Source organism: Pseudophryne corroboree, chromosome 6 (assembly GCF_028390025.1).
Source record: "Pseudophryne corroboree isolate aPseCor3 chromosome 6, aPseCor3.hap2, whole genome shotgun sequence".
NCBI lineage: Eukaryota > Metazoa > Chordata > Amphibia > Anura > Myobatrachidae > Pseudophryne > Pseudophryne corroboree.
This window is the reverse complement of record NC_086449.1, coordinates 348,028,597-348,089,544: the sequence shown is the minus strand read 5'-3', so window position 1 is coordinate 348,089,544 and position 60,948 is coordinate 348,028,597. Positions and strand designations below refer to the sequence as shown.

Here is a 60,948-nt window from a genome sequence, read left to right as displayed (position 1 = left end):
CAGCGAATCCCTGCACTGCTGCAGGTATAAAGGTCCTGTTCCTGAACCAGGAAGTTGTCAGTGCTTTAGTTGTCAAACCCAGTGTTACCAGTCTCCTTGCTTTGTGGTTGTTTGCTCATAACAGGTATTCCAGCTCCTGTCTTCAACTCCACTAGAGACCCGCACCAGTTTAACATCTAGCGGTGCAGCCTGACTCCGCAGTGTCTTAACATTGCTCCCTGCAACTGGCAGTGTCCAACACCGGCTTCCAGCAGCCAGCTTTCAGCGGTGTTCTGTCTCCAGATCTCATCTGTGCTCCGCCATCGAATACCAGCAATCATCGGTGCTCCGCCATCGAATACCAGCAATCATCGGTTCTCCACCATCGAATACCAGCAATCATCGGTGCTCCGCCATCGACTTCCTAATTCCAATGATCTCTAGCATCACCAGTGCTTCTAGCTATTCTCCAGCTACATTGGTTCATCAAGCACTCCATTCATCTCATCATTCGGTCCGGTTCCATCCTGCCTACCCAGCAACTAACTTATCCTTCAGTCAATACAACCAGCTTCCAGAGGACCACCTGCTGGTCAGTTCCTGTACTCATTCTACCACTCAGCACTTGGGTGGTGGTTAAGGACATTCCATCTCCTAGTCTGCCAAGACTGATACCTATCATTACCCCACCCAAAAGCATCTGCATCTCTGCTGCATCTACAGGAACTGTGTATTGCATATTCATTTACCATATTTGACGTTGCTGCTGATGTACCACCTGAACAGTGCTGGAATAAAACTTTTAACCTTACTCCTGTTGTCGTGGTCACGCCTTCGGGCTGGGGTACTGCATGTCTAAGAGTCCCATACTACCGCCCAGGTTTAATTATACCTCAGCCCCTACAACTGAGGCTTCCTCCCGTCAGCACCAGCCCTCAGTTGTGACAATTGATTTGCAATTACCAGCTTTATTTGCTACCTTTAAGACTATGAAATAGTAAAAAGGCTCCCTTAAATTGACTTCTTCGTTATTACTTAGAGTAACTGTTGTGTTAGGTACATGCCTGAATACGAGTAGCTTACAGTGACAACCGAGATTATATCGGCACCATGTGGACATAGAGTATAAGGGCCCTAGGCTGTTAGCTGAGGGTCTCCTCTTTCCAGGGGTACCAGATTTGTGAAAATCGGCCCTGGGGAACCGGAGATATCCGACTTCAAAGCAGTGGTCCCCATCCGAGCATGTTAATTGTTCTTCCCATCCAGATATCTCAGGCTTTGTCTGACTTAGAGTTTTTCTGAGGGTATACCCTAAAAGCTGGGACTCTCCCCTTTCACTGGCAGCTTGTCTCTACTATGCCCATTACCAGAGATATCAGCCTTCCAGCAGCTGGTTCCTGCTGCAGCTCCACAAGCCTGGTATGCAGTTTTAGAATTTTGTTGGTGGATTGCTCTGGCTCCTGATCTCTGATCTCCAAGTCCCCAGTATCTCCTGAATGGAGGGAATTTCTAGTTTTATATCCCATTGAAAGCTATGAAATCTATTTCCAGGAATTTGAAATATTTGCAGTAGCAAGCTGTCCTCTCACCAGAAAATTATGAATATTTAGCCCACTCCACTATCTACCCCTCCCCTGCATATTAAACACCCCCTACCACCCTGGAAGTCAAGTACTGCGGCCCCTTCATTCAGCCCAATGCCTCCTTATACAGTTTAGTGTTCTCCCTCCTGCCCCATCTCCTACCATCTGTGCAGTAAGGAGTAATTAGCAGAAATTACTGCTCCAGGTCCTATATGCTGAGCGGAAGATAGAACACCCCCTACTGTCCGCGGGACATCAAAGCTGCCGCTGAGAGCACCCCCCACCCCTACCGCTGGAGGATGGGTAGGGGCCCCAGTGGATTGCTGTGCCCAGGGCCTACACTGCTGTTAAGATGGCCCTGAGTATATTAATGCCAATGGAAAGGGTGTAATGATTTGTTATGATTGTACACAGTGATTTCACTTTCTGGTTTGCCTTGTATTGTGAAGTCCCTTTGCCTTTTATCCATTTAATTACTACAGCGGTGACCAGTCCTCATCCTGAATAATAAATCTTTATGTCACTGGCCTAACGCGTGGTGACTATTGTTTTGGGACCTCTGGGGTTGGGGTTCCTTGTTCCTCTGCAGTGATATCCAGTCGAAGAGGTGATTCCAGGCGAAGAATCCAGGTACATCAACCAACACCTGCAGTTGCACCAACACTACACCGTACCTCTGTTACAGTAGTCCCATTGCGCCGGTATTCTGGCTGCCGGCATTGTCAGCTATTGGGATTCTGGTGTCGGGATCCTGACAGTCGGCAAATTAAACGTATACCATGCCATTAAATCTTTATAACCGAGCAACCTCTCTTACATTGCCAAAGTATGTGCAGTTGCATGCTGTATTTTTTCTCTCTCACGCACTCTCTCTCTCTCTTTCATGGTGGTGTCAGGAATCAGCGTTCAGTGGCATCTCACTTACCAGCGCGCTGGTGTGCAGGCTTCGGAGGTCACGGCCCCAGTCTGCGGCTGCATGAATGCTCTGTCCATGGGAATGGTGCCCATTGTCATTGTGTACCCACCATCTGTGCAGCATAGGCGCCACCATGACACTTGCGGTCAGCTGACCTGCAAACACCCAATCCTGTGCTGTGTCTGCACACATGATTCAAGCATCCAATGCCTGCTGACCAGAGGGTATAAATCCAGAACATCAGCTCAGTCTCATCGCCTTGAACAACGCGTCACATCCAGTGTACAGCATCTCATTGCTCCAGTCTCCTGTCTCCAGTGATTTCCTTGCTCCAGTGTCTCCGTGGAACTACAGGCTCCAGCCATCCTGCTCTGCTACAACTCCTTCCACAGTCAGCTTCCACCTCGGTATGCAGTAAGAGACTATCTCCAGGTGCTACTTAGCATTCTCACCTGTGTGTTGTTTATCTGCGTTCAGCACTGTGCTATTCCATCTGGCACTTTAAACAACCAGCTCGCGATTTACAAACTGTCTCCTACTTTGGCCTTGCTTTTCTTTGTGGACTTGAGCATATATACAGACTGTGTGAATATATTGCTCTTGGCTTCCAGACCAATCTCCGGAGTTACTATTGCATCCAACATTAAACACTTTTAAATCAGAGCAACTTTATTATAGTGCTAGGGAGGCTTGAAAATACAGTTCAGTGAAATCCATTTTTTTTTTATTAGGTAACAAAGTAGAAAGAAAATATAGATACATTTTTAATAAATGCCCTCCAATTACTGCTGTAATTATTCCAAAAATATATATCCCTTACTTTGCCTGGGGTGCTCGGACCCCTAGATACACCCCTTGTAGAGACCTCTTGAACTGTGCGGGGAAGCGAGTTCTGTAGAGTTGGAGCCGCATGGCTAAATTCTCGACCCCCAGATGGTACTGCTCATAGTCCTTCATCTACATATTCAGCTGGTTGGGTGCAGCTTGGCATCTGCATTTTGTTCCATCTGTAAGTGGTGCAATTCTTTTGCTGGGAGACCAAGGTAGAGGGCATTGCAGTAGTCTAATCAAGATGATACATGTATGACTTCATTTAATTTAGAGTGTTTAACCACTCCAACTCCTGGCGCAAATATTGTATTAAGTTAAATTAATTAATTACACATCAGCTGCAAATACTGAGGGATCGCTAACTCCCCCAAACAACTAGACACAAAATATAAACAAAATGTGTATTTGCGCTTGGTGTATAATTAGTAATAGGATAAAAAGATAAAAATGTCAAAAGATAAATACACAGGTGTCTGCTTGAATCAAAATCAACAAACGTGGAACTTGCTGATATAATTAAAAATAAACAAATTTATTAACATGCACAATTAAAACCCATCTATAAAGGGAAGCTCAGACACATTCATATGTATTCAGATTACTTTGCCACTTTGTAAAAGAACTTGAAACACTGTAGCTTGTGAATTGCCACAGAGACCTGTATGGTCTAATTGAATCAATTGAGTGGATTGCAATAGTTACTTCAGCCTTTAGAAATTGGTTAATGCTCCCGTCCTCTATGCTACTGGCGTCCCAGTGCAGAGGTAATGCTGCTGGTAATAATTACCCGACCTGCGGGAAGGTTCAGTCTCGCAGCACAGGAGAAACCGGGGAATCTTCTCAGCGTCCGCCGCCGGCACTATCACGGTGCAGATGTCACTGTCCTGGCGGGCGAGTGCGGATGCTGCAGGGGTATGCTGACCTGGCGTCCCGGTAGAAGAGATCCAAGGCTGAATTCAAATCAACCGCTGCATGCGGAAACGGCAAATAGCAATCAGTACGTGTGCAGACTGAGCAGGGAAGATGACGTCAACGCGTTTCGTCCCGTCACACTCGGGACTTCCTCAGTGTTTCAAGTTCCACGTGTGTTGATTTTGATTCAAGCAGACACCTGTGTATTTATCTTTTGACATTTTTATCTTTTTATCCTATTACTAATTATACACCAAGCGCAAATACACATTTTGTTTATATGTATGACTTCATACCTACACACACACGCACACACACACAGATAATTTAAGCAATTCAAATCCAGTAACTAACCTGCAATGGTACAAAGTAAACTGCTAAAGGTTAAAAAAAAAAAGTTTATTTTAGTAACAACTGATACATAAGCATCAGACTATTAAAAAAGTAATGGGTTCAGTAGGCAAAAGAGCAGTTCCTCAGTGTGAGTTTTTTTTAAGCCTTCGCTTCCTGGCATATTTAAGACCGGGAAATACTTAGTAAATAAACCCCTGTGACACCATCTGTCAAACATGTAGGAAGAAGTGTGCTGGTCTGGGACTTTTTGTTGGATTTCCAGTCGGTGACTTGCATACAGTGACTGGTACCCTGATCCAATAGAGCTACAGTACTATAGCTTTTTACATGGTGGGTAGGATTCATCCTACAGCAAGATAATGACCCAAAGTATACCTCCAGGTTATGTCAGAACCACATTCAAGGGAAATAACAAGATGGTAGGCTTGAAATCTTAGAATGGCCAGAACAATCTCCAGACTTAAATCCCATGGAGCAAGGTTTGGGATGAAGGAGACAGGCGAGTGAAAGCAAAGTGAACGTCAAGTCCAACACATTTGTGGGAACTTCTGCAACAGTATTGGGAAGAACTTCCTGAATAATATTTTATCTGCAAAAGGTGACTACTTTGATAATACAAAAATAATGATTACATTTTATTAAATAAAATTATGTATTTGTTCAATGCTTTCATTTTAATTTCAGAATAGTCTGAATAAATGGCAGTGTCTTGAAACATGTTAACTGGTAATGATTGTATGTATGTGTATAATTTGTACTGTTTCTGGATCACAATCTTTTTGATAAATTTATTTCTTCTTGTCACCAAAAAAGAATTTCTTTGGCTTGTCAACCTGTAAATAGAATAAAGTAATATATTATTAGGAGTACCAGCATAGACAGTGGCATAAATTTAACTTGTCGTCCGAGGCAAGATAGAAGTCCTAATTCTGAGTTGCTCGCAGCAGCGATTTTGTTAGCAGTTGGGCAAAACCATGTGCACTGCAGGAGAGGCAGATATAACGTGTAGAGAGAGTTAGATTTGGGTGGGGTGTGTTCAAACTGTTCAAGTTTTATTACTCGTTGATAAATGGGCCCCTTATTCCATACTACAAATGAAGCTTACGGTTGAATATTAAACAGTAATTAAGGTACCTATTTATTAAATGGTATTAGCACCTTTCCCATCTACCTTTAGGTGGTTTACTTAGCACAGGTTCCTACCTGGACGTGGTGGATGGGCCCACAATTTTTTAGCCAAATTAGTGCTAAGCCCTTCACTTATACTCCATGTTTTAATTTTAAGAGTTTATAAAAATTACATTGACTATCAGTATTCTTAGTGCTTAGAGTGTGCACCTGCATTTTTTGTTTGCCTATTTAGTAATACCCACAAATATGCCCCATTCATTAACATCTGTTATCACCACTATTAACTGCAATAACAGATAAATTAGCAGAGCAATTTACCAATCATGTCATGATCAGCAATAACTTTGTCTCATTAAAACCTCCTTCAATGCTTGCTAATTGCCTCAGTGTGGCAAGTGTTTGTATTGCACATGTGCATCCAATGTGCTGTGCCTGCACACATTCCAAGCTGTTGGGGAGGATCGCTCTTCCAGGGCCATAAGGAGGTGTGTGCGGACTGTGTGGTCACACTGGGTAGGACAGCCAGGAGGCAGTACCAGTCGTACTTGCCGGTGGCTGAAGCACACACCCTGCTCTGGCTCCCGCTCTGTGCAAGAAGAGACCCTGTGTCTACTCCGCCAGTGCCGTGGGAGCTGTGCTGCTGCTTGGAGCATCTGTAAGACACTCTGAGCAGCAGGATGTGAGCCAATCAATGGACTCACCTGCCCACAACGTCTGGCGGATGGGAGTAGCACTGTTATGGAACTGCCATCTTCCACGAAACTGTGGACTACACACTGAACATGGCTTAAGCTATCCAGGCCAAACTCTAATGAGCTGTTTTTCGGGGTATCTGTTTGGATGGTCGACCATGTTAAGGTCAACAGTCATTAGGTCGACCACTTTTGGTCGACATTGACATGGTTGACATGGACAAATGGTCAACACATGAAAATGGACGACACATGAAAAGGTCGACATGGCTTTTTTTTTTTTTAAATAGATTTTTAACTTTTTCATACTTTACCATCTACATGGACTATGATAGGGAACGGTAACCTGTGCCGAGCACAGCGGTAGCAGAACGAGGCACCTTGCCCGCAGCATGGCGAGCAAAGCGAGCCATGCAAGGGTACGCGGTACACTAATTGGGGGTCGTGGGCATGTTACGGAAAAAATGACACCAAAAACAGTAAAAAAAATACTTGTTGACCTTTTCATGTGTCGACATGTTCCATGTCGGACATTTTCATGTGTCGACTATTACTCCATGTCGACAATGTCTATGTCAACCAATAGTGGTCGACCAAATTAATGTTGATCTTAACATGGTCGACCATTTATACCAGAACCGTTTTTCAGAGCTTGTTAATTTGTCACAGACCACAGACCTCATTGAGAACTATGGGGCCTTCTGTGTTAGTGTACCTAATCGAGGAGATTTATATGGTATTTGTGATATCTCCTTCATCAGGAATTTGACAAAAAGATCTGATACTTAAAATTGTCATTACTAACTACCGTGATTTTTTGGATCAATTTTCTAATGAAATAGGCCCCTAAGGACTCTGCAAACTAGCAGCAGATGCTTGGATAGGCATTAACCACGTCACTCACCCATTCACATGCCGCCAAACCCAAACACATCACATCTTCCCTGCTAAATATTTTAGACATTTACATTATAATATTGATCCCACTACCCCATGATGAGACTTTCTATTGTGCTTTCATCTATCCCTGCTAAATTATAGTTGAACAGGCTCACCCTCTGGTTTTAACACACAATAAACTATATACTGTACATCCATACCTGAATTTTTGCAATAACATTGTGGATGGATATGGAAATAACAAGCTGAAAAGTACTAGTACCAAAGAAACTAATTAAGAGTGTAAATAAATTATTATAGGTAGGATATACAGGTGTTTTACAGTTATTTTGTTATTTAACTAAAGGTCCTAGTATACTGTATAGGAATAATTTGAGACAAAACTATAGTAAAGCATACATTGTTGTTAAAGCAGAACACATTAGAACAGACATACCTTAGCAGCATGCTGTTTTTTTCCAGCTGGCTTAGAAATGTCTCTTGCTGCAATAGTCTCATAAGCACTTTCCTCTGCAGCGCTTGTTAGGGCAACTTTCCTAGTAATTTCTCTAGACGTTACTTCTTTAGAAGTTCGACTGGAAATATGATCATATAAGTTTGTACTACTACTACTACTACTACACATAGAGTAGTTGGATAGCTGATCCACGGATTGATACTCATTTGTGAAATGGGGGCCCCTAAAGGGTATTTGTTCATAAACTTCAGTATCAGAGTGAGAAGGAACCATGGAATGCAGAAATGAACTGCCAGAGTTTTCCCCCCGGAAAAAAGGACCACTTAATGTTTTACTATTAATTGTCTGAATTGATGTCGCAAACCTCATCTCCGTAACTTCACATTCGGAATGTTCCTTCAAACTATTGATCATTCTAGGTGTCCTTGTGTCCACTTTCATTGCTTCCTGGTTTAAGGATTTTGAGGAGCTCTGTAAATGGCCCAGGGCTGATGGCAGACATTTAACCTCAGAATAAATAACATCTGGAGTACTGGTCGTAACCTTATTATTTTGATTGACCTGTGGGTCTCTGACCAGAGAATATAGGCCATCTGCATTCATACTTTTTGAATATAGATCTTCTTTTGCCTCTCTTTTAGGCATTGAATAGGTTTGGTCATTATTGTCATCAAGATTACTTCTCTCAGGTAGTGGTGGAGCAATGTCCTAGAACATATATTGTAATACATAATTGTTAGTAAATTAAGCACAAGTTATGACCCCACCTCCCACTTTCTTCACTAGTCCATATGTTTTTGCTGTTGGAATGATGTATTTCTAAAAACCTGCTTAGTTGATGTAGGAATAGAGCTGGTTTCTACATGTAACCACACTCATCCAGCCTGCAACTTGGTTGTACGGGCACAATAATACAGATGTGGCAGCTTATAATGAACAACACCTTATCATAAAATAAGCCCTTTCTTCCAAGCTTTATAGCTCTCTTTGCAATATAAACGGGCTTGTTGTGGATCACTATACATTGAACATTAGCCAGGGGCGTCTAGAGAGTGGCGTTCCACTGTTACTTTGCATACCTTCTTACCAGTATGCTATGTCGTTGGAGGGGGACTGGGTAAAGTTGTTTCTGATAGATGAGCTGCAGGGTCCTCTCTAGCAGTGACTGTGAGGTTATGGATCCTCACTAGCAGTTTCCAATGGAGGTTGTCTTGGTCCCCACTGAGTGCTCATTACAGACAGGTGTTGGTCCGAACAGTGGAGCAGATGTATTAAGCCTGGAGAAGTGATAAAGCAGTGATAGGTGCAAGGTGATAATGCACCAGCCAATCAGCTCCAATATGTAAATTGACAGGAGCAGATTGGCTGGTGCGTTATCACCTTGCACTTATCACTGCTTTATCACTTCTCCAGGCTTAATACATCTGCCCCACTAGTGTGCCTCTGGTGCAATAATAAGCCGTTATCTGGGCGGTCCCAGTGTGCTGCTGGCTACAGGTCCCGAGATCTTGCATGACGTCACGGGTCTTGCGATAACATTGTTGTTTCTCTGGCCAGAGGGATTTCAGCACTTCTAAAGTTATTAGACTGTATACTGAGCTCACGATGGCCACAGCAGCAGTACACTGGGCTCATGCCAGTGTAGCATGTGCAGCGCTAAAAACAGAGACCCGTCAGCAAAATGGACTTGCGTGTAGCCCTGCAGAGGACACAGTTGCACTGGGCCAGACAGATATCCATAACTTAAACTAATAGTATTATATCTTGCCATGGTAAAAGACCCTATTGCTATTGCATGCATAATGCAGCTATAACACTTAAAGTAGCAGTCGTACCTTTTCACTGGTCACACTGCTCTGTTTCTGTCTGTTGTGATTGACACCACCTTTGTTACTTTTGGGAAGGTCTGACTTAGGTTGAGAAAGTCCATTTTGTTGCTTAACATTAGCTGGCTGAATGCTGTCATATGGGTTGATATCGGAATACTGCAGAATAAACAATACAGTTATTGTGATTGTTAACCTTGCACAGAACATTTCTAATAAATAAATACATGTTATTAATAAAAACAGTTTTACTTTCAAATTGATTGTAAATATCGGACATGCGGCTACATGTTACTGTACAGAAACTAAGAGAAAAATACAATCTCATCTCAGGATGCTAGCATCTACTAAGCAGTCCATATTGTGTACTAAATATTGTGTAATGGACCAATGTACTAGGCCTTGGAAAGAGATAAATTGGAGAGAGATAAAGTACCAGCCAGTCAGCTCCTGTCATTTTCCAATACAGCCAGCACAGTATAGGACCCTATTCAGCAAGAGTTGCAAATTCTGCTAAAAAAGTTGCGTCTCTAAACGATGTGATCACATCACTGAAGCAAGAATTAATGATGATCCCCTGCATACGCAGCTAGTCTGCACGTGCCATTTTCTTCATCGGAAAAATGGTCCGGCCACGTCTGTGATGGCCGGACCACTCCCTCGCAAACGTCCGTTGCTGCCCACCCACCACTGTCACTCAAAGTGTGATTGCATCCGGGATGCAATCACACTTTCGTAGCTCGTGCATGCGCTATGCAAATGCAGATCATGAGCAGAAGTCCGAAAATCGCCTGCTTTCCAATCCGTGCTGAATGAGGGCCATAGTCCATATTATACCTTAATGTACGACTGTGACAGCTTCTCTCCAAAAGGCCAAATAGGTGTGTTCTGATAATGGGAGATGAGTGCAGGCAGACTCTCGTGGGAGCAGGAATCACCCGATACTACCAATTCTCCGTTTTGTAACTGGTTTATAAGAAAATGACGGCACCGTTCTTTCCCCCTGTAATAAAAAAGCGGGGGGTTATGGAGATAAAAATCAGGGAATTCCTAAATGATACAGGTAGCAATCATTGTATATGGTAACCATATATATACACTACCGTGTAGAACACAAACATTTTCTAATTTCTCTGACGTCCTAAGTGGATGCTGGGACTCCGTAAGGACCATGGGGAATAGTGGCTCCGCAGGAGACTGGGCACAACTATAAAGAAAGCTTTAGGTCTAACTGGTGTGCACTGGCTCCTCCCACTATGACCCTCCTCCAGACTTCAGTTAGAATCTTGTGCCCGGCTGAGCTGGATGCACACTAGGGGCTCTCCTGAGCTCCTAGAAAGAAAGTATATTTAGGTTTTTTATTTTACAGTGAGATCTGCTGGCAACAGACTCACTGCAGCGAGGGACTAAGGGGAGAAGAAGCGAACCTACCTAACAGGTGGTAGTTTGGGCTTCTTAGGCTACTGGACGCCATTAGCTCCAGAGGGATCGACCGCAGGACCCGACCTTGGTGTTCGTTCCCGGAGCCGCGCCGCCGTCCCCCTTACAGAGCCAGAAGCACGAAGAGGTCCGGAAAATCGGCGGCAGAAGACTTCGGTCTTCACCAAGGTAGCGCACAGCACTGCAGCTGTGCGCCATTGCTCCTCATGTACACCTCACACTCCGGTCACTGATGGGTGCAGGGCGCTGGGGGGGGGGCGCCCTGAGGGCAATATATGACACCTTGGCTGGCAAATCTACATCATATATAGTCCCAGAGGCTATATAGATGTAACATTACCCCTGCCAGTATTCCAGAAAAAGCGGGAGAAAGTCCGCCGAAAAAGGGGCGGGGCCATCTCCCTCAGCACACTGGCGCCATTTTTCCCTCACAGCTCCGCTGGAAGGAAGCTCCCTGGCTCTCCCCTGCAGTCTGAACACTACAGAAGGGTAAAAAAGAGAGGGGGGGGGGGGCACTAAATTTAGGCGCAGTATAGATATATATATATGATATATAAAAAAGCAGCTATAAGGGAAAACACTCATTTATAGTGGGATCCCTGTGTTATATAGCGCTCTGGTGTGTGCTGGCATACTCTCTCTCTGTCTCCCCAAAGGGCTTTGTGGGGTCCTGTCCTCTGTCAGAGCATTCCCTGTGTGTTTGCGGTGTGTCGGTACGGCTGTGTCGACATGTTTGATGAGGAGGCTTATGTGGAGGCGGAGCAAATGCCTGTAAATGTGATGTCACCACCTGCGGGGTCGACACCTGAGTGGATGGTGCTGTGGAAGGAATTACGCGACAGTGTCGACTCCTTGCATAAAAGGTTTGACGACATACATAATGTGGGACAGCCGGCTTCTCAGCCTGTGCCTGCCCAGGCGTCTCAAAAGTCATCAGGGGCTCTAAAACGCCTGCTACCTCAGATGACAGACACAGATGTCGACACGGATACTGACTCCAGTGTCGACGACGATGAGACTAATGTAACTTCCAGTAGGGCCACACGTTACATGATTGAGGCAATGAAAAATGTGTTGCACATTTCTGATGTTACCCCCGGTACCACAAAAAAGGGTATTATGTTTGGAGAGAAAAAACTACCAGTAGCTTTTCCTCCATCTGAAGAGTTAAATGAAGTGTGTGAAGAAGCGTGGGCTTCCCCTGATAAAAAGCTGGTAATTTCTAAGAGGTTACTAATGGCGTACCCTTTCCCGCCAGAGGATAGGGCACGCTGGGAAACATCCCCTAGGGTGGATAAAGCGCTCACACGCTTGTCAAAGAAGGTGGCACTACCGTCTCCGGATACGGCCGCCCTGAAGGAATCTGCTGATAGAAAGCAGGAGGCTATCCTGAAGTCTATATATACACACACAGGTGTTATACTGAGACCGGCTATTGCTTCAGCCTGGATGTGCAGTGCTGCTGCTGCGTGGTCAGATTCCCTGTCAGAAAATATAGATACCCTAGACAGGGACACTATATTGCTAAACGTTGAACATATAAAAGACGCACTTTTATACATGAGGGATGCACAGAGGGATATTTGCCGGCTGGCATCCAAAATTAGTGCAATGTCCATTTCTGCCAGGAGAGGGTTATGGACTCGGCAGTGGACAGGAGATGCAGATTCCAAACGACATATGGAAGTTCTGCCTTATAAGGGTGAGGAGTTGTTCGGGGATGGTCTCTCGGACCTCGTATCCACAGCAACAGCTGGGAAGTCTCTCGTATCCACAGCAACAGCTGGGAAGTCTACATTTTTACCCCATGTTCCCTCACAACCAAAGAAAGCACCGTATTATCAGGTACAGTCCTTTCGGCCCAATAGGGGCAAGCGGGTTAAAGGCGCGTCCTTTCTGCCCAGAGGCAGAGGTAGGGGAAAGAAGCTGCAGCATACAGCCAGTTCCCAGGAGCCAAAGTCCTCCCCCGCTTCCTCTAAGTCCACAGCATGACGCTGGGGCTCCACAGGCGGAGCCAGGTGCGGTGGGGGCCCGTCTCAAATTTTTCAGCAATCAGTGGGCTCGCTCACTGGTGGATCCCTGGATCCTTCAAGTAGTATCTCAGGGGTACAAGCTGGAATTCGAGACGTCTCCCCCCCCGCCGTTTCCTCAAATCTGCCTTGCCAACCACTCCCTCAGGCAGGGAGGCAGTGTTACAGGCAATTCACAAGCTGTATTCACAACAAGTGATAGTAAAGGTGCCCCTACTTCAACAAGGAAGGGGTTACTATTCCACAATGTTTGTGGTACCGAAACCGGACGGTTCGGTGAGACCCATTTTAAATTTGAAATCCTTGAACACATATATAAAAAAATTCAAGTTCAAGATGGAATCGCTCAGGGCGGTTATTGCAAGCCTGGACGAGGGAGATTACATGGTATCACTGGACATCAAGGATGCTTACCTGCATGTCCCCATTTACCATCCTCACCAGGAGTACCTCAGATTTGTGGTACAGGATTGTCATTACCAATTCCAGACGTTGCCGTTCGGTCTATCCACGGCTCCGAGGGTCTTTACCAAGGTAATGGCCGAAATGATGATACTCCTTTGAAAGAAGGGAGTTTTAATTATCCCGTACTTGGACGATCTCCTGATAAAGGCGAGGTCCAGAGAGCAGTTGTTGGTCGGGGTAGCACTATCTCGGGAAGTGCTACAACAGCACGGCTGGATTCTAAACATTCCAAAGTCACAGCTGGTCCCTACGACACGTCTACTGTTCCTGGGGCTGGTTCTGGACACAGAACAGAGAAAAGTGTTTCTCCCGGAGGAGAAGGCCAAGGAGCTGTCATCTCTAGTCAGAGGCCTCCTAAAACCAAAACAGGTGTCGGTGCATCACTGCACGCGGATCCTGGGAAAAATGGTAGCTTCCTACGAAGCGATTCCATTCGGCAGGTTTCATGCAAGAACCTTTCAGTGGGACCTGTTGGACAAGTGGTCCGGATCGCATCTTCAGATGCATCGTCTGATATCCCTGTCTACAAGGACAAGGGTGTCTCTGCTGTGGTGGCTGCAGAGTGCTCATCTTCAAGAGGGCCGCAGATTCGGCATACAGGACTGGGTCCTGGTGACCACGGATGCCAGCCTTCGAGGCTGGGGGGCAGTCACACAGGGAAGAAACTTCCAAGGACTATGGTCAAGTCAGGAGACTTCCCTGCACATAAATATTCTGGAACTAAGGGCCATTTACAATGCCCTAAGTCAGGCAAAACCCCTGCTTCAAAACCAGCCGGTACTGATCCAGTCAGACAACATCACGGCGGTCGCCCATGTAAACCGACAGGGCGGCACGAGAAGCAGGACGGCGATGGCAGAAGCCACAAGGATTCTCCGATGGGCGGAAAATCACGTGTTAGCACTGTCAGCAGTGTTCATTCCGGGAGTGGACAACTGGGAAGCAGACTTCCTCAGCAGGCACGACCTCCACCCGGGAGAGTGGGGACTTCATCCAGAAGTCTTCCAAATGATTGTAAACCGTTGGGAAAGGCCACAGGTGGACATGATGGCGTCCCGCCTAAACGAAAAGCTAGAAAAAGTATTGCGCCAGGTCAAGAGACCCGCAGGCGATAGCTGTGGACGCTCTAGTAACACCGTGGGTGTACCGTCGGTTTATGTGTTCCCTCCTCTTCCTCTCATACCAAAGGTACTGAGGATAATACGGAGAAGAGGAGTAAGAACTATACTCATTGTTCCGGATTGGCCAAGAAGAGCTTGGTACCCGGAACTTCAAGAAATTATCTCAGAGGACCCATGGCCTCTGCCGCTCAGACAAGGCCTGCTGCTGCAGGGGCCCTGTCTGTTCCAAGACTTACCGCGGCTGCGTTTGACGGTATGGCGGTTGAACACCGGATCCTGAAGGAAAAGGGCATTCCGGAGGAAGTCATTCCTACGCTGATTAAGGCTAGGAAAGAAGTAACCGCAAACCATTATCACCGCATATGGCGAAAATATGTTGCGTGGTGTGAGGCCAGGAAGGCCCCAACGGAGGAATTTCAGCTGGGCCGTTTTTTGCACTTCCTACAGTCAGGGGTGACTATGGGCCTTAAATTGGGTTCCATTAAGGTCCAGATTTCAGGCTATCGATTTTCTTCCAGAAAGAACTGGCTTCGCTACCTGAAGTTCAGACTTTTGTTAAGGGAGTGCTGCATATTCAGCCCCCTTTTGTGCCTCCAGTGGCACCTTGGGATCTCAACGTGGTGTTGGATTTCCTAAAGTCACATTGGTTTGAGCCACTGAAAACCGTGGATTTGAAATACCTCACGTGGAAAGTGGTCATGTTGTTGGCCTTGGCTTCGGCCAGGCGTGTATCAGAATTGGCAGCTTTGTCATGTAAAAGCCCTTATCTGATTTTCCATATGGATAGGGCAGAATTGAGGACTCGTCCCCAGTTTCTCCCTAAAGTGGTATCAGCGTTTCATCTGAACCAACCTATTGTGGTGCCTGCGGCTACAAAAGACTTGGAGGCTTCCAAGTTGTTGGACGTAGTCAGGGCCCTGAAAATATATGTTTCCAGGACGGCTGGAGTCAGGAAAACCGACTCGCTATTTATCCTGTATGCGCCCAACAAGTTGGGCGCACCTGCTTCAAAGCAGACTATTGCTCGCTGGATCTGTAGTACGATTCAGCTTGCACATTCTGCGGCTGGACTGCCGCATCCAAAATCAGTGAAAGCCCATTCCATGAGGAAGGTGGGCTCTTCTTTGGCGGCTGCCCGAGGGGTCTCGGCTCTACAACTTTGCCGAGCAGCTACTTGGTCGGGGTCAAACACATTTGCAAAATTCTACAAGTTTGACACCCTGGCTGAGGAGGACCTAGAGTTTGCCCATTCGGTGCTGCAGAGTCATCCGCACTCTCCCGCCCGTTTGGGAGCTTTGGTATAATCCCCATGGTCCTTACGGAGTCCCAGCATCCACTTAGGACGTCAGAGAAAATAAGAATTTACTCACCGGTAATTCTATTTCTCGTAGTCCGTAGTGGATGCTGGGCGCCCATCCCAAGTGCGGATTGTCTGCAATACTTGTATATAGTTGTTGCTTAACTACAGGGTTATTGTTGAGCCATCTGTTGAGAGGCTCAGTTGTTATCATACTGTTAACTGGGTATTGTATCACGAGTTATACGGTGTGATTGGTGTGGCTGGTATGAGTCTTACCCGGGATTCAAAATCCTTCATTCTTGAGTCAGCTCTTCCGGGCACAGTATCCTAACTGAAGTCTGGAGGAGGGTCATAGTGGGAGGAGCCAGTGCACACCAGTTAGACCTAAAGCTTTCTTTATAGTTGTGCCCAGTCTCCTGCGGAGCCGCTATTCCCCATGGTCCTTACGGAGTCCCAGCATCCACTACGGACTACGAGAAATAGAATTACCGGTGAGTAAATTCTTATTTTTTGTTTTTAATTAAAGCATGTAATGTTTAAATGTATTTTGTAATGAAAGCGTAGGTCAAATAAGCAATTAAAGATTTAGAAAAATAAAATAAAATGTAATCTTCATTTTTGACTCATCAAAGTAGCCACCTTTTGCAGATATTATGACAAACACACTTGGCATTCCTACTACAATCAAGATGGTATTACATGGTTATGCAAAATATTATGGTTGCCCTTTTGGTTCAGAGTGCCAGTCACTCCATTCAAGTTGCTGACTTTGGATACAGCAAAAGACCATCATCCTTCCTCTTCCACATATGACATTTGGTGTTACAGGGGTTTATTTATGAAGTGGTGATGGTAAAAATGTTTAAGCCTGAAATGTAAAAGGCAATGCCTTTAATAGCAAAATATGGGATGTTGCATGAAAAAGGATCATCTATGTCCTAAATGTAGCTTCTATTATGTTCAAATAAATGTAATAGTTTATGCAGTAGATGTTGTGGTGCAATGTTTATGTAGTATATATGTGAGTGCTGTGTTTATGCAAGTATAATATTCTTATACTTTATTTGTATGGTGCCACAAGGTCTCTGCAGCACCTTACCAAGTACATATGAGGAAGTACCCAAAAGAACTGGAATTGTGTTCTAAAGGGTGAGGTGCTTGTAGTATGGGCTTCAGCTACTAGGTGAATGTTTGCGGAACCCTTCAGAGCCAGTATCCCCGCTGACGTAGGTAGCGTTTGACTGCAGTGATTTGTTTTTCCAATGAGTTATTCACTTGTATGCCTATTTTTTTTATTTTAAATCAAGTAAACATAGATAAAGAACAAGAATAAACAAAGACAGTCAAAAATACACAAAAGCACATATGCATTTCCCTAGGTAAAACAGTAGACATATATATGAACAGTGTAGCACTTAGGTAAATATACAGTACAGAGCCATTACTATGCAAGTGAAATGACAAAACACAGAGATATTAAATTCCAAAGCAGGCTTTAGAAACAATGCAAGTCGTACATGAACAAAGAGCAAAGATATTAGCCCTGCACAGCAATATTACTAGGATCGAGTCAATATGGAAATATACATGGAGGCAGATGAGCGCAAACCAGAGGCAAGAGTTTGGAGAACATGTCATATATAGCATAATGTAAATTAAACAGAGGTATCAAAATAATACCGTCTTTTCAAAGTCCCCAGACCTTACCATATTTCCCTGAACATTTACAGTATGTTTGGCGCACATAAAACGCTTGTGAGATAGTGTGGTGTTAACCAGCGCTACCTAGGCTGCAAGGGAGGGAGGGTTGTGGCCCATCCAGGTGGGGCTATACAAACATGGGACAGAGTAAGGAGAGTATTAACATATATTCGGAGATGGGTAGGGAGAGAGAGTCTTCCAGATCAAGCCTAAAGATACAAATACGAGGATTCATGAGAGGGTCAGAATACCTCCACTTCCACCCAAAAGGCAGACACCCGCTGGCACATCCAGAGCCGATGCTAGAAATCAGCAGCAGGAGCGGAGCACTTAGGGCAAGTATCAGATGCTGATCCTCCAATTTGAAACAGTCTACTCATGGTCCAATAGACCCTATGTAAGATGTACAGTTGGTTCTGCTGAAATCTGGAATATGCCGTAGCAGCCCTCGGGGAGCTGAGAACATAGTCCCAGTCTTCATCCTCCAGCGCACCCAGGTGTACCACCACTTTAGCTCGGAAAGCACCCAAACCATCAAACCCAGAGAAGAAGGGGAGAGAGGAGTATAGAACCGAAACCTTTTTACGTTTAAGGCGTGGCAGAGTTATAAGTACCAAAAAAAATAATATCTAGGAATGGCATATGTAAAGGGAAAATAATAAAATGTGTGGAGAATTCCATCTTGGTATTGTTGACCTATTACAGACACCCTAAAAGAGATCCAACCTGAACTGCTCTCCAGACCACAGATTTAAAAAAAAACTCATATTGTTCCACAGAGGAGAGCAGAGGTCTATGGTGGATTCCCTAACAATTTCGCAACAGCCATCCACACTCTCAATCTTGTTTGTTGCAACAGGGAGGGAGAGAGGTGAGTGGGGTATGCGCTAAAAGGAACTGCAATGGAGAGAATGTAAGACCCGCTTTATCCAGGATAGCTACAGGGAGATTCCCATAGTCCCCAGGGGCACTCTTTCGCCTATTATTAGTGAAGTCAAATGTGAAAACAATGCTCATTTGTTTCTTTTGATGTGAGAAGGATTGTATCAACCAAAATTTTTATTTGGAAGTTTTGAACAGGTTGCGCAAAAAACATCCCGATTTGTGGCGAACAGGTGACTGTTTTTTCCATCATGATAATGCATGTTAAGCAATTTTTAACCAAAAATGACATGACATCTTTGCCTCACCCACCGTATTCCCCCGATCTCACCCCGTGCAACTTTTTTACATTTCCTTGTATGAAAAGAGACCTTAAAAGAAAATGTTTTGCTGATATTAAAGAGGTGAAGCAAAAAATGGTAAAGTATTAAAAGGTGTCAATGAAGATGAGTTTAAAAATTGTTTTGAGCACTGGAAAACACGTTTGGACAAATGTATTGATTGAAGTGGATAGTACTTTGAGGGTGACTAAAGTTTCAAAATGTACAAAAATTTAAAAAAATGTAAATCATTAATTCCTTGGGGTTTTTGGGGTATAAATTCCACATAATAATAGAATTCAGAGATCTTCGTTACACATATTTGCGCAAATGTGTGAATAAGCCCCAAAGCCGCATCAAGGCATCTCTGTATATTTGGGGTCCCTAGCGCTATATCTAGGTGCAGGGTGTGGCACCCCAAAACACCAGCATAAGCCAGAAAGCCACAGCGTAGCATACCAGTGAAAAAACTATAGTGTTAATAAATTAGTATTTAGGAAGCCGAAGCTATAGAGAAAGTGAAACAAAAATGAAATGCAATTAAAATAGAGAAATAGTGTTAAAAAATTAATAAGTGAAAAGTGTTCATAGAATGTAAAGGTATGCCACACTAAGGCCATCCAGCTCAGCCAGTCCAGAGGCACCACACCTCACACCTCCATTACCCCAATCTGGGTCTAAGATTAACCAGCAAGGAGCCACATGATAATGGCTCCTTACTACAATATGTCTAAGCTATAATGCTCCATGTGGCATGTCAGGGCCTGCACCTCCTCCTAATGCAGGAACCTCTCTTCCTCTCACAACAAACATATATATTGGTAGATGCTCAATTAGCTTAGTGATATCATTCAGGTGCTCGAAAGCGAGGGGTATTTTCTTGTTTAGAAATTCTTTTATAGTAGTCCTGTGTTCCAGGAGCTATCATTTGACTCATTGTGTCTAATATTGACCCAGGTAAATTTGTGAAGTTTACTCTAGAGTGAGGTGCTATGCTTGTCCTGTGGGAGTAGATTTGGAGTATGCTGATCTTTATCCTTGTTTCCATATAGAGTATGATTCTATTAATTAATTAACTTGATGTCACTATTTTCTGCTATAAGGGCCTGGGAGGCACTGGTGGTGGTGGTGTGGGTATGATCTGATACCTTTTAGTCTGATTTTATACATATTGTATTTATCTTTTTGATCATGTAGATGCTCTGAATTGCCAGTCTTGATAAAGGTCCTATAATAGGACCGAAACGTTGAATGTTAAAGGTAACGTTATTGAACCTGATTAACCTGAATAAACTGATTGACACATCAAGATCTTCAAAGTGATTGATTTCTGCGAGAGTGCACCCACCACACGGGTGGTAGATGCGATAGATATATATATATATATATATATATACACAAACAAACATGACTTATAGAATAATATAGATAGCACTCTCGCTCGGTCTACAGGGTCTGGAGCATGCAGTGATTGTCAGGGCTCCAGCTATGTTGTGTGAGAATGGCTGGTGGGTCAGGGTCAGACTCATGAGATTCAGCCGTCTGCAGCATGCAGAATCAGCTTTCACCAGTGGTTCCCATCTCACAGTCCAGCAGTGGCGCCGGGAGCACAGTCACTTGCTGCAGCACAGGCTGAGCCATACCAGGTGGGAGCTGTCCTTTCCCCTTATTGCAGGTTTTACCAGGGCTCCTGGGACAGAGCCGATTAACTCTGTAACAGCAACCAGGGTGCGCTGCAGAGCTTTGTTGGAAGAGCAGCAGTCACACTTGGATCCTGCTGTGAATCACTCAGGTGCTGTTGTATGTGAAAGGTGCCCCTTCAGGGCTGGGAGCCCGGAGGCAGGAGTCTCCATTGTCTCTGGGAGTTACACTCCTGGGGTGACACAAATGGTGGAGACAGTGAGCAAGGAACATGGAGCAGTGGGTTAAGATAAGAGATGGATAGCTTTGGTAAAAAAAAAAAAAAGTGGATCCTGGTTGAATTTTTGTAGAGAGATGGAGAGTCTGATAGGCAGGGGGAAAGACTTCCAGAAGAAGGGAGCAACATGGGCAAAATCTTGGAGGTGGGAGGAAGTAATCAGTTGTCAGAAGACATAAAAAAGTATTTTGTAAACAAAGTTTACTTAGGAAGCGCCATTCAGTTAGGTCATAAATTACTCCAACCACAATATCAAAGTCAATATTTTAATAATGAAAAATACAAATATATATATGGTCATATTTAATTAAAAAACAGTACATATACAGTGGGGCAAAAAAGTATTTGGACAGCCACCGATTGTGCAAGTTGACCCACTTAAAAAGATGAGAGAGGTCTGTAATTTCCATCATAGGTACACTTCAACTGTGAGAGACAGAATCTGAAAAAAAAACAACAAGAAATCACATTGTATGATTTTTAAACAATTTACTTGTATATTCTTGTGGAAAATAAATATTTGGACACCTACCAAGCAGCAAGATTTCTGGCTCTCACAGACCTGTTACTTCTTCTTTAGGAAGCTCTTCTATCCTCCACTCGTTACCTCTATTAATGGCACGTGTTTGAACTGGTTATCTGTATAAAAGACACCTGTCCACACCCTAAAACAGTCAGACTGCTACCTCTCCACCATGGCCAAGATCAGAGAGCTGTCTAAGGACACCAGAGACAAAATTGTAGAGCTGCAAAAGGCTGAGATGAGCTACTCGACAATAGGCAAGCAGCTTGGTGAGAAGAGATCAACTGTTGGTGCAATTCTTAAAAAATGGAAGAAATACAAGATCACTGACAATCTCCTTCAACCTGGGGCTCCATGCAAGATCTCACCTCATGGGGTATAAATGATCTTGAGGACGGTGAGGAATCAGCCCAGAACTACACGGGGGGACCTGGTCAATGCCCTCAAGAGAGCTGGGACCACAGGCACAAAGGTTACCATTAGTAACACACTACGTTGTCATGGATTGAAATCCTGCAGCACCCGAAAGGTCCCCCTGCTTAAGCCAGCACATGTCCAGGCCCGTCTAAAGTTTGCCAGTGACCATCTGGATGATCCAGAGGAGGATTAGGAGAATGTAATGTGGTCAGATGAGAGCAAAATCGAACTTTTTGGTATAAACTCCACTCGTAGTGTTTGGAGGGAGAAGAATGATGAATGGCATCCCAAGAACACCATACCCACTGTGAAGCATGGGGGTGGAAACATCATGCTTTGGGGCTGCTTTTCTGCAAAGGGGACAGAATGACTGATCCGTATTAAGGAGAGGATGAATGGGGCCATGTATCGTGAGATTTTGGGCAAAAACCTCCTTCCCTCAGTAAGAGCATTGAAGATGGAACGTGGCTGGGTCATCCAGCATGACAATGACCCCAAACACACCGCCCAGGCAACTAAGGCATGGCTCCGTAAGAAGCATTTCAAGGTCCTGGAGTGGCCTAGCCAGTCTCCAGACCTCAACTCAATAGAAAATCTGTAGAGGGAGTTGAAAGTCTGTGTTGCCCGGCAATAGCCCCAAAACATGACAGATCTAGAGAAGATCTACATGGAAGAATGGACCAAAATACCTGCTACAGTGTGTGCAAACCTGGGCAAGAACTACAGGAAACGTTTGACCTCTGTAATTGCCAACCGAGGTTATATTACAAAGTATTGAGTTCAACTTTTTGATTGTCCAAATATTTATTTTCCGCAAGCATATACAGATAAATTGTTTAAAAATCATACAATGTGATTTCCTAGTTTTTTTTTTCAGATTCTGTCTCTCACAGTTGAAGTGTACCTATGATGGAAATTACAGACCTCTCTCATCTTTTTAAGTGGGTCAACTTGCACAATCGGTGGCTGTCCAAATACTTTTTTGCCCCACTGTATATTTATAAAAGAAGCATATTTATAAAATAAGCACACTGTAATGTGGCATAATATGAACTGGGGGCACTGTATGTCATAATGTGTATTGGAGATGCTGTGTGGCATAATGTGTACTGCCAGCCCTACAATGTGACATGTAAACTAGGGAACTACGATGGTTCATAAATAGAAAATGAACTAGGACACTATTATGGGGCATAAAATTAATAACTGCTGCTGAGAGGTGTCTCTCAAGAAACATTGGGCCATTTCAATATGTAGCTATGGGATCCACAAAGTTTTGGTTTTGCCCCTGATGGACTGTATTAACAACTGGCTATGCTACTAATACCTCCATTTTAAAAATTAAAATTGAATGCTTAATAGCGCTACAACGCTAAATAAAGAATGCTAACTAACCAATCAGGACTGTTGATAAGTTTATCACAGTGGTCAACCAGATGGGAAACTCAGATTGTGTTTATAAATAGATACTACTTATTTTGCAAATATATATTTATTGTTTTTAATGTGGCCATATATGTAATTGTATTTTTTATTGATTCAAATAATAACTTTGATATTTTGGTTGGAGTCATTTTTAACCTAACTGAATGGAGCTTATTAAGCAAACTTGGTTAACAAAATTATTTTTTGTGTCTGCTGTGTGCTGGGCTGCAGTGTGGCCAGTGATGCGCTTAAAAACACATTTATTGCTGTATTTTTCTTTAGAGGTGCATGGCCACGCCTCCTGTTATTAGGCCACACACCCTTAAAAGTACCTGGGCCCAACCAGGCTCTCTACTGCACTGGATATAGCACCCTCTTTGCTCACCTACAGTTTATGTACCAGGGGAACAACAGCTATTCAATAAAGCAAGTCTGTCCAGAATGAACCCTAAGTAGTGTATAAATGGACCTTTTGATATAAATACATGAAGTAGCATCCACCACACTCCCCATCTGGAGTTCCAACCCTCATCAGAAAGATCTCCCAGGTCAGGAGCCAGCTAAGATCATAGAGAAGCTAGGTCTCCTGGAGTTACCTTTGACTAGAGTAGTTCATAAAGCAAAGAAATACATTTACATGAGTCCACTTTAATCATGCCACCTTAACAGGCTCCCACCAAATGGAGACCCAAAAGTAAGTTGCAATTGCAAGTTTCTAAAAAAAAAAAAATAGATGTTGGGATTGACGTCTTGGTATAATTTGAAATGCTGTCCCATGTTTATACAGAGGCTTCCACAAGATTCCTCTGAAAGCTTATGCTATGTTTTTTTATTTATACGATGTACTGTGTGCAGACCACCAGTGTAGTTTTCATTGTTATGGCCCCCAAGGGCACCTTCCCATTCTCTCATTTCTCTTCCTGAGCCAGCTCTGGCCCTATATTTCAGAGATTTAGGAAACATTAAGTTTCCCATCCCTTGTGAGCAGAATTTCATTTTGGAGCAATAGACTGGCACTCATGGCCATCGCTCTCTGGGGTTTCAGATTGTATGTCATGTTCGTGGGCGCAGTGTAGGGAATTTATTGAGCTCCCTGCTAATCACAGATGAAACACTATTCTCCTGTGAGCACAGTGCTCAAATATGATGGCAAAGAAGAGGAGGGCCAGTAGGGGCATCTATATGGGGCTGCTTTAACATAAACTACCATAGTAGTTACAACCATAAACACAAGCAGAACAGCAACAAGTTATTTCATATGATCAATTCATTTTCTCTCATGTGAATGAGGGACACAAGTCTCATACATGCTATACATTCTGGTACTGCTAAGTATGACTAGGTGACACACATGTAGGGAGAAAACATTGCTAAAAGTCCTTCACTGTATTATACATTTATCTGGCTGGCATCTTTTCAGCACATGAAGACTCCACTGTGAGACAGGCCTATCTACACTCACTGCTTATAGTATATCACCAATTGCACAATGAAGGTCACTCAGATGTGGTTGGAGTTGCTATCACTGGAAGCTCTGGATGGTAATACAGCAGGAGACATCTATTACAAGTTGATACCTCCAGATGCAGCAGTGATCTGACCTGTATCCTACTAGGACACATCATCGGATCACTCACTCACCACTGAGCGGCATGCGGAACCTATGGGGACTCGCAAGCTCCCCATCACAGAGGCCAGGAAATCTCAGAGCAACCTGTCCTCCTCCCTCCCCTGGCCTCCTCCCTCCCCCGAAACAGCTGCAAACCGCCTCTGTTTTGGGAAGCGGAGGATGTTGGCGCCCCTCCCCACACCCCCAAACAGCAGCAGACTGTCGATCCCTGACTGTCTGCTGACGTCCTGCTTCCTACATGGCAGGACCTGTTCGCACATGAGCAGAACGGATCCTGAATGACTCTCAATATGTAGTAGTTTTTCTCTCACCCTACTAATAAAGTCACAGTTTATGACCTGGAGGTGTGAGAGGTTGCAGGGACATTTATGACTATCGTGTCACACACTGTGACTCCTTTTCCTTAAAGTCTCCAGCATGTAGAGGTTATTATTGTATTAAGCCTGTTTGGCTTGTCAGCCTGAGTGTCTCCTGTATCACAGATAATGTCATTCTCTGAACCATTAGTAACTGAGAATAGAATTATATTACAGTAATGCTGAGAAAGCAGGAAGTATAAAGGAGAACAAAGAGCAGGAAAACTGCACATGAAATTAAATTAAACTTTAACATGAAATGAAAATGTGTTAAGCCAGCAGCACTTAGCACAATGCTTTCCAAGGATGTGACAGCTTCTGCATCCAGCTCACATTAAGGATTATGGACCTTATTCAGCATCAGTTCCAGTTTTGATAAATTAGCAAAACTGCAACTGCTTGCGATCGCATGCTGGGGGCCGCCCAGCACAGGGCAAGGCTGCCCAGCATGCTAATTCAATTGCGATTGCATCGCTGATCAACGGAAACCCCCCTGCCTCTGCAGCGGGCTGTTGCTATTTTCTCCAACGCAGCGGCCACCCCAAACCCGCCCCCGTTTCCTACACCCCCACACCAAGTCGATGACCCTGCAATGTGTTGCTGCCAAGACTGCTAAGTGAACGCCTCTGCCTGTCAATCAGGTAGAGGCGTTCGCATCAATGCGATGCAATTGCATTGGCTGGCCAGCGCATGCGCAGATTGGGACCTGCGCATGCGCACTGGGCCTAAATAGGGCATAATGCGATTGCATCTGTTAGCGGCCCTTGTTGAATAAGGCCCTGTATGCTGTAACATAGATAAATATTGCCACCTTCTTCAATGACGTTAAAAGAAAAAAAAATGGTGAATAGGGGAGAACACCTGAAACATTGTTTTTTTAGATTTATAGTTACAAATATAAATATTATATTAACAATTTCTCATTTTGTACAGTAAAGTCACCATAACCACAACATTTCTGATACTTTCTTAGATCAAATAAGTATGGCATACCCTAATATATTCAGTTGCATGATTAAATAAACTTACTTATAGGACAGGATATAACCAAAAGTCCTTTGGCTTAATCTGATTATGAAGTGTCCGATCTCTTTATTTTTCAGACGGTCTTCTGATTCCCTTTTATGGAAAAACAAATGAATATTATGCACATGCGATCATTATTACATGTAACAGAAGGGTGTGGTATTGAAAGTCGACAGTAACTAGGTCGACAATGTCTAGGTCGACCACTATTGGTCGACAGTAACTAGGTCGACAGGGTGTCTAGGTCGACAGGGTGTCTAGGTCGACAGGGTGTTTAGGTCGACATGTTCTAGGTCGACAGGTCAAAAGGTCGACATGAGTTTTTAATGTTATTTTGGTGTCGTTTTCTTCGTAGAGTGACCGGGAACCCCAATTAGTGCACCGCGTCCCCTCGCATGGCTCGCCATGCTTCGGCATGGTGCCTTCGCTCCGCTACCACTTCGCTCGGCACAGATTACCGTTCCAATCGTAGTCCACGTGGATCGTTAAGTATGAAATGGTTCAAAAAAAGAAAAAAATTGTGAAAAACTCATGTCGACCTTTTGTCCTGTCGACCTAGAACATGTCGACCTAAAGACCCTGTCGACCTAGACACCCTGTCGACCTAGTTACTGTCGACCAATAGTGGTCGACCTAGACATTGTCGACCTAGTTACTGTCGACTTTCAGTCCGGATCCCGTAACAGAATGTGATAGATTGCAGTGAGCATTAATATTTGTCACTTTGGGCAGAGCAGCAGGAATATCTTGTGACCATATTTATGGACAAGCTTGATTACGACCTCATTACTTATAGAAATGATCAGGCAGTTGAAGCACTGCAATATGTAATTTAAAAACAAACAATCATGTTTTTATTGAAAATAGCTCAAACTTACAGCATAAAATTGACAGTAATTGAGAAAAATACAAACAAGGGGGAACAGAATGTCAACACAAGTACCATAAAAATAAATTATAACATATATTCATAATCATCATGTGGAAAAGGTTAAACGATACTCTCAAACTGTGTATACTTACAAAATATTATTTTATTATCCGGAAATGAAGTAACATTTTCGTTGATACATACAAAAGGTAACCAACAACAATAATCAACAAATAGTGGTGGTCATTCCGAGTTGTTCGCTCTGTAATTTTCTTCGCATCGCAGCGATTTTCCGCTAATTGCGCATGCGCAATGTTCGCACTGCGACTGCGCCAAGTAAATTTGCTAAGAAGTTTGGTATTTTACTCACGGCATTACGAGGTTTTTTCTTCGTTCTAGTGATCGTAATGTGATTGACAGGAAGTGGGTGTTTCTGGGCGGAAACTGGCCGTTTTATGGGAGTGTGTGAAAAAACGCTACCGTTTCTGGGAAAAACGCGGGAGTGGCTGGAGAAACGGAGGAGTGTCTGGGCAAACGCTGGGTGTGTTTGTGACGTCAAACCAGGAATGACAAGCACTGAACTGATCGCACTGGAAGAGTAAGTATCGAGCTACTCAGAAACTGCACAGAGAAGTCTTTTCGCAATATTGCGAATCTTTCGTTCGCAATTTTGATAAGCTAAGATTCACTCCCAGTAGGCGGCGGCTTAGCGTGTGCAATGCTGCTAAAAGCAGCTTGCGAGCGAACAACTCGGAATGAGGGCCAGTGATAGCAAGAAAAGAAGAAAAATAGTGAGAGAAAAAAGGGGCCTGTGAGGGGCAGCCTCAAACCCACATATACCAAAGCGTTTACACCTGGAATGGCTCATCCTCCAACAATATTTTGGTCTCATACAAACCCGTGTATTGAAAGCAAGAAGGCGAAGTATCCAAATAGCTTTCCCATAATTTCAAAACATTCTGGATTATTCATTATGTTATTTGGTTGTATTATTTTATCTACTGTTTATTTACTTTCTCAGGGGATGGTATTGGGATCCTAGCGCTTGGGATGCCGGCTGTCAGAATACCTACAGCGGCATACCGATACACAGAATCCCAACACCTGGTAGGTGAGTATTATAAACATTGCACTGTATCCCCCCCCCCCTAACCCTCCCTCCCCGTAGCCTGACCTTTACCCTCCCTCCCCACAGCCTGACCCTAACCCTCTCTCCCCACAGCCTAACCCTAACCCCCCCCAGAGCCTAAACCTTACCCTCCCTCCCTGCTTACTGCCTAACCCTGCCTGCCCGCAGCCTTACCCTAAATCTTCCTACCCGCAGCCTAACCCTAACCCTCTCACCCCACAGCCTAACCCTAACCTCCCCCTCCACCTCCCAGCCTAATCCTCCCTACTTCTTGCCTAACCCTCCATCCCCACAGCCTAAAACCTAACCTCTCCCCCAACCCCCGCAACCTAATTCTAACCTCCCCTATACTGTCTAAACCTAACACTAGCCCCCCACCCCCCTCCCCCCACCGCCACAGCCTAACCAGCCCCGACATACTTACGTTCGGGATGCTGACAGATGGGATTTCGGCGCCGGCATTGTGGTAAGTGTCGATATCCTGGCGGCGGTCTTCTGGCCAGTGTCAGAATTTTGGTGTCTGTATTCCAACTACCAGCATCCCGAACGCCAGTATGCTGACCGGATCGCTTTCTCAGTACCTATTTTATGCATCATTCTTTCCTGTTCAATTTATGCCTCTGAATCTCTATTAACTCTCCTCTTAACTGTTTGCCTTATTAACTCTGCTCCCATTCTATAGTGACATTTCCCGGTAATATGGGTTGACTCTAATTGTATGGTTCACACATTCCCCTCACACCTTACACCTCACAGTGACTTCTATATCTGTGGAGGTGTATTTTTGTTTAGTAATTTGTTAGAACTACAAGATCCGTATATTGTACAGCACTATGGGTTGTATTGATACGTTATAAATTCTCAGTAATGATAATAGTGCCATATGGTTATACCACAATATAGCAAACTAAATCAACATAAATGAATGTCTACATTAAAAAATACAGTTAAGAATGAACAGTGGAAATAAATATAAATTACTTGCATGGGTTTTCCAGAAAAACTACAATGTACATTGAATACAACATTGTACATTTTGAAAAAGTGCATTATTCTATAAATGAATGACCCACCTCCTTGACATAAGTCCATGAAACCACTCAGGAAGACCATCATCTGTACCCAGTTTTACTGGCAAATCCATTACACCGGGACATGACATGCCTTTCTTGTCATACTTAGACATCCCTGTATTAGTGCTTCTCTCTACTGAATGAACTTGGGACCTGCTTTGGATATATACTGTATGGTAACATATCATTTGCCTATTTCACTTCTGCATTAACTCTCCTATTGTTTTCTGAATAGAACATTATGAATTGAAGCAGAAAATACTGGTCCCCATAGTTGTTTAACAATAATAAGCAGTTGTAAAACCAGGAAAAATGAAGCTCATTGTACCCAAGTATCAACCATAAAAAAACTGATTTTCATGTATGCAAAAGGTGTAAAAGCTGCAAATATATAATACAGACAAAAGAGTTAAGCACTGAGGCTCAGGTTTTGCTTGAGGGACTATTGCAGATTTTATAAAATACCCATGTATTATGTAGCTTCACTTATGTTTACTTGTTGTGAGAATGTGGTATATTAATTACAGTATAATAAACCAGGAACCATGACAACTTTGAGACATCAAGCACTATGTAAGGTAACAGTTATACCTTAAGACCTCATTGCAAAGGGGTCTGGTATGATATACTGGCAGGCAGGATGCTGGCTGTAAGTATACCGACTGCGGCATCCCATCTGCCGGAATACGTGCAGCGAGGAAGTAAGTCCCCTTGCGGGCTCGCTGTGCTCGCCATGCTATGGGCCCGATGGCGAGCTTCGCTCACCGCAGATTCTATACCCACTCGGTTGGTGTCGGTATGTCATCCATCAGCAAAATTTCGGCTGTCGGGATTCCGACGTCGGCCTCCTAAACGCCGGGATTCCGACCACCGGCATTTTAACTGCATCTCTCCCAAAGCATAATATCATACCTCCCAACACTTACAGTTCATGAATCGGAAGTTTGGGAGGGTTTTGTCTATTTTATGGTGAGGGTGTGGCCAAGCCTGTGAGGTGCAACTTCCATTTTTCAAGTGCTAGGTTGCCCCATATTCCCCTTTGAATACCCATTCATTGTCACACGCATCTGCAGTGTCAGACTCTTCTATGAACAGCCCACCAAGGTAATGCTGTGGTAGGTTCCCATGCTTAAGGGGTGTGGTCATCCACCAGGGGGATGTGACAAGCCATAGAAGATGATTGGCTAACCATTAGGCAAAACCCCATGTTTATCGGTAGTCCTGTTCAATTTGGGAACGTACCCTCTAATAGAGTATCAATGTACAATTTAAGGGCACAGTCTGGAACATGAAGGGGTGGGCTCTTAGGCAGTGGGGACAACTGGGGATTTCCCTTGTACCCCTGTGGGCCAGTACAAACCTGCGTACCTGTAACCGGTGTCTCGTAGAACAGCAGTGACACCTCCCAACCTTCCCATCATGGGACAGACATGTCCATCTCAGTGACGGCGGGACTGAGACAGTTACCAGCATTGTGACATATGTAAATATGCAGTTTTCACCATTATTACCAGTTATTTCTATAGCACACACATATTACGCAGTGCTTTACAGTGAATATTTCACCATTCACATTAGTCCCGTCCCCAGTGGAGCTTATATTTCCTCCAACATGTACACGCACTCACATTCACGCTAGCGTTAATTTATGTTGGGAGTCTATTAACCTACCAGTATATTTTTGGATTATGAGAGGAAATTAGTGTACCCAATCCAACACGGGGAGAATATCATTTACATTTCTCCATAAACCGATTGAAGTTTGGATTATTCATTATCAGATATTATTTGGTTGTATTATTTTATCTACTGTTTATTTACTTTCTCAGGGGATGGTATTGGGATCCCAGCGCTTGGGATGCCGGCAGCCAGAATACCTACAGCAACATCCCGACGCGCAGAATCCCAATACCTGGTAGGTGAGTATTATCAGGGCCGAAACTAGGATTTCTGTCACCCGGGGCAAGGCAATAATTCGGCGCCCCCCCCACCACCACCACCACCAAAAAATAAATAAATAAATAAATTAAATAAATCAATAAAAAAACAGTAGTACTGTACTGTACAGTGTGCTATTTCTTTTATAAGTCAGATGAGTGCCGCCTCGATCGCTATATCTACCTAAACTCTATGGAGGAGGGCACCAGGGCCCGCTGCTTGGTGATACTGTGAGTGCCGGGGAACACTGCAGCTATATATATATATATATATATATATATATATATAGTCCTTGGGGTCCGGCACCCCTAAACAATAGTAGCAATGGCCCAGGTGCCCTCTGTACTAAATAGTATTTTGTCAGGTGTCACATCATATAAGCCAATGTTACGAGGCCCGTAGCCCAAAGGGGCAAAGGAGAGGCTACGGGCCCCGGAACATTGCTTGTTTGATGTGACACCTGACAATACACTTGTAACACTTCAAAAGACCTGCCTGAGTGGCGAAATATTTATATATCTATATTTCTACATGTGTATAATATATATTTATATAAATAATATATATATATATATATATATATATATATACATAAATAGACATATATATATGTATATGCATATACATATATATATATACACATACAGTATATATACATATATATATACACATACAGTATATATATATATATATATATATATATATATATATATATATTTATTATGTGTGATACTGGTTGCAAAAACATTTACATTTCTTGACAGAGCAGTCACAGTGCATATTTATTAAGCTCCCCCCTCCTCCTACATCAGGGCTGTGTACTACTGCAGCCAGCCAGGCTTTTAGCCTATTAGCCCCGGCCCCCAATGCTGATACTGTGCCAGGCAGCTGCAGCACGAACCTACTTTTTTGGTGCGCATGCAGGGTTTTCTACTGAAGACGGGGCCGCCAGAGACTCGAAACTCCCGCCTCTGGCTCCGTCCTCTCTGTTGCCGGGTGCATGCGTGTGACGCCACGTGCGCGCGCAACGTCATGACGTCACACACGCGATGTGCCGGCGTCCGCATCCCGGAAGCGCAGTGAGCCTCTTCTAGTGCTGCTGGCACCGTACAGCAGGTCACTTGCTGTCGGGGAGCCAGCGGAAGCGATCGCTGCAGAAGAACTGGGCTCATTAGCGCCCCCTAGAGCACAGCACCCGGGGCACGTGACCCCCTAGCCCCCCCCCTAGTTTCGGCCCTGGTATTATAACCATCACCCTCTACCGCCCCAACCCTCTCTCTGCATCTGCCTGGACCTAGAGAAACATCTTTGCAGTCCCGATGCGCCTGCCTCATTGAAAATGCCCCTCCCAAAAAGGCCGCCACCTCACTGGAGACAGTTATTAAGGTTGCTAGAGGAGGTGGTGGCTATTTTGGGAGGGACATTTTTAATAGGGGCAGACGTGACAGGTCCACGACCGAAGGGGTGGTCCCCTGACAACGAGCAAGTATCCTGGAATGGGGGTGCCTGAAACTTTGTGTGCGGGGGTGGCACCTAATTTATAGTTACGCCACTGTCAATAACCAACACTAGGCTGAACCAGCATGGCTGCTGACACTATAGCAGTGGGGCACACAATGGGGGGTCCCCCTGTTATAGCAGCAGAAAGCCCTAAACTGGACAGACCATGGCTGGAATTACTAGAAAAGTAGGGACTCCCAAAAAAAATGAGGTCCCCCCTCCACAAGGACAACCAAACCCTGGCTCTTATACTCATCACCAGGGCTTTGGTGGAGAGTTTTTTTTACAAGTTGACTGCAGGTCCTAGCAAGGCTGCCCGTGCATAATGGCACTTGTCAAACCACAAGTGACAGCGTGCCCAAACATCCAGGGGACCGCTGGAACCTGTACTCCATCTCAGGGCCAGTTCTAGACCTTGTGGCGCCCAGGGCGAAAGTTTCCTTCAGGCGCGCCACCCCGACAGGCAAAACAGGGTTAGTGTGGCCCGGAAAATAGAGGCGTGGCTTCATAGGGAAGGGGCGTGGCCACAGTTATGCCCCCTGATGTTGTGCCCCGAGTAGGATTGTGCCCCTGTAGTTGTGCCCCATGTAGAGTTTTGCCATCTGTATCTGTACCCCCAGTAGAGTTGTGCTCCCTGTAGTTTTGCACCCTGTAGCTGTGCCCCCAGTAGAGTTGTGCCCCCTGTAGTTTTGTCCCCAGTAGCTGTGCCCCCTGTAGAGTTTTGCCCCCTGTAGCTGTGCTCCCTGTAAAGTGTTGCCCCTTGTAGCTGTGCCCCCAGTTGAGTTGTGCCCCCTGTAGCTGTGCTCCCTGTAAAGTGTTGCCCCTTGTAGCTGTGCCCCCAGTTGAGTTGTGCCCCCTGTAGCTGTGCCACTGTAGTTATGTCCCTAGTAGCGCTGCTTACAAAAAAATAAAAAATAAAAATAAACAATACTCACCAGCCCCACTCCTGCTTCCTGATCATTGTGCTGTCTCTGCCATCGCTCCTCGGATCGGCGTCATGACGTCTCTCTCTTCCAAAGGACCTCTAGCATCTGCGGCCGCTCCCACAATGCTATGCGGTGTGCGATGAGATCAGACACACCGCACAGCAGCATGTGGGAGCTGGGAGAGTCAGGCGGCACAGCGGCGGCATCGCCCTTCAGGATGCGGCACCCCGGGCAAAAATCCTGCTTGCCCGCAGCAAGAGCGGCTCCTGCTCCACCTGTAAAAAAATTACTAAATAAAAGACAGGAGAATATTGTATTATTTTATTAAATAAAAACATATTGCATGCGATACATCACTTATTGCATGCATAGCAGCGTTTATTAAAGCCATTTACATAAATAAATGCAAATACAAATGCAAAGGACTGCTGCAATGCAAAGGTGCGCAATTACTGGTATCCAGACTCCAGGTCGACAACAAAAAGGTCGACACACCTTGGGTCGACGCCAATTGGTCGACACACCTTAGGTCGACCTGGATAGAATGTCGACATGGGCAAAAGGTCGACAGGAACAAGGTCGACCTGGAAAAAGGTTTTTCACGATTTTTTTCTTTTTTGGAACCTTTTCATACTTAACGATCCACGTGGACTACGATTGGAACGGTAATCTGTGCCGAGCGAAGCGGTAGCGGGCGAAGGCACCATGCCCGAAGCATGGTGAGCGAAGAGAGCCATGCGAGGGGACGTGGTGCACTAATTGGGGTTCCTGATCACTCCACGAAGAAAACAACACCAAAAAACCCCATAAAAAACTCATGTCGACCTTTTGTCCATGTCAACCTTGTTCCTGTCGACCTTTTGTCCATGTCTGCCTAAGGTGTGTCGACCAAGTGGTGTCGACCTAAGGCGTGTCGACCTTTTTGTTGTCGACCTGGAGTCCCAGACCCCAATTACTTGCTTTATTTTGCTCCCACCTCAGAATCAGGCTCTTCATGCAAACAGGTCTCAAGATAGTGTTCCTTCGCTAGAACGGGACAGCCACACTCTGAAGGCACTCAGTAAAGCCCCTGGAGGGAAAGCATTGGAAGGAAGATAGTGGGACCTCATTGCATCAACATATGCTGCAAAAACATCTTGGTCATATGCCCCAATTAGCTATGTTTCCTTCTCTATGGGCAGTACGACAATCCTAACAACATTCCAACAGAGATCCTCTTGATCTTGAACAGCTTCTACTCCACTGCCATTTTAATCATTAAATAAATAATCAGAGAATTCACAGGAGATCGAACTTCCTTTCAGGCAAATATATGAGCCACAACTTCCTCTGCTATCTCGCCCAGTGTCTGCAGGTTATAGCTACGGAGTGACAAGACCAACTGTACCTCCTAAATTTTATTCATAACTCGGAGAGACGGACCAGGAGGTCCACAGGAGTGGGGTTATACAGTAAATGTAGTATGGACAGAACAGTCCAGACTTCAAACCTTAAAGTCACGGCCCAACCTCTCTATAATAAGCATAAAGGTAGAGTACTAAATGATAAGTTAAAACAGCTGATGAGCTGTTATATATAGAGAGAGAAAGAGAGAGAGAGAAAGAGAGAGAGAGCTAATATATGAGAATAACAGGCACCAGCAAAATCCGATCATGCCTAGGCCGAGATGCAGCCACAGGGGCTTTACTGTAGGTCAAGTGCAGAAGTTTCAGTCAACAGTGATGCAGGGTGTAGAGACCTACACCAGAGGTTCTCAAACGCAGTCCTCAAGGAACCCCAATGGTCCAGGATTTACATATATCCATAGCTCAGCACAGATGGTTAAATCAAATTGGCTGAGGTGCTAATTAAGGCATGTGTGGCCAAGCAAGGATAAACTTTAAACCTGGACTGTTGGGGTGCCTTGAGTACCGCATTTGAGATCCTCTGATCTACACAACGGTGGCTGCAGTGGCACTTTGGAGGTGAACTAAAATTCACAAAGGACACTGGACAGCAAAAGGGACAACACAAACACAGAAGGTTCTCACCCTGGGATATTCTTCTCTCTTTGACTCAGTAGTTCTTACCGTAACCTAAGCTCATGGGTCATGGGTCTAATGAAACAAACAACAATCCTAACCTATAGATGTAGTGCACTATCTAGAACCTCTAAACTTTCTATATTTTACTTCTACTCTCCTAGACAAAGCACACAAATCACAATCACAGTACAAGAGAATAATTGATTAATACCCCTTCCTCCTCTCCTCATACCTACAGCCAGCCAGCCCTTTCCAAGACTAGGGTTGAGTGCCCTTTTCTCTCTACTATATTTGATTCAGGTAAGGGTTGTTTTGACAGAGGAATGACTTTAAAGTGGGGGCCAGACCACCAGGGGTGTAGCGAGGGTGACTCCGGTGGAATGCGAGTTCCAGGCACCAAAAAAGTTAGAGGGCAGCCACAAAGCAAGAGGAGGAGAAGCAGACTGACTCAAATTCAGAAAGTAGGTAGGGAACAGGGCAGGCCAGAGGACACAGCAGGAGACATTGACAGCTGGCACATGCCTGAGCTCTGCCCGCCCTCTTTATATGTCTCACTGTCTGCTTGTAGCTGTGCAGCAGGGTTACTTCTTTCCTGCAGCACCAATCTCTGCACCCGCTGCTGCTGCAACACAGTAGCTCTCTCTGCCCTAGCTGCTGCAGCAACTCTTTCTGCCCCCGGCTTTGGCAGAACCACTTTCTGCCCCGGCTGCCATAGTACCTCTCTCTGCCCCAGTTGCCGCAGCACGTCTCTCTACATTGATGCTGCAGCACCTCTCTCTGCCCTTCAGGCTGCTGCGGCACAGCTCTTTTTGTCCCTCAGGCAATTCCAGGACATTATATTCATTGAAGCATAGTCGGATTATCAGGTCTGGGATGGCAGTTCTAAGGTATTATTTTCAATGAGGCATTGGGGGATTTTTAAATCGAGGGGGGGGGGGGCAATTTTGGTGCATTATTTTCATTGAGAGATTGGAAGGTTCAGGTCTGTGGGGGATCACATTTGGGGCATTATTTTAATTGAGGCATTGGAAGATTATCAGATCTGGGGGTGTCAGGTTTGGCGCATTATTTTAATTCAGAGATTTGGGGGTTATCAGGTCTGTGGGGGTCACATCTGAGGCTTTATTTTCAGTGAGGAATTGAGGGGTTGTGAGGACAAGTCAGTCGGAGTATATGTAGTGTTTTTAATTTATTTTAATCAAACAAGTAAATAGTTGAATACAGCTACTTCCATAGCTACTCTATGGTGTAATGTGTATAAGGGGATCAACCATAGTCTAATGTGTATAAGGGGCTCTACTGTGTGGCATAATGTGTATAAGGGGTACTACTCTGTGGTGTAATGTGAATAACGGACACTACTAAGCAGTGTAATGTGAATTGGTACTACTCTGTGGGGGTAATTCCGAGTTGTTCGCTCGTTGCCGATTTTCGCTATACTACGATTAGTCGCTTACTGTGCATGCGCAAGGTTCGCAGAGCGCATGCGCTTAGTTATTTTACACAAAAGTTAGGTATTTTACTCACGGCATAACGAAGCTTTTTCATCGCTGTGCTGATCGTAGTGTGATTGACAGGAAGTGGGTGTTTCTGGGCGGAAACTGGACGTTTTATGGGAGTGTGCGGAAAAACGTAGGCGTTCCAGTTGCAAAACGCAGGAGTGGCTGAAGAAACGGGGGAGTGGCTGGGCGAACGCTGGGTGTGTTTGTGACGTCAAACCAGGAACGAAAAGGACTGAGCTGGTCGCAATGGCTGAGTAAGTCTAGAGCTACTCAGAGACTGCGGGGTAATCGTTACGAGAAAATTAGCGAATCTTTCGTTAGCAATTCTGCTATGCTAAGATACACTCCCAGTAGGCGGCGGCTTAGCGTGTGCAATGCTGCTAAAAGCAGCTAGCGAGCGAACAATTCGGAATCACCCCCTGTATCTTACCAATGAAGCCATTATTTCTTTATTATTACCAGTTATTTATATAGCGCACACATATTCCGCAGCACTTTACAGAGAATATTTCACCATTTACATTAGTCCCTGCACCATGGGACTTTACAGTCTATGGGGCACATTTACTTCTCCACTGGCTCACTTCTCCGCTCTTATCACTGCTTAGTAAATGTCCCCCTGTATTCCTTACCTTATTTTCAAATGTAACATGCCACCACATGTTGGTTAGGCCAGAGCCGGCCCTAACCATTATGATGCCCTAGGCAAGATTTTGGCTGGTGCCCCCTAGCACCACCGCTGGTTCCGCCTCTGACCTTGCACCTCTTTCCCAGCTCCACCACCCCTCATCCATAGCAGTCCTTATTTTGGTGTTTGTACCCCCTATATTTTAAAAAGGAACAGTGCGCACATTTGGCACACAGCCCAAAAAGGGGTGTGTTTTTGCTGGAAAGGGGCATGGCTACACAATAGTAACCCCAATTCCAATTACGCCACACAGTACTGCAACTTTATCCACATTTGATCATGCAATAGTGTCCATAATTCATATTACATCCCACAGTAGTATCACTTTACCTTATAAACGTTACTCCTCACAGTAGAGCCCCTTATTCACATTATATCACACTGAATTGCTCCTTATTCACATTACACCCCACCCTATTGCTCTTTATTTACATTAGACGACACAGTAGTGCCCTTTCTATATGCAATGCCACATAGTAGAGCACCTTATACACATAATGCCACACAGTAATGTCCCTAACACATACTGTATGAGACATATTATTAATGTCCTTATAAACATAATGTGCCTTACACATTATGACAACCTTTATTAATGCCCTTTTACACATATGCTGCACATTTATTAACGCCCTTATACACATAATGACACACATAGTGCCCCCTAGACATTTGCTGCACATTATTAGTGCCCCTATACACATAATGACACACATACAGTAGTACCCTGTTACACATATGCCGCACATTATTAATGCCCTTATACACATAATGATACACATAGAGCCCCTTACACATATGTTGCACATTTTTTATGCATTTTTACATAACACACATAATGCTCCTTACACATATTCCGAACACTACTGCACAACCAACCCACTCACATGCACACAGCACTCACACTGCCACTAGCACTGTGACCTCTGCTTGGATACAGATGTGCCCTCATAAATCTTGCCTCAGTGCTTACGATGGGCACATGTTTTTAATGAAAAAGCATCTTATTTGCATTGCTATGTGGCTAGGATGCACAAGCAGCTTCTGCTGATTAAAATGATATGCAGCATGCCTATATACTGTGTGAGACTGTGGCTGTATCTGCATATGAAATGCTACACACAGAATATAGGCATGCCACATATCATTTTAATCAGCAGACGCTGCTGATGCCCCTAGGCATATCAAATGCCCTAGGCAATTGCCTAGTTTGCCTATGCCTATGGCCGGCTCTGGGTTAGGCCCCCAATTCATTACATGGGAGGGTGGATCCAAAACATACCCTTGCTCTGGGCACCATAGCGCCTAGCTACACCTCTGCAGACAGCTCTCCTCTCCCTTTGTGAAACTGCAGTGACCACGATTTGTCCATGCCTAATACCCACATTTAATAGTGGGAATGGGATTGGTGCCTACCTAAAAATTAAGCATGACCTTTATTTAAATAACTTAACCCAATGCCCGGGTTATTATCAGCCATGGGGCTCAGCCTTAGTCCCTGACTATCTGTGCTCTAGTGACATGGGCCTAATGCCCAGAGTCACTTTATCCTTTTGGTCTTTGGCATTTGGCCTATCTAGTGCTACTTTAGTGACTTAGGCCTAATGCCCAGAGTCACTATGTTTGGAGCTCAGGCCTTTGTCCTGCCTATTTAATGACAAGTGAGGCCAAGGCCTAGTGCCTGACAACCATGGTGGTATAGGTAGGAGTTAAATATATGTGGTAGTGGTCCAAAGCTGCTGACCGGTATTGACAGCAAGGCTGCAGCTGGGCGCTTCATACCGCTCTTTTGCTTTTCTCAACTGCTGGTCTTTCCAGTTCTCAATTTCCTTCTTGACGTGACCACTAGAGATTCTTCCCGCAGAACCTTCTCTCTGCCAACGAACTGAGGGGGTCATTCCGAGTTGATCGCTAGCTCCTGTTGTTCGCAGCGCAGCAATCAGGCTAAAAATCTGCATTTCTGTGCATGCATATGCACCGCAATGCGCAGGCGCATCGTACAGGTACAATGAGCATCGTGGGTTTGCACAGGGTCTAACAGACATTCCTGACGCATGGCCGAATGCAGGAAGATTGACATGAAGTGGGCATTTCTGGGTGGCAACTGACCGTTTTCAGGGAGTGTTTGGAAAAACGCAGGCGTGTCAGAAAAAACGTAGGCGTGGCTGGGTGGGTGTGTGACGTCAAAAGCCTTCCCTCCGTCGTTAGAATCAATGCACACGAAGAGTAACTACAGGGCTGGTCTTGTTTTGCACAAAAAGCAGTTGTTACAGGCTATGTGGATTGCTGAGGCGTTAATCTTTCATTAAATATATACTGGAACTGTAGTAACCAAAGCGGGATTTCTACAATGCCACATACGTATAGATATAATATTATTAGATGGGTTTATAATTACATTTGTTATGGATTTATAGAGATTTTATTGTAATGATGTTCCATTGAGGAATCATAATAATTAGTTATTAACTTTTTACACCAGCCATGTGTTTTATCTATTGTATGTATTGTATGTATACAAATAAATGTCATTGTTTTGACAGACAGCACTTCATTATTATTATTTTTTTTTTATCTGATTGGGGTAATTTCAGTAACCTCCTAATACCCCTTTCAGATTAAAAAGCATGGCACACCTAGGATTTTGTATAGGAGTCTAACCCGGAAGTGACCCGGCTGAGACCCCTTTCAGACAGGCGGCTGGACCAGGCTTATTCCTGGGTAGGCAACATCCCTGCACACAGGAGCAGCGCCGATGGTTGGAGAAGAGATCATCTCTAAATCAGCAGTTCCTATTAAGTCAGCTCTTCCTATTCTGTAAACGGGTCCTGGGTCGTACCAACCCAGGTTACCCATTTACACTGAGCCTTACCCAGGTCCTTCCTGGGAAAAATCTAGGTTGAGCCATTTCCACTGACAAAATTCTTGGGCTGATGTGTGTTTACGTGCAATAACCCAGGATTTTCATGTCAGTAGAAAAGTGGTTAATAGTGGAGCTGCAGTTTGTCAGAATTATTCAATTTCATCTTTACTTTATTGTAATTTAGCGCCTGATTACCCCCTCCCCCTCTTTATTTTTGCTCCACAGCACTTTTCTATCTTTGTGCAGAAAGCTACCCCTAAGAACAGCGCATGCACAGAAGATAAAAAAGACTCTGGCACAGTGCCCGAGTCTTTACTGTTATCTGCACCATCTATCAGAATATATCACATGAAAGATGGCGCAGCTGTCAAAAAGTAGGAAGTCTACCTTACACAGGTATACGATTTAGGCTGTGGGTGTACAATACAGGGTCCACTTTGACCGCGGGGTGGTGTGCACTGCAGACCCTCAGGGCCGTCTTTTTCGTTTGGGCTCAATGGGCAGTTGCCCAAGAGGCCCAGGAGTATAATGACCCTAGGCTGATAGCTGAGGGTCCCCTTTTTCTATGGGTACTAGATTTTTGAAAATCGGCCCTGGGGAACCAGAGATATCTGACTTCAAAGCAGTGGTCCCCATCTGAACCTGTTAATTGCCCTTCCCAGCCAGATATCTCAGGTTCTGTCTGACTGAGGGTATACTCCAAAAGCTGAAACTCTTCCCTTTCGGTGGACACTGGCAGCTTGTCTCTACCATGCCCAGATCCAGAGATATCAGCCTTCCAGCAGCTGGTCCATGCTCCAGCTCCACGCGCCTGGTATGTAGGTTTATATTTTAGTTGGTGGATTGCTCTGGCTCCTGAACTCTGATCGTCAAGTTTCCATTACATCTTGAAAGGTGGAACTCTCTAGTTCCTTATGCCATTGAAAGCTAAGAAATCTATTTCCAGCAACTGGAGATATCTGCAGTCAAGCAAGCTGCCCTCCTACCAGAAAATTATGAATATTAAACCCACTCTACTATCCACCCCCCTACCACCCTGGAAGTCATGTACAGAGGCCCTTTCATTTAGCCCAATACCCCCTTCTACAGTTTTGTGTTCTCCCTCCCACCATATGTGCAGTAAAGGAGTAATCAGAAGAAATTACTGCTCCAGGTCCTACATGCTGAGCAGAAGATAGAACACCCCATACCGCCAGTGGGAATTCGAAGCTGCCAATGATAGCACCCCCACCCCTACTGCTGCAGGCTGGGTAGAGGCCCCAGTGCATTGCTTTGTCCAGGGGCCTACACTGCTGTTAAGACAGCCCTACACACTCTACACCCATTATAGATTAGCCACATATGCCTACCTTTTTAGACTGCAGATAATAAAAGCATTGCTAGAATTACCATGTAGAAAATTCCACTGCTTTTGGTTAATTTTTTAATGAACATCTACTTCCAGAAAAGAGAACCCAATCTGCTGAGCAGGCCAGAATATATCTCCCACCATATCAGTACTGTGTCTTAAGTTGTTAATGTAATTAATGTTATTAAATCATCTAAATGAAGTGACTTACACATTATGCCCACACAGTAGTAGTGCCCCTTACCCATTATGCTCACACAGTAGTAGTGCCCCTTACACATTATGTCCACACAGTAGTAGTGCCCCTTACACATGATGCCACATTTTAGAACTCCTTACGCATTATGACCACAGTAGTAGTGCTCTTTACACAGTATGCCAGCAGTAGTAGAGCACCTTACACATCATGCCCATAGTAGTACTGCTCCTTACACATTATGCCCACAGTAGTAGTGCTCCTTACACATTATGCCACACACTGTAGTAGTGCCCCTTACATATTATGTTTACACAGTAGTAGTGCCCCTTACACATTATGTCAACACAGTAGTAGTGCCCCTTATACATTATGCCACATAGTAGTGCTCCTTACACATTATGCCTACAGTAAAGGTGCCCCTTACACATTATGACACACTATAGTAGCGTCCCTTATCCTTTACACTTTATGTCCACACAGTAGTAGTGCCCCTTACACATTATGTCCACAGAGTAATAGTGCCCCTTATACATTTTGCCACATGGTAGTGCTCCTTACACATTATGCCCACAGTAAAAGTGCTCCTTACACATTAAGCCACACTATAGTAGCATCCCTTACACATTATGCCCACACAGTAGTAATACCTGTCTGACCAACGGAAAGGCTCATTGGCAGGGCACCATGGGTTGAAATTAAATGGCACAGTGCAGGAAATTATATATAAAATATTCTATTGGTCAAATACCAATAGAGACTAACAGTCAATGTATTCAGAATGACACGATTTATTTATATATACAGAAAAGTAAAAAAAAAAGTATCAATTAAAAGACCAAAAACGTGTCCCTATTTTCTATATGTTTCAGCATATGATCTTAAAATAGGATATCAATTGTTAGATATAAAATCTAGTAAATTCCACCACTAGCAAAGACCTAGTATTATGTTTAAAAAAAAAAAACGCATAAAAAAAAGTTCAGTGAGCGAAAGTACCAGCAGGCCACCGTACTTTGTTCCAGCGGGAGTCTATATGGCAAGGCTATACCTTATACCTTTGCAGTGGTGATTTAGTGGTCCATTTATCATTGCATATTTACGGCTATTTCCTCGAAAACACCCGTTTTCAAGGGTTAGTCCCAAATATTAGGTAGTTATCACCTGAATGTATGAAGGAGGGACCGCAGCAGGTATCTCTGATACCTGCTGAGATCCCTCCATTCCCTCCCCACAGCAGACGCATCCCCCCATAGGTTGCTATGGGGGATGTGATGCTGCCAGTTTTACCATATCTGGAATGCAAATCTAAAAATGGCAGTAGCCCATTGTAAATGGGCCAATGGGCTACACATCAGTAGCTGGCTAGCAGAGGGTTCCCCCAGAACCCTCCCCGGAAGTGGTATCTGTGCTTGTACGGTCTGGCTAACCGCGCACAGGCAGCACCTCAGGAAGCCATCACAGCACATTTTTTCGTAGCCCTTGTCCCTGTGGGTGCTGATTAATAAATCAGGCCGATGTAATTGTATATTGCGATGCAATCCTGGGTGGTAAGATCCCTCCCATATCGCATTGAATACGCAATGTAAGATACATGGCTCCCTTGGAGTGGAGGGGCGTTCAGCACTTATAAGCGGCAGTGTCTGGCATCAGTTAAAAGCTGGCATAATTGTACTTTACTTGTTCTGGGATCCATATGCAGTGACAGGAGGCTATGAGATCTCTGATATGTATTTCACTTGCTGCTATGTATTGCCACTGTATTATCCGTATCATCCAAGGAGGAGATCCGTGCATCACAGACTGCCATGGAGCAGACGCAGCACAAGCCGGAATCTAACTTTGAGCCCTTCATCGCCCCAAATTGATGGCTGTTTACAGACTTATGGTTACTGCTGCCTGCCACTGTTTATGGGCCTTGGACAATACTACTATGTGAGTCTGCCCCCTAGCTCTGGGTGGCACATCCAGGCGGCACCCCCCCCCCCCCCTTCCCCCTCAGCTGACACCCCATGCAAGTTCCATGCTGGCCAAGGATCTCCTGCATGTAGGAGATCCTAGGGGAGGGACCACCAACATAAGAATACTGTAGGGGCACACCTTTCTTATACAGGGGGGGCACTTATCAAAAATTGCATTTACAATGCCAGCAAGAATGAAGGGATCACAGCAGGCATCTGAGATACAGTATCTGCTACAGTCCTTCAGTGATACATTTGGGGGATACTAAATATTTGTAGTTACCCCCTGAACGGGTGTTTTCAGCGAACAAGCCGCAAATATTTATAGATAAATGAGCTCCATAGAAACTAAAATAAGATTTTACTCACCGGTAAATCTATTTCTCGTAGTCCGTAGTGGATGCTGGGGACTCCGTAAGGACCATGGGGAATAGACGGGCTCCGCAGGAGACTGGGCACTCTAAAGAAAGATTTAGTACTACCTGGTGTGCACTGGCTCCTCCCTCTATGCCCCTCCTCCAGACCTCAGTTAAGGAAACTGTGCCCGGAAGAGCTGACATTACAAGGAAAGGATTTTGGAATCCAGGGTAAGACTCATACCAGCCACACCAATCACACCGTTAAACTCGTGATAAACTTACCCAGTTAACAGTATGAACAACAAACAAGCATCACTCAACTGATGCCACATAACATAACCCTTTAGTAAGCAATAACTATATACACGTATTGCAGAAAGTCCACACTTGGGACGGGCGCCCAGCATCCACTACGGACTACGAGAAATAGATTTACCGGTGAGTAAAATCTTATTTTCTCTAACGTCCTAGTGGATGCTGGGGACTCCGTAAGTACCATGGGGATTATACCAAAGCTCCCAAACGGGCGGGAGAGTGCGGATGACTCTGCAGCACCGAATGGGCAAACTCAAGGTCCTCCTCAGCCAGGGTATCAAACTTGTAGAACTTTGCAAATGTGTTTCAACCCAACCAAGTAGCAGCTCGGCAAAGCTGTAATGCCGAGACCCCTCGGGCAGCCGCCCAAGAAGAGCCCACCTTTCTTGTGGAATGGGCTTTCACTGATTTTGGATGCGGCAACCCAGCCGCAGAATGAGCCTGCTGAATCGTGCCACAGATCCAGCGAGCAATAGTTTGCTTTGAAGCAGGAGCACCCAGCTTGTTGGATGCATACAGGACAAACAGCGAGTCAGTCTTCCTGACTCCAGCCGTTCTGGTCACATAAATCTTCAAAGCCCGGACTACGTCAAGCAACTTGGAATCCTCCAAGTCACCAGTAGCCGCAGGCACCACAATAGGTTGGTTCAAATGAAAGGATGACACCACCTTTGGCAGAAATTGCGGACGAGTCCGCAATTCTGCCCTATCCATATGGAAAACCAGATAGGGACTTTTACATGACAAAGCCGCCAATTCTGACACACGCCTAGCCGAAGCTAAGGCCAACAGCATGACCACTTTCCACGTGAGATACTTTAGCTCCACGGTCTTAAGTGGCTCACACCAGTGGGATTTCAGGAAACTCAACACCACGTTAAGATCCCAAGGTGCCACTGGTGGCACAAAAGGGGGCTGAATATGCAGCACTCCCTTAACAAACGTCTGAACCTCAGGCAGTGAAGCCAGTTCTTTTTGGAAGAAGATGGATAGGGCCGAAATCTGGACCTTTATGGACCCTAATTTCAGGCCCATAGTCACTCCTGACTGTAGGAAGTGCAGGAATCGACCCAGCTGGAATTCCTCTGTAGGGGCCTTCCTGGCCTCACACCAAGCAACATATTTTCGCCACATACGGTGATAATGCTTTGCTGTCACATCCTTCCTAGCCTTTATCAGCGTAGGAATAACTTCATCCGGAATGCCTTTTTCCGCTAGGATCCGGCGTTCAACCGCCATGCTGTCAAACGCAGCCGCGGTAAGTCTTGGAACAGACAGGGCCCTTGTTGTAACAGGTCCTGTCTGAGAGGCAGAGGCCACGGGTCCTCTGTGAGCATTTCTTGCAATTCCGGGTACCAAGTCCTTCTTGGCCAATCCGGAACAATGAGTATTGTTCTCACTCCTCTTTTTCTTACAATTCTCAGCACCTTTGGTATGAGAGGAAGAGGAGGAAACACATAGACCGACTGGAACACCCACGGTGTTACTAGTGCGTCCACAGCTATCGCCTGAGGGTCCCTTGACCTGGCGCAATATCTTTTTAGCTTTTTGTTGAGACGGGACGCCATCATGTCCACCTGTGGCAGTTCCCATCGATTTGCAATCTGCGTGAAGACTTCTTGATGAAGTCCCCACTCTCCCGGGTGGAGGTCGTGCCTGCTGAGGAAGTCTGCTTCCCAGTTGTCCACTCCCGGAATAAACACTGCTGACAGTGCTAGTACGTGATTCTCCGCCCAACGAAGAATCCTGGTGGCTTCTGCCATTGCCACCCTGCTTCTTGTGCCGCCCTGGCGGTTTACATGGCCACTGCCGTGATGTTGTCTGACTGAATCAGCACTGGTTGGTTTCGAAGCAGAGGCTCCGCTTGACTCAGGGCTTTGTATACGGCCCTTAGTTCCAGGATATTGATGTGCAGACAAGTCTCCTGACTTGACCACAGCCCCTGGAAGTTTCTGCCTTGAGTGACTGCCCCCCATCCTCGGAGGCTTGCATCCGTGGTCACCAGGACCCAGTCCTGTATGCCGAACCTGCGGCCCTCGAGGAGGTGAGCACTTTGCAGCCACCACAGAAGAGACACCCTGGCCCTGGGGGACAGGGTGATCAGCCGATGCATCTGAAGATGCGATCCGGACCACTTGTCCAACAGATCCCACTGAAAGATCCTCGCATGGAACCTGCCGAAGGGAATGGCTTCGTATGACGCCACCATCTTTCCCAGGACACGCGTGCAGTGATGCACCGATACCTGTTTTGGTTTTAGGAGGCCTCTGACCAGAGTCACGAGCTCCTGAGCCTTCTCCTCCGGGAGAAACACCCTTTTCTGGTTTGTGTCCAGAATCATGCCCAGGAAGGGCAGACGCGTCATAGGAATCAGCTGCGACTTTGGAATATTGAGAATCCAGCCGTGCTGTTGCAACACTTCCTGAGAGAGTGCTACGCTGATCAGCAACCGCTCCCTGGACCTCGCCTTTATGAGGAGATCGTCCAAGTATGGGATAATCGTAACCCCTTGCCAGGGCCGGCTCCAGGCCTACTAGCACCCTGAGCGAGAAAATGTAAAAGCGCCCCCCAACCCCTATGCGCGCGCCGAAGGCGCTCGCGCTCCGGGAAAAGTGGGCGTGGCCTCTGGGAAAGTGGGTGTGGTCTCATACCTTCATATTATCAGACTATAAATAAATATATTTTCACACCCCCTCTACGCATACAATTAGCAGCCTTACACATAATAGCCACAGTAGTGTTCCTTACATACAATGTCTCCAGTATAGTGTCAGATACACATAATCTGCAGTGCCAGATAGACATGATATGCCCCCCAGCAGTGCCAGCTACTCGACATGCTCCGCAGCAGTGCCAGCTACACATGACATGCCCGCAGCAGTGCCAGCTACACATGATAGTGTTCACTTTTTAGGGCAGGGTGCAGATCACAGGGAGGGCCCATTTTTAAGTTAGGAGGGCAAAATGATGTACATACTGTAATGCTTGGTGCTCCCCCACCTACACGGTAAAGCATGGACAGTGCGCGCCTAAGGCGCGCAGCAAAAATTTAGGGGCGTTGCTTCGTGCGGAAGGTGCGTGGCCACATAATAGTGGCAATTCGCATTACACCACACAGTACCAGTAGTGCAGCTAATACACTTTGCGCCAGGCAGAGCACTGAGACACATTGCCTAGCCACAGACGCCTAGCGGGAACACTACATGATATGCCCCCCAGCAGTGCCAGCTACACGTGACATGCCCCCCCAGCAGTACCAGCTACACGTGACATTCCCCCCAGCAGTGCCAGCTACACGTGACATGCCCCCCAGCAGTGCCAGATACATAAATGGCCACACAGTGCCAGATATGTCCCCACAGTTCCAGATACATAAATGCCCCCACAGTGCAGAAATGCCCCTACAGTGCCAGATACATAAGTGCCCCCACAGTGCCAGATATTCCCCCACAATGCAGATATGCCCCCACAGTGCCAGATACATAAATGCCCCACAATGCAGATATGCCCCCACAGTGCCAGATATGCACCCACAGTGCCAGATACATAAATGCCCCCAAAGTGCCAGATATGCCCCCACAGTGCCAGATACATAAATGCCCCCAAAGTGCCAGATATGCTCCCACAGTGCCAGATATGCCCCCACAGTGCCAGATATGCCCCACACTGTCAAATATGCCCCCACACTGCCAGATACATAAATGCCCCCAAAGTGCCAGATATGCACCCACAGTGCCAGATATGCCCCCACACGGCCAGATACATAAATGCCCCCAAAGTGCCAGATATGCCCCCACAGTGCCAGATATGCCCCCACAATGCCAGATATGCCCCCACACTGCCAGATAAATGTCCCCACGGTGCAGATATGCCCCCAGTGCCAGATACATAAATGCCCCCAAAGTGCCAGGTATGCCCCCAAAGTGCCAGATATGCCCCCACAGTGCCAGACAAATAAATGCCCCCACAATGCCATATATATAAATGCCCCCACGGTGCAGATATGCCCCAAACAGTGCCAGATAAATAAATTCCCCCACAGTGCAGATATGACCCCAAAGTGCCAGATATGCCCCCACAGTGCCAGACAAATAAATGCCCCCACAATGCCATATCTATAAATGCCCCCACGGTGCAGATATGCCCCAAACAGTGCCAGATAAATAAATTCCCCCACAATGCCCGATCCATAAATGCCGCCGTCACCTCACCTGCGGCACTGGGATGGGGAGAGCTGCTGATGCTGAGCCCGCGGGCGCCGTGTGGACTCTTCTAAATCAGCTCTGTGCCGCGCTGCACGGCGCCGGCGTCTGACAGCAGACGCCGGCGCCGCACAGCACGCATAGCGCGCACACAACAGATCAGTTAAGGGCGGCCGGGTATCGCTGCAGGCTGGGCTGGCTCCAGGCAGGAATATGGCGGCGCCAGCGCGCGGCGCCCATTAAGGGTGGCGCCCCGCGCGGCCGCTCCATTCGAACATGCCTGGAGCCGGCCCTGCCCTTTGCTTCAGAAGGAGCACCATCATTTCCGCCATCACCTTGGTAAATATTCTCGGTGCCGTGGACAGGCCAAACGGCAACGTCTGGAATTGGTAATGACAGCCCTGTACCACAAACCTGAGGTACTCCTGATGAGGTGGATAAATGGGGACACGCAAGTACGCATCCTTGATGTCCAGAGACACCATAAAATCCCCCTCTTCCAGGCTTGCAATGACTGCTCTGAGCGATTCCATTTTGAACTTGAATCTTTTCAGATAAATGTTCAGGGATTTTAAATTCAATATGGGTCTGACCGAACCGTCCGGTTTCGGTACCACAAACATTGTGGATTAGTATCCTCTTCCTTGTTGAAGGAGGGGAACCTTTACCACCACCTGCTGGAGATATAACTTGTGAATTGCCGCTAACACTACTTCCCTTTCTATGGGGGAAGCTGGCAGGGCCAATTTGAGGTAACGGTGAGGGGGCATCACTTCGAATTCCAGCTTGTATCCCTGAGACACAATCTGTATAGCCCAGGGATCCACCTGTGAGCGAACCCAGTGGTGGCTGAAATTTCGGAGACGCGCCCCCACCGCTCCTGTGGAGCCCCAGCGTCATGCGGTGGATTTAGTGGAAGCCGGGGAGGACTTCTGTTCCTGGGAACTAGCTGTGTTGTGCAGCTTCTTTCCTCTACCCCTGCCTCTGGCCAGAAAGGACGCACCTCTGACCTTCTTGCTTCTCTGTGATCGAAAGGACTGCATTTGGTAATACGGTGCTTTCTTAGGCTGTGAGGGAATATATGGCAAAAAGTTTGACTTCCCAGCCGTAGCTGTGGAAACTAGGTCCGAGAGACCGTCCCCAAACAATTCCTCACCCTTGTAAGGTAACACCTCCATGTGCTTTTTGGAGTCGGCATCACCTGTCCATTGCCGAGTCCACAGGACCCTTCTGGCAGAAATTGACATTGCATTTATTCTAGAGCCCAGTAGGCAAATGTCCCTCTGGGCATCCCTCATATATAGGACAGCATCTTTTATATGCCCCAGGGTCAGTAAAATGGTATCCTTGTCTAAGATATCCATTTCCTCAGACAGATTATCTGTCCATGCTGCTACAGCACTACACATCCAGGCCGACGCAATAGCCGGCCTCAAAATAGTACCTGAGTGTGCATAAACAGACTTCAGGATACTTTCCTGCTTCCTATCTGCAGGATCCTTCAGGGCGGCCGTATCCTGTGACGGCAGGGCCACCTTTTTAGATAAGCGTGTCAGAGCTTTATCTACCCTAGGGGAGGATTCCCAGCGCATCCTGTCCGTTGGCGAGAAAGGGTACGCCATAAGTAACCTTTTGGAAATCAGCACTTTCTTATCGGGGGAATCCCATGCTTTTTCACATAATTCATTTAACTCATGTGAAGGGGGAAAAGTCACCTCTTGCTTTTTCTCCCCATACATATATACCCTTTTGTCAGGGACAGGGTTTTCCTCCGGTATGTGCAATACATCCTTCATTGCTATAATCATGTATCGGATGGCTTTAGTCATTTTAGGCTGCAACTTTGCCTCATCGTCATCGACACTGGAGTCAGAATCCGTGTCGATATCTGTGTCAACCAACTGGGATAGTGGGCGCTTTTGAGACCCTGACGGCCTCTGAGCTGCAGAATCAGACACGGGTTGAGACCCTGACTGATTATCCAACCTTTTATGCAAGGAGCTTACATTATCATTTAACACCTTCCACATATCCATCCAATCAGGTGTCGGCGCCGTCGGCGGCGACACCACAGTCACTTGCACTTGTTCTGCCTCCACGTAACCGTCCTCGTCAAACATGTCGACACAAACGTACCGACACACCGCACACACACAGGGAATGCTCTAATTGAGGACAGGACCCCACAAGGCCTTTTGGGGAGACAGAGAGAGAGTATGCCAGCACACACCCCAGCGCTATATAACCCAGGGATTACCCCTTTTCCACTAGCTCAAAAAACACGGGTAAATGCACGGGGGCGCGCATTTACCCGTGTTTTTGGCAAGTGGAAAAGGGTCAACCCGGATCAAGTGACCCGTGAATCCTACCCGGCTATTTACCTGGGTAGGACACGGGAATGATCCGGGTAGGGTTCTAGTGTAAACGGGAGCCGTGTCGATGCGACACGGCTCCCGTTTACACTGTATGGAAGGGCGGCGCTGGGAGATCATGTGATCTCCCTGCGCCGCCCCTGCCGCGTCACTAGAAGCGTCACCAACCCGGCATATGCCGGGTTGTGACTGCTGATGGGAAAGGGGACGAGCACGGGTCGCAGCAGGGGGCAGCTCCCGTGTCAGGCTCCCGGCTGCGACCCGTGATCGTAAGTGGAAAAGGGGTATAACTTAGTGTTTACCCAGTAGCTGATGTTTATGATAATTTTGCGCCTAAATTTATGTGCCCCCCCTCTCTTTTTACCCTTTTTCTGCCTTGATACTGCAGGGGAGAGCCTGGGGAGCTTAATCTCAGCGGAGCTGTGAAGAGAAAATGGCGCTGGTTAGTGCTGAGGAAGAAGGCCCCGCCACCTCAGCGGCGGGCTTCAGTCCCGGGTCTGTGTAATAAAATGGCGGGGGCTCGTACATATATACAGTGCCCAGCTGTATATATGTGTCTTTTAGCCAAGAGGTATCCTAATTGCTGCCCAGGGCGCCCCCCCCCTGCGCCCTGCACCCTACAGTGACCGGAGTGTGTGGTAGTGTGGGCGCAATGGGGCACAGCTGCAGTGCTGTGCGCTACCTCATGTGAAGACAGGAGTCTTCTGCCGCCGATTTCGATGTCTTCTTGCTTCTGCCGGCTTCTGACTTCTAGCTCTGCGCAGCTCGGGGAACGGACGACAAGGTCAGGTCCTGTGTTCGATCCCTCTGGAGCTAATGGTGTCCAGTAGCCTAAGAAGCGCAACCTAGCCGCAGTTAGTAGGTTTGCTTCTCTCCCCTCAGTCCCACGTAGCAGAGAGTCTGTTGCCAGCAGAAGCTCTCTGAAAATAAAAAAACCTAACTAAAATACTTTCTTATTAGCAAGCTCAGGAGAGCTCACTAAAAGCACCCAGCTCTGGCCGGGCACAGATTCTAACTGAGGTCTGGAGGAGGGGCATAGAGGGAGGAGCCAGTGCACACCAGGTAGTACTAAATCTTTCTTTAGAGTGCCCAGTCTCCTGCGGAGCCCGTCTATTCCCCATGGTCCTTACGGAGTCCCCAGCATCCACTAGGACGTTAGAGAAAATGGATTTACAGGTCTTGGTTTGGGTATTTGGCAACAAAAGAAGCCCAAACATGGGCACTGCAGCGTCCAACTCAGAACAGCCCCCACTCTCCATTACACAGTGTGAGGCAGTAGAATAGGGATCGGTACGAAATCCCGCCGGACGGGATACCGGCGGTCGGAATACCGACACCGGGATCCCGACTGGCACAATCCCGACAGGGGGGCGAGCGCGACGCAGCCCCTTGCGGGCTCGCTGCGCTCGCCACACTGCAGGCATGGCTACGCACGGCACACTAATTTATTCTCCCTCTATTGGTGTCGTGGACACCCACAGAGGGAGAATATCTCGGGATTGTGCCGGTCGGGATCCCGATGTCGGTATTTTGAAAGGACCAAACAGAAACTCAAACCTTGAAAATTGTGCTGGGCTAATAAAGAAATAGCCATTTTATATTTTATATACTATTTTACCATATTCCCCACAACATCTATGTAATCCATTGTGGAAAAAAACAACATGGTTAATATTAACAATTAGAAGATTTTACAAGAGTTGACGCAATGGAAAATAGTCATTGTGCGCTAAGAGATGATCCAACAGTTATGTAAATTGTCGCACTAAACTTAGTTTCACATTACATCACTTGCAAACCTTATGGAAAGAAAATTTGCAAGTCAAATATCTAACAAGGCACATTACTGTGGTTGTTTGGTTAACCCTTTATTGTATTCATATACTTCATCTATACAGTATACTTTCTCATTTCAACTTTTTTTTAATGCATTTTCTTTGGGGTCAATCTACATACTCACGATGGCATGACAGGTGAGAGTAAGTGCGGCTGTACTGCCAACTCCCTATCACTCCCTGCCACCTCAGTCACCCACTATATCCCTGTCACCCCTGACACCTCAATCACCCACAATTTTCCTGTTACCCCTGCTTCCCCAGCCACCCACTATCTCTCTGTCACCCCCTTGCCATCCCAGTCACCCACCATCTCCCTGTCATCCCTGCCTCCCCAGTCACCTACTATCTCCCTGTAACCATAGCCTGATTAAGGGGGGATGCAGGGCATACTGAACCCCGGGCCCCCCTTTGTCAGGGGGCCCCCAGCCAGAGCACACTGACCTCACTAGCTTTCCCTCTTAAGCAGCAGCAGAACCAGCAGCCAGAATGCGAGCAAGAAAGTATGCAGTGAAGGCAGAGACACAGCAGTATTATGTTTCATGAGCTACCGACAGAGCTTTCCGACCAGAGGAGAGCTAGGAGGGTGCAGAGAGCCGTAAGTGACACAGGGATCCCAGCTTCTCCTCTTCCCTGCTTGGGTGTCTGAGTCTTGTGTAAACGGTTATGCAACTAAACCATTTGGTTCTAGAGATAGAGACACACAGAGTCCTCCTGAGTCCTGTCCCAGTGTGTAAGTAGTACAGAAGCTGCTGCTTTTCTTGCATGTGACAAGATACATTATTTTATTTTTCTATGTGTATTTTAAGGTTAAGGTGTCTGCTACACTACAAGAAAATTTTATAAAATAGTTGTATTCCAATTAGGTGGAGCTATAAACAGTACCCAGCCATTATTAAACTATTTAAAATAGGATTTTAATACCTACCGGTAAATCCTTTTCTCTTAGTCCGTAGAGGATGCTGGGGATGCTTCAAGAACCATGGGGTATAGACAGGATCCGCAGGAGACATGGGCACTTTAAGACTTTAAAAGGGGTGTGAACTGGCTCCTCCCTCTATGCCCCTCCTCCAGACTCCAGTTGTAGGAACTGTGCCCAGGGAGACAGACATTTCGAGGAAAAGGATTTATTTAATTTTTAAAACTAAGGTGAGATACATACCAGCTCACACCTCAAACACGCCGTACAACATGGCATTTAACAACAACGCATGCAACGGCATGACTAACATCAGCCACACAACATGTGTGTAACCATAACCAATAACTGCAGATACAGCCCGCACTGGGACGGGCGCCCAGCATCCTCTACGGATTAAGAGAAAAGGATTTACCGGTAGGTATTAAAATCCTATTTTCTCATACGCCCTAGAGGATGCTGGGGATGCTTCAAGAACCATGGGGTTTATACCAAAGCTCTAGAATGGGCGGGAGAGTGCGGATGACTCTGCAGCACCGATTGACCAAACAAGAGGTCCTCCTCAACCAGGGTATCAAACTTGTAAAACCTCGCAAAGGTGTTTGATCCCGACCAAGTAGCAGCTCGGCATAGCTGTAATGCCGAGACCCCTCGGGCAGCCGCCCAGGATGAGCCCACCTTTCTGGTAGAATGGGCCTTCACCGATTTCGGTAACGGCAATCCCGCCGTAGAATGAGCTTGCTGAATCGTATTACAGATCCAGCGTGCAATAGTCTGCTTGGAAGCAGGAGCCCCAATCTTGTTGGGAGCCCACAGGACAAACAGAGCCTCTGTTTTCCTAATTTGAGCCGTTCTGGCGACATAGATTTTCAAAGCTCTGACCACATCGAGAGACTTCGATTCCGCCAAGGCGTCAGTAGCCGCTGGCACCACAATAGGCTGGTTTATGTGAAATGATTAAACCACTTTTGGCAGAAATTGCTGACGAGTTCTCAACTCCGCTCTATCAGCATAGAAGATTAAATAGGGGCTTTTGTGAGACAAAGCTGCCAATTCAGATACCCACCTTGCGGATGCCAAGGCCAACAACATGACTACTTTCCAAGGAAGGAATTTCAACTCAACCTTACGCAAAGGTTCAAACCAATGAGATTGCAGGAACTGCAACACCACATTAAGATACCATGGTGCCACTGGGGGCACAAAGGGAGGTTGGATGTGTAGCACGCCTTTCACGAAGGTCTGAACTTCTGGAAGGGAGGCCAATTCTTTCTGAAAGAAAATTGATAAGGCCGAAATTTGTACTTTAATGGAGCCTAATTTAAGGCCCGCATCCACACCTGCTTGAAAAAAATGGAGCAAACGCCCCAGCTGAAATTCTGCTATAGGAGCCTTCTTGGATTCACACCAAGACACATATTTCCTCCAAATACGGTGGTAATGCTTTGCCGTTACTTCTTTTCTAGCCTGAAGTAGTGTGGGAATGACTTCACTGGGAATACCCTTTTGGGCTAGGATTTGGCGATCAACCGTCATGCCGTCAAACGCAGCCACGGTAAATCTTGATACACGCACGGTCCCTGCTGTAACAGGTCCTCTCGTAGAGGAAGAGGCCAGGGATCTTCTATGAGTAATACTTGAAGATCTGGATACCAGGCCCTTCTTGGCCAGTCTGGAACAATGAGTATCGCCTGAACCCTTGTTCTTCTTATGATCTTTATCACCTTTGGAATGAGTGGAAGTGGAGGGAACACATAGACTGACTGAAATACCCACGGTGTCACCAGGGCGTCCACCGCTATTGCTTGACGGTCCCTCGATCTGGAACAATATCTCTGAAGTTTCTTGTTGAGGCGAGATGCCATCATGTCTATTTGAGGAATTCCCCAACGACTTGATGGAGATCGTGTTTGCTGAAGAAGTCTGTTTCCCAGTTGTCCACTCCTAGAAAGAAGACTGCTGACAGAGCGCTTGCATGTTTTTCCACCCAGCGAAGAACCTTTGTGGCCTCCGCCATCGCCGCTCTGCTCTTTGTTCCGCCCTGGCGGTTTATGTATGCCACTGCTGTTACGTTGTCTGACTGAATCAAGACGGGCAGACCGCGAAGAAGATGTTCCGCTTGCCAAAGGCCCTTGTAAATGGCCCTTAATTCCAGAATGTTTATGTGCAGACAAGCTTCCTGGCTTGACCATTTTCCCTGGAAATTTTTCCCCTGTGTGACTGCTCCCCAGCCTCGGAGACTTGCATCTGTGGTCACCAGGATCCAATCCTGAATCCTGATCCTGAACCTGCGTCCCTCTAGGAGGTGAGAACTGTGCAGCCACCACAGGAGAGAAATTCTGGTCCTGGAAGATAGGATTATTTTCCGGTGCATGTACAGGTGAGTCCCGGACCACTTGTCCAACAGGTCCCACTGAAACACTCTGGCATGGAACCTGCCAAACTGAATGGCCTCGTAGGCCACCACCATCTTCCCCAGCAACCGAGTGCATTGAAGAATCAACACTCTTGCCGGTTTCAGAATCTGTTTTACCATGTTCTGTATTTCCAGAGCCTTTTCCACTGGAAGAAAAACTCTCAAATTCTGTATCCAGAATCATACCCAAAAACGACAGCCGTGTTGTCGGCACCAACTACAATTTTGGCAAGTTTAGGAGCCAACCATGTTGTTGCAGAATTGTCAGGGAGAGCGTAACTTTTTTCAGTAATTGCTCCTTGGATCTCGCCTTTATCAGGAGATCGTCCAAGTATGGGATAATTGTGATTCCCTTCATTTCCGCCATAACCTTGGTGAAAATCCTCGGAGCCGTGTACAGACCAAACGGCAACGTCTGAAATTGGTAATGACAATCCTGAACAGCAAACCTCACATAAGCCTGATGTGGAGGATATATGGGGACGTGTAAGTAGGCATCCTTATGTCGACCGACACCATAAAATCCCCCTCTTCCAGACTGGAGATCACTGCTCGGAGAGATTCCATCTTGAATTTGAATTTTTTTAGATAGAAATTGAGGGATTTTAGGTTCAGAATCGGTCTGACTGAGCCATTTGGCTTCGGGACCACGAACAGGCTCTAATAAAAGCCTTCCCCCTGTTGTGACGGGGGTACCGTGACAATGACTTGATTCCGACACAGCTTTAGTATTGCAGCGCATACTACCTCCCTCTCTGGGGGATTTGAAAAATCAGTGAGGGGGCACGTTTTCAAACTCCAATTTGTACCCTTGGGCTACTATTTCTAATACCCAAGGATCCAAGGCCGAGCGAACCCTGACTGAAGAGTTGGAGACGTGCCCCTACCGGTGCGGACTCCCGCAGAGGAGCCCCAGCGTCATGCGGTGGATTTGGTAGAAGCCGGGGAGGACTTCTGCTCTTGGGAACTTGCCACAGCCTGTGACCTTTTTCCCCTTCCTCTTCCTCTCGTAGCAAGGAAGAAAGAACCTCGTCCTTTTTTTGTATTTATTGGGCTGAAAGGACTGCATCTGATAGTGGGGCGTTTTCTTTTGTTGTGCAGGAACATAAGGTAGGAACGATGACTCACCCGCGGTAGCCGTAGATACCAGGTCAGTGAGGCCGTCACCAAACAAGACACTACCGTTAAACGGCAGAGACTCCATAGTCTTCTTAGAGTCAGCATCAGCATTCCATTGATGAATCCACAATGCCCTCCTAGCCGAGACTGCCATGGCATTGGTCCTTGATCCCAAAAGGCCAATATCCCTCGCAGCTTCCTTTAGATAAGCTGCAGCGTCCCTGATATGACCCAGTGTCAAAAGCACGCTATCCCTGTCCAGGGAATCTATATCAGATGACAAGTTATCTGCCCACTTTTCAAAAGCGCTACTCACCCATGCCGATGCAACAGCAGGCCTGAGCAGCGTACCTGTAGTGACATAAATGGATTTTAGTGTATTTTCCTTTAGGGCTGCCGTGTCAGGAGACGGAAGCGCCACCTTTTTGGAAAGCCGCGATAGAGCTTTGTCCACCGTGGGGGTTGACTCCCACTTTACCCTGTCCCCAGAGGGGAACGGATATGCCACCGGAATTCTCTTGGGAACCTGTACCTTCTTGTCAGGATTTTCCCAAGCTTTTTCAAAAAGCGCGTTCAGTTCATGAGAGGGAGGAAACGTTACCTCAGGTTTCTTTCCCTTAAACATGCAGACCCTAGTATCAGGAACAGCAGGGTCTTCCGTAATATGTAATACGTCTTTTATCGCCACAATCATGTACTGAATGCTCTTAGCCAGTTTAGGATTCAATCTGGCATTACTATAGTCGACACTGGAATCAGAGTCCGTGTCGGTATCTGTATCCGCTATCTGGGTAAATGAACGCTTCTGTGACCCCAAGGGGGTCTGTACTTGTGATAATGCATCCTCCGTGGATTTCCTCTATGTCTGGTTCCGAGACTCAGATTTATTTAATCTCTAATTCAACCGAGTCACATTTGCATTCAAAACACTCAACATATTTACACAATCAGCCGTCGGCAGTGCCGACAAGGTCACTCCCACAGTCTTTTCTGTCCCCTCCTCCAGCCTCCTCCTGGGAAGAGCACTCAGCCTCAGACATGTCGACACACGCGTACCGACACCCACAACCACACTGGGGCTATAGTGGACAGACCCACAGCAAAGCCTGTTAGAGAAACACAGAGGGAGTTTGCCAGCTAACAACCCAGCGCCTATCCCGGTACTGAAACTATTAAAACAATGCCTCAGACCTGTTAGCGCTTTTATATTAATAAAACAGCACCAAAATGGCGCTCATTAGAGCTGTGAGGGCTAAGCCACACCCCCTCGATGGCGCGCTTCAGCCCCGCTATTTTTCAAATTATTTATACTGACGGGGGTCCGGTTTTTGGTGCCCAGGCACTGTAAGCCTCTTTTGCCAGATTATTTATTGAGGATTCATGCTGCCCAGGGCGCCCCCCCTGCGCCCTGCACCCTGTAGTGCCGCTGTGTGTGTGGGAGCATGGCGCGCAGCGCTGCCGCTGTACGGTACCTCAAAGCCGTCACTGAAGTCTTCTGATCTTCTTCTACTCACCCGTCTTCTAACTTCTGGCTCTGCAAGGGGGGTGACGGCGCGGCTCCGGGAACGAGCATCCAGGCGTACCTAGCGATCAGACCCTCTGGGGCTAATGGTGTCCAGTAGCCTAAGCAGCAGAGCCTTGAAACTCACAGAAGTAGGTCTGCCTGTCTCCCCTCAGTCCCACGATGCAGGGAGCCTGTTGCCAGCAGGTCTCTCTGAAAATAATAAACCTAACATAAGTCTTTTTTTCTGAGAAACTCTGGAGAGCCTCTCAGTGTGCATCCAGTCTCACTGGGCACAGAATCTAACTGGAGTCTGGAGGAGGGGCATAGAGGGAGGAGCCAGTTCACACCCCTTTTAAAGTCTTAAAGTGCCCATGACTCCTGCGGATCCCGTCTATACCCCAGCATCCTCTAGGACGTATGAGAAAACTAATATACACCATTGGTTTAAATTTAATATACACAATCCATACATCCCACCATGAGCCATTCCAGGAGGTACAACATGCTGTCTACCCGGACTTCCTTCTTAATTTATGATTGCAATCACCTGTGTTGAAATACCTTTCTTATCAATTAAATAGTTCTACACAGGTGACACCAATCATATATTAAGTGGGAAGTCCTGGTAGAGAGCATTTTGTCCCTCCTGGAATGGGACATGTTGGGAGGTATGCACAATCTAATATACACCCCTCACCTTCCACCGGGGCCCCCCTGTCTTAAGTGCCTCGGGCACCCCCAAGGCTTAATCCGGCCCTGCCTGTAACCTTGGGGGTCCTATTGTGTGGTCCTGCCCATGTTCCTTTATGAAGTTTATTCTTTGAAGGGGTACCAAAATGTATATTTGCTTACCAAAATAGATAAGCTTGTGCCGGCCCTGACCGCGGCAGTGGCAACTCAAATCCTTTGCTGGTAATTGAATTGACACCTTTATTTATTCAAGATTTTGAATATACAGTATGAAACCAGGAAAAAAATCAGATTGTAAACCTACCGGTAAATCTTTTTCTCGTAGTCCGTAGAGGATGCTGGGGACTCCGTAAGGACCATGGGGATAGACGGGCTCCGCAGGAGACATGGGCACTTTAAGAAAGACTTTGACTCTGGGTGTGCACTGGCTCCTCCCTCTATGCCCCTCCTCCAGACCTCAGTTAGAGAAACTGCGCCCAGAGGAGACAGACAGTACGAGGAAAAGATTTTTGTTAATCCAAGGGCAAGATTCATACCAGCCACACCAATCACACCGTATAACTTGTGATTTACTATCTAGTTAACAGTATGAAAAAACAACATATCAACGGTCCAAAACCGATGAAACTATAACATAACCCTTATGTAAGCAATAACTATATACAAGTCTTGCAGAAGTAGTCCGCACTTGGGACGGGCGCCCAGCATCCTCTACGGACTACGAGAAAAAGATTTACCGGTAGGTTTAAAATCTTATTTTCTCTAACATCCTAGAGGATGCTGGGGACTCCGTAAGGACCATGGGGATTATACCAAAGCTCCCAAATGGGTGCGAGAGTGCGGATGACTCTGCAGCACCGATTGAGCAAACAGGAGGTCCTCCTCAGCCAGGGTATCAAACTTATAGAACTTTGCAAAGGTGTTTGACCCCGACCAAGTAGCCGCTCGGCACAGCTGTAGTGCCGAGACCCCTCGGGCAGCCGCCCAAGACGAGCCCACCTTTCTAGTGGAATGGGCCTTAACCAATTTCGGTAACGGCAATCCTGCTGTAGAATGCGCCTGC

General features: G+C 46.1%; 1 protein-coding gene across 1 annotated transcript; it reads right to left on the bottom strand.

Annotated features, from left to right (window-relative positions):
* Positions 1-4,423: 4,423 nt before the first annotated feature.
* LOC134935265 (SH2 domain-containing protein 7-like) lies at positions 4,424-29,350 on the bottom strand. Its single transcript, XM_063930432.1, has 6 exons — positions 29,209-29,350; positions 26,139-26,228; positions 10,419-10,584; positions 9,591-9,740; positions 7,735-8,463; positions 4,424-5,408 (listed from the first exon to the last, which is right to left on the bottom strand). Exons 1-6 carry the CDS (start codon positions 29,319-29,321, stop codon positions 5,364-5,366), a joined length of 1,293 nt encoding a protein of 430 aa, XP_063786502.1. The 5' UTR covers positions 29,322-29,350; the 3' UTR covers positions 4,424-5,363.
* Between the last annotated feature and the right edge of the window lie 31,598 nt (positions 29,351-60,948).

What these genes read in the sequence shown, in the direction of transcription:
- LOC134935265 (XM_063930432.1), bottom strand. Translation starts at nt 29,321, where the DNA reads ATGTCTAAGTATGACAAGAAAGGCATGTCATGTCCCGGTGTAATGGAT. An exon ending in GGTTATATCCTGTCCTATAA is followed by an intron (nt 10,585 to 26,138) that starts GTAAGTTTATTT and finishes TTTTTATTACAG; the next exon opens with GGGGAAAGAACGGTGCCGTC. An exon ending in TGTCACAGTCGTACATTAAG is followed by an intron (nt 9,741 to 10,418) that starts GTATAATATGGA and finishes TTTATTCTGCAG; the next exon opens with TATTCCGATATCAACCCATA.